The following is a 51248-nucleotide window of genomic DNA, read 5'->3' on the forward strand; positions in this document are numbered from 1 at the left end:
CCCCCCCCCTAAATTTCATTCTGGCTACGCCGATGTCTGTACAACCAGCAATAATGCTGTATTTTTCCAGATTACAGAAGTGGCCCTGAAATCCGATTCCCATTGCCCTGCCTCTCTTAACCGAAGTTCATCTAGAGATATCATCAGCTGACCCACCAGATCTAGTGACAGAACGTCCAAAAAGACATTTACAGCATCATTTAGCGTTGTTCAGATTGCTCCACTGATTCAAATCATACTAATCCCTTGTACTTTTGTGAGTAGATTAAGATTAGAGGCCTTGATCTATGTAGGTAGGCCATCATACTATAATTTCATAAAGGAGAAGGAGCTAAGTTTTCCGTCGAGATTGGCGCCTAAGAATTTCGCTTTATTCGTAAAGCTTAAAACTCGCACGTTTAGTTCCGGCGTTGTCAGTAGCGGTGTCTTGTATCTTCTCGTAAAGAGACTAAGTTCACTTTCTCCGAATTTACGCGGAGGCCCAAACGCGTGGACCCCTTTGATACATTGCGAAATGCCCTCTGCATCAAGGCGCACAGAGTTTGCGGGAACTTGCTTCATCACTTCGTCTCTCGCAGGAGAGCTTCCACAGTTAAGTTCCAAGGAAGTGGCCAGAGCACGTTACCATGCGGTGTGCGCCTTGTCACACATCTTGTAGCCGAGTTATCACCGACGTTTGCCGTGATCACCCTGCACAAGAACATTTGCCTTATAAACTCCACCAGACAATCTTTAGCTTAACTTGAACTCTTTCTTTCTTGTCTTCTTTCATTTTATCTCGTCAATAACGAAGATTATACACAATCCCCGTAGAAATAAAATAAAACACATGACCGAATAGAATTTCTTGGAAAGCAGAGTTTTACAACCATCTATGAGTTTCCCACAATTATTCCATAAAATTTATTTTATTCACTTTGAATGGGCGGCAAATGCCGATAGCCACATAGCCTAATGGTACCATCTATGACATCTAAAAAAACAAAGAAAACATTTACCAGATACAAATAGAAAGCGTAGGCGGCAAACCATTTGCAATTAAGCTACTGACTGGCAACATCAATGCTCGGCTCCATGTATTGCCAGCGGGGGACGGGCGGAGCGACATAGAGAGAAGAGCTAACGAAGCGCTCGCCTAATATGCCAGCCAGCACACAGGGTTATTGGGGGAAAATCGAATATTAGCGCAATCGAACGGAACAGTAAAGAACGATGTGATCACTTCAATCTGACTTCAATGTTTAAATTTCTAGCAGAATAATTGACAAGAAATAAAAGCTAAAAAAAAAATTAAAATAGTTCGAAAATACAACGCAGTTACGTAAGTACCTAAGTGCTCCGAGGCCCACATAAAAATATGTATGTATGTATGTAGTTACATAAGGGTGCAACACTCTCCATACAAAAAAGAAAAATCGGAACTGTTTTTTCATATAAAATTTGAAATATTTCGGATAAATATTTAGATTTACATGAAAATATCTCCAAAAATCGATATTTTTATAAATAAAATTAGTTTATAAAAATATTTTTTTTCAAAAAGGTCAGGAATTTTCAAATTGGTGTGGCGCACTTAAATCGATTTTTTCGAAAATGTTTTGCCGGAGGTCTTAAAATATAATAAATTTTATAATTCCGAGGGAAAAACCACATTTTTTTTTTTTTGACTATGCACCCTAATGTGCACATATTTTTTACATAAATTTATTCTGTATGCACACACTTTTGTATGTATGTACATATCAAATCACAATTCAAGCGGAAAATACTGTAGAACTGGATAAGTAAGCGATCGATTTAATTTCTGCTATATGTATGTATAAACAACTCAGAGTGACAGCGCCAATTGATCTCACTCAAACTTGGCAGTATCGCATGCGATAAAAATGTTTGAAACTCCTAAGTGTGGCTGCAACAATCGCTGAATAAGCGACTATTTATTAAGAGTGTAGATGTAGAATGGTAGCAGTTATGGAAGGTGGCCACCGCATTCGCTTAGCAGCAAAGGCCAGATGTCACTTGTTTACATTTTTAGCTCAATAATGACAACTGTGAACTCAAAAAAAAAAAAAAACAAAAACACAGCAATGACAAGGGTAAGTGTTCAAACGTACAGAAATACATACATACATATGTATGTAGAGGGAAGTGCCACATAATTTGAAAGTGCAACAAAAATGCATTTCAATTACACAGCCACAGATGTATGTAAACACATATGCCACTCGATACTATGATTTTTAGGGGGCGTCAGTGAAATTTTAGCTGCTCGCAGTCTAATCAAAACAAATAAACGAAAGTCGTTGAAAGGTGTGCGATGTATTAGAGTGGAGTGTGATTTATGATTACACAAATTCTACACTCAATATTGACAAAGAGTTTTGAGTTGCACACTTATGTACAAACATACATATGTATGTACATATGTGTTTCAACAAACATTCATACATATTTAAATAAATTTTACCGCATGTTATGCATATTAGGTCAATGTTCGTTTGGTTTTGGGCATTGAATTACCTACTAAATTTCACTTTGAGGGGAGTTTCGTTTTTACTTCTAAGGGCGCTAGAGCGTGCATTGCTTTACGACCAGGTTCAGTGCACTTTAAAGAGAGGCAGTTGCGCGTTTGCCATTTTTAGCAACATAATAAAATATTTGACATTGAAAGAAATGTTCGCCGACAGCATTAACTTACGAGTATACTAGCTTATGCTCGCGAATTTCACCCCACGTTTTAGTATAGACTAATGTATGTATGTATATGCAAATAAAGTTGAACATGTTATAATATTAAGTCATATGAAGAGTATCTTTGCGGATTTTTGTCACTATGTGATGCACTAGTTTTTATTCAAAATTTTCATTTCATATTAAAATATCAATACTGTTATTTCATTTCGCTGTCGGCAGTTGTCCTTAACTATATAAAATTAAAAATCAAATGAAAGGTATTTCTATGCTATTTCCAGTGTTGCCATTTTGGCGGTTTTGCAGCTAGATTTAGCTCTTTGTTTTTTTATTTAGCTCAGAAAATCGCTCTTTTTTTTAGCACTTTTCAAATTTATCTAGCACTTTTTTAGCTCCATAAAGTTTTAGTTGTATTGGTATATATAAGCCAAAACTTAAGCGTTGATAAAATAGAGAATTTCGAGATGCAGTGTATCCACCATCAACTCTTGGATCTAGGTTAAAGAATTCAAAAATTAATTTAAAAAAATCCTTTTTGTGATAGCGCGGATTTTGTGTTACCTTACTAATTTTACCTTTAAGGAGAGCTGGAAGTAAAACTATCCAGAAAAAAATTTTGCGAAAAAAATTATTCAATTCAAATATCTTCAATTACAGACTTTAACAGTTTGTAAAGTATTTTTAGTTCACTGTTATAAGTGCCATAGCAACGAATTCGAAATATATGCACCTTATTTTGGTTTTAAAAGATTTTTTCAGCACTTAAACTTATAAAATTCGCTGTTTTTATTAAAATTGCCGAAAATGTAAAAACAACTTTACGTCAATAAATGCTGAAACTTAGCAAAAATATGTAGCTCTTCATTTTAGCTACTATTAGTATTATTTAGCTCTTTGTAGCTCTTTTTTCGACCGTTTTAGCTCCAAACGAAAATTTTCTCTGGCAACACTGGCTCTTTCTAGTAAATACATTTCCATTAAAAACTCAGTTTACTGGAATCCTGAAGAGCTTTTGATTGCCTAAATATTTTAAATGATTCTTTAAATAAAAAAATCGACAGGTATGTTATTAAAAAAGACAACGCAAGTTTTTATAAATAGCAATTGTTAAAAAAAAAACGCAAACGATCGGCGGCAAATATATTAAAAAATAATCTACGGAAATTTTTACAGCTGCATATTGTTGGTTATACTAAAATTTCATGGGCTATAAAACTGCATATTCAAAAATGTTACAGAAGTGCACAGTAAAAAGCTCGAAATTTAGACGACAGTTTTTAGAATTTTTTCTAAATGTTGTATTTAGTTTGAATCTTTGATTTTTATGTGTTTGCTTAAAGCGGAGCCAATATTACTATACAAACAAAAATAACAAGCAATTTTTTTATTAAAAACATTGTGAATATAAAAAAAAACATAAAGGTTTTTTGAGTCACTGTATTTGTCTGTAATAACAACAGCTTTTTCAAGTGATGCAGTTTCGCTTTTGGTTGAAGGTTAATTTAGACAACGCGGTCCTTTCTTGTTTTATCTAGGAGCTATATTTTCTTATAGGTTAATAAAGGAATTGCTAGTATCTTTTGGAGGGAAAAATCTGTTGAACAGTGTAATTTGATACCGGGTCTTTCTCGCAAGCAAGCATTACATTACTTAACCATGTACTTAACAATGAAAATTATTATTATTTTTTTTTTAAGTCAACAGTTGCAACTTACCCGAAACAATTGGCGTTAGCGGTATGCCGCCACTACCACCATTGCCGCCATCTAATTTATCCTCATTTTTCAGTGTCGCCGATTTGCCGGGCACGCAGCTAATCGGTTTTTTCGCCTTCCAAAGTTTCATAGTAGTAAACACAAATTTTTTCGCAAATCCAATCCAGCAACAAATCGCCACTCACTGCGCTACAAACATTGCACTCCCAGCATCACTGCACATAAATAAACTTTAAATTTTGTTTCGAAAACGTGCTTTTTTGTTAAAATACGATACCAAAATTGATTTGAAATTTCACAGTTGTGCGAACATGTAGAGGGGGAAATCTAAAAACCAACAAAAACAAAAAAAATTTAGTAAAAATGCACTGCACAAGCAGATATTATAATTTTTTTTTCCCGCGCGCCTCAAAGACGCCAAGTTGTGTAGTCGTTGACAAAACGTTGAAGAAATCGAAATTTTTTTTAAGGCCTAAAGTACTTTTCTCGCTGCTCGTTCGTCTACTTTACACGGCTTTTCACCAGATTTTCCCCTTGGCTCGTGCGTATGCGACTGAGTGTACGAAAACTATTTTTAAACTTAAACGGCGGAAAGTCTGCTAGTCAGTTGGTTCAGTTCGTTGGGTGAATGGGCGCTTGGGCGGGCGGATGACCGTCGGCGATGACTGCCCCGCGCGCGCGGCACGAACGTGGTGGTAAGGCGCGCGCACGCAGACCTCGAAATCAAAATCACTCCAATACTTAGCACAACAACACAAACTACTTTTATAGTTTATACATATACATATGTATGTATATATGTATGTGAGAATGTTAAATAAATGTAGTGGAGAATTGCGTAGTCAAAAAAAAAGCAATTATAGACCAAAATAAAGCAACAATGTGGGCAGCAGGAGCCGCCGCAGAGTTGAAAGTGAAAAAAACGGAAAATTGTATGCGCCACGCTCAGCGCATAGTTTCCTCAAAACGCGAAAACACTCTGCAACAGCAGACACTTCACGAATATTTACTTTGTATTTTGCATATACTCTTGCACATATGCGCACATATTTCTATGTATGTATTTCACCCATTTAAACTACTTTAGATGGCGTATAAAATTCGAATATTGCCAAGTTTTGAGGTAATTTCAAAATAGGCACACTCATACCAGCGCACGCTGTGTCAATTTTTGAAAAATGCCTGCTGCTAAATTTCATTTTTGTTTAACAAAATGCACACATACACCAAATATATTTGTTTTTTTTTCGATGTACTTTAAATATTTTTAGTAGTTCCAACACATTGCACCGCACTTCAAATTGCCCATAACAACTAACGCGCTGAATAAGGAAAAATTTTTGGGAAAATTAACGCAACCGCAAAACGCGACCGTTCACTACGAGGAGCAACTTTCGAATGAATCAGTGCAGCGGCGCTTTGCCTTGTGTTGCCCACAGCGACGCACCAGTCAGCGCGCAGCGCACGCACCCACCACCCGCTCGCTTGGCGAGGCGCGCGCGCTCTCTTGCCGCCGCGCGGCATTTTTCCAACTGTTGCTGCAGTAGGCTTGTACGCGCCGGTGTTGCCACAATGGCGAACGGTTTGTTTATGAGAGGAATTTTCTACTGTCGGCCGAGGTTTCACCGAATTCGATATTGGTTTTAATATTATTCAGTTCAGGCACGGCTAATGGATTTAACCGAGTAGTGAAAAACCCCCATAAAATCGTCTTAAAATTTAGCAGAATTTAAAGAGCTCTCCGATTCCGTAGCCAGTTTCGGTTAGGTTAGTTAAACATTCCAAACTCAAAGCCCATAAAATAAAAAGTTTAAGGTGAAAAAGGTAGCCGGGTTACGTTATTAAAACACGTCTTATCCGGTATTTCGCACGATATCGAATGTTTCTTTATTCCGCTAACTATTTAAAAGATGCTGTACTGGGCGGTCATGCCTAACGGGCTAGACCCATAACTCTGTTGCTCATACCATTGTCACCCATGCTCATCGTTTCTGTTCGCACCCTTGGTGTTGTTCACCTCGTTGCGTGCGCCACTGCGTTCAAGGTCCTGAAAATTACTGACTTTCACCAGTAAAGTTACCAAACTGAAAAACAAATTCTTTACCAAATTTTATTAAAAAAGAAAAAATCTACCACTTTTGGCAAAAAAAAAAAAAACGCAGACGGCAACGCTGGTATTCGCGTGCAGTTGCAGTAAGTAGCGGCTATCTCGTGTGGCGTTAACTTCAGCCGCGCGCTGCGTTGCAAGTTTCATCTGTTGGGTGATTAATGCCGGCAACTGTTCGAAATATTGTTTATGTGTGTGTGTGTTTAGCGGCGTTTCATGGCACGCTGCCAGCGTTTACACGTTTATATAGCGGGCTGTTTTCTATGGCGAACAACCGAGAGACAGAGAGAACAAAATCAGCGTGTGCATGTGTGTGTAGCGCAGGAAATGCCCAACAGCTGTACTCATTAGCAACAATTTTGGGCAGCATGTCGCAAGTGACTAGCAAAATGTTTATAAACATTTTGAGACTAGTGGATATAATTTAAAGAAATAACTTAGATAAAAAATTCCAAGTATAGACGGATAGATATCTCAGAAAGTTGAGAGGAGCTTTCGGGGGTATGAAGCGAATGTGCTCATACTCAATCCACATTGAGTCTAAACTTCATCCGCATCTTCCTGCAGATGGCGCGCGTCACACTCAGCGAGCGTATGCATTGATGTCGCATCAACGACAAAGATCATTTGACCATATCCCCAGCCTATTCAGATGCCCTTTTAGCCCAACCGCATCCTGTTAGTATTCGAGGTTTTCTGCTCATGTTGTACTCTCCCAGTAATCTCTTTGCCTGATGCAGTCCAACTACGCCATCTAAAATCGCCAAAATTAATAGTATTAGCGCCTACGCCCAGCTGGGGCCATTTGGAGTGTTGGCTGCCCGTAGCCTTTCTAGCTACACAGTTTGTTATCTCCTTCTCGCTATTCCCTTGTTAATACGCCTGCTAGATGGATTTTTACAGGGGTGTCTTTATATAAATAAAAACCATCTCTAATGTCCTTAAGCTTATACTAATCAAATTAGCTAAATTATGCGCACACCCTGACAAAAGAACGGAATAATTCTTAAGAGTGCTACAACGCCATGATATTAAAATTATGTATCGCAACTTTAACGCCAGGTGGATCTGAATAGGTTTTTTTTTGGTACCTGCGAAAGGAACACAATGGACAACATCCGCAGAGTAATAGAAGGTAGGCTTAGATATTTAGTTATTGAGATACTTACATAAATTCGAATAGTCGAAATTGACAGGATTTTAACTTTTGTACAGTAATCAGGTATGTGCATCTGTGCGAAAGGGAACATTAGTCCTGATAATTTTTATTGAGATAAAGCAGAATATCGCAATGACAAGCGAGGTGAGAGGGCGCAACAAAAGGCAGGTGGACACATCGCCTCATCCCTAATATCCATATATGGATAAACGTATAGCACGGTGAGGTATATTTCTACCTAACACAAGTCCTTAGCGGGCATGGATGCTTTTGGACCTACCTCCATCGCTTTGGATAAAGGTCCTTTTGGTTCCTTTGGTCCTGATAAAGTAGAAGATGTGGAACACGTATCACCGATTCAGTACTCAGAGAGGAAAGTTCAATGAACGTTTCGGCAGCATTACTGCACCCGAAACACTAGCCCCAATAGAACCGCAGAGATAATGCGCATGAAAGGAATTTAAATCCACTTCTGCCATAATTATACAGCAATTCCGCAACAGCAAGCAAGTGAGGCGCAGGCAAAAACGAGATGCGAGGTAAGAAGCAGCCAAATCATATTATCTGGCTCAGGCCCGTTTTCCTTGAAAAGTTACAGCATGCAGAGGGTGAACCTCTCAAAGAATCGTATAAGCAGCAATAAATCTCTGCACTCGGACGTTACTAGACTTATAAACGAATTTCTTAGTTGTATAATACCAATGGGGTGGGTAGGTTTAATACCAAACCAAGACAAACCGTGGATGGAAACCTGTGAACAGTAATCCGAAGACGGTAGGAGATTTAGTGGGATAAAGTCTCACTCTGACAGTTTTTGGGGTTAGGCTTTCGATGCTTCCTCCTCTGAAAAATAAAATACCAGGCTTGTATTTTGCATACAAGGGGAGAGGAATCTGATAACAGAAGCGAGGAGGCACGCTCAACTTTTTTTTTAATGGCGAACCCAGGACATGCATTGAAAAATATACCAGACGAATGTATAGGGACTTTGCTCATATCACTCAACATGGGCAAGACGATGTGCGGACTGGTGCGCCGTTTTTATGGATCGGACGAGCACACTTAAATGCCAGCCGCCGGGCGTGCGTTTCTTCGATCATAAATATCCTGTATGAAAGTTGATACATGCACCTTAACAAATCATCTCCGACGTACTTGAATAGTTCAACTGGCAGGCCGTCAGCTACAGCAACTTTGCAATTTTTCAATCGTAAAATTGCTTTTCGTGCCTCGTCAAAGTCGAGCGTTTGTGACAGAGAGCTCGGGTTCATTACCTCACTATTTTCGGTGCTGCTTTCACTCCATAATTTAACTGGGACATCGGTCGCTTGGTCCCCGTGGGTGTTTTATAGTAATTCTTCGTATAATGCGCGCTGATCTTGAAGCCAACCGTAAGACGCCTAACTTTCCGATGAAATTTTCAAGCGTTTCTTCTTGCGTTGCGGCTAACTGCAGTGTGGCCCTGTAGACGGCATCGTTTTTCTCTTGCGCAGCGTGACATCTCGCGTTGTACCAGTTGTTCTTACGGGCTCGCTGAAGAAGTAATTGGATTCTTCGGTGGTGGTGAGTAGTGAGCGGCACTTATAAGAGCCATATAGCGTGGTGAATTATTTTGTGCTCTAAGCTGGTGCTCCAGATTAGAAATTTGTGGGTCCTCCGAAGCCAATCACCCAAGTGCGTTATCGTGGGGGCTAAATATTCCTACAATGGGACTAAGGATTCCTTCCTTGCCTTCCCTTGCATTGAAATCGCTAAGCACTACGGGGGCAGTGCTCGCTTGTGCGCGCTCCTAAATGAGGTATTTGCACGCCTCGGCCTGCTTATCCGTCAGAGTATGGTCGCAATAAGGCGAGAACGGCATAGAGGATATTCAGAATGGGCGCATATGTAAAACTGCGAATGGAAGTACTAAAACTTCATACAAATTTTCCTAACCTAACCTAACCCTAATCTCAACGCTTGACCCCCAATCTAACCCAGTTAAAATCTTGCATGTACTTTTTTCAACTCATTTTCTCACCTCTGATTTACTCGCAGCAAAATATTTTTCAGGTGAATCACGACTATCGCAAATGCTGTTGGATAATTCTCAACAGTTTTTTTTCCTCTGTTTCATTTCCGATGGCTAACAAAAATTTACATACATATATCTAAGTGTCTCACGCATTTTTAGTTCATTAGTCGATACTCTCGAAATTCTTCGACGTTAATTTCTTAAATACATTAATCCTTTATTCTTGTTTTTTGTTGAAATAGCTATTTGGGTGATTTAGAAAATATTTGAAATACCAAACCTCCATGACCTATATACGAGACACAAAAATCGCATAGTTTGACATGAGAATCGAACATAAAAAATAATATCGCTGATAAAGACCTTCGAAACTGTCGATGCGCGCCACGATATAAGAATTTGAAAAAAAAATAAAAACAAAAAAAAAACACTCTTAATTGCTGTAGACTTAAATGTTTCGTGTCATTTCTTGTTATTTCAACTTAAAACAAACAGAACAAATTCCGAAATATGTATGCGCCACAATTCACATGCCAATATGTTTTAGGATAAGTAAAAAATTTAACAAAAAATAAAAATAAATAGAAAATGTGTAGTATATTTAAATTGGAACATACTGAAGCATCAAACGCGCAAAGCAAAGTAGACAGCAAGAAGAAATAAATTTGGAGAAACCACAGAAGTGCACCGGCAACAAGCGAAACAGACGGGAAGATGTCAAAAATAAGACATTTGGCTGGCAGACCATTCATTGGTTATGGTTCAATGGACACTCAAAAAGACACTCGCTGGCGTTTTGGCAAGCGAATTGATACTTCTCTTTTTTTCTGGCTGGCTGGCTGGCGCGCATTAGAGAATGCGGGTGGTGTAGGATGGAGAGTGACAAGAGGAAATAAAACAGGATTAAGTGAAGCGTCTTTATCTGCTACAGAGAACTGAGCAAATTCATAATATTTTGATATAAATTTTGGTTTTTGCTGCGCTTCAAAGCAGTCGGTGATTAAGTACGCTCGAGCAGGCAAATATACTTCTGCATAGTTGGCATATGTAGGCCTGAATATATTTAGCCCATCGCAGCAGACATTGCAGAAAATTTATGTGCCAAGCGTGCGTATCGAAAATTCAACATAAAACTGTGTGACATATATAAATATGTATCTACATATACGTATGTAGATATAAATATACACGCATTTTTTTTTTTTGATAAATCCATTCTAGCCTCAAATCGTATTGCCAGCGAATAAAGAAGTAAAATATGTTTTGAAGAAATCCAAATGACACTGGCGCAACATCCGGCGGATACGTGCAATGCACACACATAGAGCAAAGTGTATGCCAAAGTGGCTGTCATTGCTGCTCTTCGGAAGACTTCTTTTGCGTGGGTAGCATATTTTGATAGATTCTTTTCTTTCACTTTTCTTTGAGGAAAATGTAATATATTGTTGACGAGTTGTTGGAGGTGCGTACTGCCACCCAGTAGGACCTAGGTCGGGTTCCTGCCCCCGAGCGCAATCCAACAAAATATTTTTTCTGTAGCTGGCAAACCACCGAGGGTTCTGCCCTCAAAAGGTTTCTTACAAAAAACCATTTGCCATTCGTAGGTTTCGCGTTTTGTGGCACAACATTAAGACACCCATCACAATTTGTAGGAGACGCTTGGCCAAATACTTGAAAAAACTGTGCGGATATACATACATATGTATGCATATTATCTGATTGGACTTTTACATTTTACAAGATTCGGGATTGATGGATTTTGTAAGATATCTAAATATAGAGATGAGAGTGCGTCATCGCAAATTGCAATTACAGCGGACAGCTCACAATTTTCGCACTGTACTCTCAATCTTGCTTAAACAAGCAACTCTCCATCGCCCGAAGACCGACCTGTACATAAATGTGCACTGAGATTCTATCTCTCAATCTCTACGGAAGAGGCGATTGGTAACGCAGCATTCTAATTGTGTGTTGAGTAGCTCCCCTGGTTCAAGTAATGTGGACTTAGCGTCAATTTCACCAAGAACGTTATGGTGCACTTCACGAATGAGGAAATAAAAAATGCCTATATTCAAACCTGCCACCTTAAACGAGGTAGAACTTACGCTTTCAACCAAGACCAAATATATACCTTGGAATTATTCCACTCAGGAAACTTGACTGGAAGATAAACGTGGAAGAACGCTCCAGGAAAGCCAATAGTGTCCGGTATGCCGGTAAGCCAACAAAACAGGAGGAATAAAACCTCACATAGTACACTGGATGTACACGTTCCCACGAGAGTCGGGTCTACGTAACCGGAACGACCCAGATTTATATCTTGCCAAGGTCTGGCACTCCAGCAATACTTTCCAAAAACTCTTTGGGGAATCTGTATGCTGTTACAACAACAACAACAACAACAACAGCTGTGATAACACCCATCCTCTTCTACTGGGTCACCTGCCTTAAACAAGACTTTGTCCAGAGCCAATGTGAAACGGATACATGCATGAGATAACTACGCACTGCACCCACCAAATCTTTGGAAATAATTTTAAATCTTCCACAGTTGGATCGCTACGACAAATTTTGGGCCAGCTGTAGTGTGACCAGGTGGAATACGATTCAGCTGTGGAGATACCTCAGATTCAGGCATGCAAAGGTCCTTGAAACTCTACTGGATCATCTACGACAATTAGATTATACCACTTCTCTACTCTATTTAAGCAACAAATTCTCCATAAGAATCCCCGAGGCGAAACGAATGGGAATGTGCCACAGACCTAAACCTAGTATCGACGGCTATATATACAGTTGATTTGAAGCTTAACGAAAGAGTGCATAGCGGGATTTATTCTGATGAACTCGCACTAAACCTCTGTTTCCGCTTGCCGAACTGCTCGGCGGCTCATAGCTTCCGCCCCTTCAGAACGGCCTACTACTCTACATATATCTTCTGATAGCCAAGCTGATAGAAAAACTCTAAAATCTAACGGGAAATTTGCTCAAGATGGGGCATACCGTTAACCTCCTGCAAACACATACTAAAAGCTGAACTCATCGAGGAAGTGGCTGTGGAGACCAGCCGCCATACTACCACGCAAGTTTGGTCAGAAATTTATGTTAGGCAGTTCATAGCCCTCACTCGGCTTGACCGCTCTTCCCCCATACAAATAGTCGTCGCACGGAAAAACAAATTGAAATTGAAAAAATTGAAACTATGTACCATGTGTACATGCACATACATGCATACATATGTACTTTCTTGAAAGTCGGCTCATCACTCGTCAAATGGAGCACGCCCAATCAATAGCGAAAGCCATTATTGAAATTAAATTGGCACTCAAACTGTACGACTCTTTCTAGCCATCAGCCACACTGATCATGAGCATATTTACATACTCTACATACATATGTAGCTTGTAGTCATAAATAAAATTTGTGTGCTTTCGTACAGCGCTACGGAACTAAAAACACACGTCCACGCAATTGAAAGGGTCGTTAAAATTTTGTTGCCCTAATGTTGGCGGTCCAAGATGTTCAATTTGTGAAGAAACGTTTTTAGGATATATGTATATGTATGTATGTAGATATGTCACTATAACATTAAAACAGAAATTTGACCATTTATGTTGACCGCTATTGCGTATACGCAACGTACATACATGTGATGGGTTTTCATTACGGTTGTTAATTTTTCAGCTTTTTCCGATCCCGGGTACCATGGTAATACATAAGTAAGACCTCCTTATAAAAAAGAGAATAGAAGGACAGAAGAGGCAGCAGTAATCGAATCTAGAATACTTAAGAAAAAACAGCTGATTCCCAACGAAAATGAAGAAGAACAATTTAACTCTATTAAGCGAAAAATGTGAAAAATTGCTTGATAAAGTATAAAAGTTCTGACACTTCTTTGAGAAAAATATTTTTTTGTATATCACAACAAAAAAAAAAATCAATGCGGTGGCGAAGATGCAAACAAGGAAGAGGCATTTTAGCCATATTTGGCTGTTTTTTTTTTGTTTATAAAATCTTATTAACTTTTCTTTTGCAATTATAGCTTGTCTACTATCTAACAAGAACATGTAAATCAAAAATGTCGAACTTTGTAGAATTGTAAAAATTAAACGAATTTTAACAAATGTTCATCAAGATTTGAAACTTTTAATATGATTTTTTTTTTAGCTCAATCTTCTTCCTCTTTGTCCTCTCAAACCGCTTATTGAGGGAGCCAACATATTTAACTAATTTATTGCCAGCAACTTCCAGTCCTAAAATATTCGGCAATTCGAGGCCAACAGTAATGTGTGCAAAATCTCAATTATCTTTGAATATATTTGTCAGGTGCCAAATGCACTTACAGATTTTTATTGGCCATAAAAATAAATGCGTTATTTAGTTGTACTGCATATACTATGTACATATGTATTATTTTTACGTGTATAGATATGTAAATACATATACATACATACTTATATGAATATAAAATAATTTTTCGTGACACTCAATACACATTACCTCCCGCCCACTATGGCTTCCGAAAACCAACATATTTACATACGATGTGGTACTTATGTAAATAAATAAATAAAATAAAATAATTGTTGTTGACCATAATTATGGTCATGTTAATGGGTAATTAACACTTATCGTGTTGCAAACAGAAATATGCGCGGATATACATGCATACCATACATACATATCTATGTATGTAAATAGTGTCATGCGCCCAATTGGAAACACTTTTCAATGGGGGGGAGTGTGTGTAATAGTCTTCAAAATACATACATACCTTGAACATGTCACGCTCGAAAATAACCGATGACTAATCTTGTATATGTATAATAATTAGGTAAAAAGAAAATAAAGTCGGAATTTTAATGCTTTCCCCCTAGGATTGCTCTATACCAAAAAAAAACGTATACCCCTGTTTTTTTATTTATTTTGTAAATCAAAAAATATTTAAAGGTCGCTCTAAGCGCTCAAAGTTGTATTTTTATTTTATATGGGGAAAAGGCAAGTTTTCATAGAAATGGTATAAAATTCTTGAAAATCAATATTTTTCGTATTTTTTCGATCGAAAAGCTTTGTCCCTCTTCAGGAGTCTTCCATACACAATACCCAATTTTTAATTTAACCATTTTAAGTATTATTTAGTTTTTATAGCAACCCAAAACCTCAAAAAATGCAACGGGAGTGCTTATAAAAAATCGTTGGTATTAAGAATTGGTATAATAAACAATTGGATATTATTACTGGCAGTTTTCCAATCGAAAAATATTGGTTTTCAAGAATTCTATACAATTTCCAGGAAAACTTTTTTTTTCTCAAATACATAAAAAACAGGGGTATACGTTTTACGGTATAGAACAATCATAGGGGGTGAGAGCATTAAAATTCTGACTTTACTTTTCACATGCAATTTTGGACCACCCTAATAAACATTCTTAACAGGTACTTAATCTAAATATTGAACTGGCATTATTGTAAGAGAGTTTCCAGCAGGGTATGCATGTATGTACATACATATACCATAAATAAGAGAAGCAAAATGTAATTAAACAAATATTTGGAATAAACAAGTGAAAATCGTGACATATTTTGCTGCGTTTTTCTCGCTTAATTACTAAATATTTGTTTCGGAAAATCGTGTTTTACTATGCTCTACGTTTTTTGTATCTTCTTAATATATGTAGATATCGAATGCTGAGCAACGAACAAGATTTGGTCGCCTTAACATAAAAAGGCCCTGTCTAACAGAGTTGTTTGAAAACTAAAGTTATTCAGTTATTGGTTTACGTTACTAATTTAATGATTCTGAAATTGTATGTCAATGCTATTAGAATTTTAGTGAGTAATCTACCGACTTTTGAATTAATCTGGATTTTCTGTGGAAATTAGTGAGGGACCTTCTGTATTAACCCTGCAAACCATACTTTCGGAATAATCTGACTAGTAGAGAAATCTTAACGAATTCGTTAAGAAATCACTATTTCCTTTTGCTATTTTTCCGAATTCCTAAAATAAAATGGAAGTGCTGTGCACCCTTGGATTCTTTTACGAAATTTCAGAAGAATTAGTGACAAATAAAATGAAGATCGAAACTTTATATATTATTACAAATATGTAATGTTGAACAAAGTAAATAACAAACAAGTAAACAAATTAAAAAAAAAAAAAATACTTACAAGTTAGTTGACATCTAATGCAGAGTTAACCAACCTTGACTATTTCACGTAGGTACGCGAAGAAAATTGAGAACGACTGCTCCAGAAATAATGACGAATGTCATACAAAGTAGTCAATTTATAACCAAAAAGAAACAATTTAGTGAACTAAAGACTTTTGTTATTTCGAGCAAGAATTTTTTTTTTCAAGCCAAAAATAAAATGCGAAATTTATCAGAAACTTTTTTAACAGTAATTAGTCGGACATTTTTTGGTTTTATATCTTATTCGTTTTGCATTGATGAACTGCAAGTTTGAGCTAAGAGTTAATTTAGGAAATTAAAGCTCAACTTTTATTAAAAAAACGCTCGCGATTTCCTACAGGCATGCCACGCGCATACCTTTTCACATTTTATAACAGCAAACACTTGCTTGAGCTTTGCTCAAATTTGTAGCATAACTTTAGGCTAGAAATTACATAGCGCAGTAAATTTAATACATTTTTTCTTTTAACAAGAATGTGCCCAGCCAACCAGCACATACTGTCGTCCTCAAAAAAAACTTAGCTGCCCAAAATTAATGTTTGAATTTGCCCAAAAAATATTTTCACCTTTTGTGATAGAACAGAGAAGTGAACGTAAATGCAATTCGCTCAAAGCAACGCACAGTGGTTTAAAACTGGGATTTAATGTTCATAATTCACTGGAGCCTTCATTTTTCAACTAATTTGATAATTTTTTTTAACGAAATCTTATAAAATTAGAAAGAGACCAGTTGAGTCCCATTTTTGAATTTTTATATGTTTATATTAAATAAAAATAGCCATTTTGGAAAAAAAAATCGATTCTCCTGTGTGAGTTAATAAATTTTATATAATAAAGACTAGTTGAAAACAATTCTTGGGTTCCCCCAAAACGTAAAAAAATCGCAAAAAAAATTTAAATGTTTAAAAAATAAAAGTTCACTTAAATTAATTTTTTTTATGAGTTTTTAGAAAAATTTTGGGTATGCAGTTTTATAGATCATTTCAGTATAATAAAGTACAAATTGCAAGTTTCTAAGATTTTGCGTTGATTTTTAATAATTTTTGTCGCTAACTTTTCGAGCACAACTGCATACTGCATAGCACAACTGTTAATTACCAACATAAATATGTAATAATTACCAACACAAGCATTTTTTGCAGTAGAAAAAATAATACCAATTTACAGAATAACAAAATTCAGCCTTTATTAAATTCTTCTTAAAAGGTTAAGAAACGTGGTTGAGAATAGTTTCGTAACTATCAAACTATGGTACATTAAAACTAAAAAAATTTAAAAAAATGTATCTCCCAATTACAGCTTTTATTCAAAGCAAAAACTTATGCCATTTCGCGCGTTTCGCTGTCCAAATTGTAAAGAGTAAGAATGCCAGAGTGCCCCAAACGGAGCTGTTACAATTTGTTCCATCACCGATTTGCTCCAAAATCCACTTGGCGTGATGGGCGACATCAACGAAAACGACTGGTTGTGAAATCTTTTTGCAATCGACGCTTTGTGTTGAGGTAAGCGCCAGCAGCTGATTGTTGTGGATCAAAGGTGAACCGGCGTCTTGCTCACAAGCGGCTTCTTGTTGCCCATATTTATATCCAATACACACCGTATCCGGTCCATAGAGGGGGCCATACTTTTCCACACATTGTTCATCACTCAGTTGTGAGGCATTGAGCGACATGAGCTGAGTGTAAGGAACGCGCTGCAAACAAGGAAAAACTATTAGTTTTTGGTAAAATAAAGATTAGTCATGCGGTCACGCACACAAACATAGACACATATCAAAGCAATTAATGCAAAATGCCTTTTTCAACCCTAATGCCAGTTAGTTAAAGCTCAAGAAAACTAATGGAATATTAAAAACCACTGTTTTGGTTTTGTATGTACATTAGACTGTACCACCTTACAAACAACACACAAAAAGTTTCGCTGTACACCCCTGAGTTCAAAGTATTTTTGCAAGGCAATTTCGAAGTATATACATTTTTTTTTTTTATGAGCCTAGTGGTCGAATTTTTATGGACAACAAACAAAAATATTCGAATTTTCAATCAGATATTGGAATACAATTCGAATATACGGTTATTCAAAAAAACCGGATCGAACTCTAAGCCCTAGCGAAAATATTTTAGAGTCAGGGGTGTACTATAGCAAACTTTTTGGCCCTCATGCATAAAAAGAGAGCTTAAGCTAACCAGGTAATTCTAGCAAGTGTCTTATAACTCACCACAGTCATTGTCAATTCTGGCAACTATGTCTTTGAAAAGACTAATTGAAAGATATGAAGTGTACATAATCGTGTTCGACTTGTTGCTAAAAAGTTTATTTTTAAATTAAATTAATTTAAAAAAATATTTACATGAATTTTTCTTTTTAAAGCAAGAAAAACTAATAAATGGAAGACAATTTAATTAAAAAGGAAAAATAGTAAAATTAAATTAAAAATAAAGCAAATAAATAAACATATATTTTTTTAATAAAATAATATTAAAAAATAGATTTTTCTTTCTAAAACAATAACATCTAACAATTAAAAAAAAAAATTAGAAAAATAAAATAAAAATTAAAAAAAAATCACACTTAAAAATTAATTGAAATTATAGAAAACTATTTTTTTTTAACAAAAAATTAAAACAAAAGAAAATTTAAAAGTACAAAAAAAAATAAAGTATAATCCTAAAAGTGAAATGAAACAAAAAAAATTCTTTTTAAATTATAAAATCTAAAACAAAAAGGAAAAAAGGGGAAAACACAGAAAATATTTAACTAAAAAGTAAAAAAAACACAAAATTACATTAAGTACGCGTCTAAAAATTAAAAACAATAAACTCTTAAAAAAATGTAAAAAAATAGTTTCTTAAAATCAATGGAATTAAATAAATATATTTCTATTTGTAAGAAAATTAAACCTAATAATTAATATATAATTAAATTAAAAGAAAAATATGTATAGTGAAAAAAATTCGCTGCACGAAGTTTCTAACCCGGATCTCTAAAAAGACACACCAGAATTGCCCTGTAAGACTAAATTTTTGTACTGATCGAATGATCTCAAGCCCAAGAATTTGTACTGAAAATCGAGTTGGAGCTTAAGCTCACTTTTTATGCATCTTATGTTGTATAATGTAATGTTATATTATGTTAAGTTATGTTACGTCATGTTATGTTATGTTCTCTTATGTTATCTATATTGTTTCTGTACTATGATATGCTATGCTATTTAATGTTATTTTATGTTATGTTAATCTATGTTATGTTCTACAATGCTTACTGAGCTCACCTGCTCTGTAGCAAACCAGCTGGTCACCTCAAACGTCTGCCGCTCAACTGAATCGCTTAGCATTTCTGGCGCCTCGCCGCTGCGGAATGTCTTCGAACTCAAAGCAATCGGTTTTACAGTGGGATGTGCGGGTGGAATATCACGTTCCAGCATTATAATCGCTATGTTATCGCGTAAAGTGCGTGCGCTGAATGTCTTCGGTTGATGTACGTGTGTCACACCGTAAACCAGCGTGTGCTCGGTGCGTTGATAACGATTCAATGTACCCATAACAACTTTCAGCTCAGCCGGGTGACGCGATGTCTGCGTGCGGTAACTACATACATACATACATACATAAATATTTATAAACAAACGCATATGTAGATAAATATTGAAATATACGATTCTATAGTAATATTAGTAAGCCAAAGTGATTGATAAGATTAAACTGTTTATGTTTTTTTTATGATACAAGTATTTATGTACATATGTATGTTGCGTGCATGCGCTTGCAGCGTGAACTTACTTGTGTACACACTGTCCGACGGTGAGTACTACAGAGGGGGCAATTACAGCGCCTCCGCATATGTGGCCCTCTCCGAAAATGTAGTCTTCCAATGCTAAGCGTATGGAGGCCTGATAGCGCGCATGCTCCAACGATGCCTCACTGCCATTTATGCTGCTGGCATAGTTATTGAAAGGCTGTTCGGCGGCATTGGATTGTGTGAAGCCTGAAAAAGAGAAAAATATATATTTTATTTACTTATTATCCTAATTCGTATTTCATAAAAATTGGTGTATTTTTGCTTCATCTTTTTCATAATCCATTTCATACAAGCTTCTAGTCTAGCGCATTGTCGGCACGTAATCAGCGTTAAAGTAAAAAAAAAGTATGCAGTTATTGCTAACAACCGGCACGTGTTTGACTTTAGATAAGGAGATTAACACTTTTTCTTCACACGGCATTAATTACGGGATATGTAGTTTTGTATTATAAATCCACACTGTTATCGATTTGAAAAATTTCCGAAATTTATAATAGTGATAATAAGCGTAAATTAATTATGAAATGATAAAATTGAAATTTTGCTCAAGTTGCTATGCAATAGGTTCTTCCGATATTCATATATATGTATAGGTATATCCACACAAATATAAGTAGGTTTATTATTGCTAATCTTCCATAATTTCAATTTGCAAAATATTTACATTGATTTCAATATTTAAGTGCTTGAGTGTCTATTAAAATATTTCAATTATTTTATAACGCAAAGCTGTTAAAATATTCATACTATGAAGAGCGATCATTCCCTTTTCTGTAACTACTTCATCACATAAAAAAAAAAATATTGTAAACGGCGAAATTTCTTACCTGTTGAAAAAACTGGTCTTGTAGATATTTGATATAGAAAAAAAGTATACCTATTAATTTTTATTATTAAGGGATTTGTATGAAATAAAAATACCTACATAAAAGGTACAAAGGTATGTAATATTTTTATATTCGAAAAGGCTATTCAGTTGTTATTAAATTTTATAGTACTAGTCGTTTGCAAATGTGTAGCTATTTTTATGCCGCATCTGTTGAGAAACATATTTAAATATTTTTATACTAATGTTGCGGAATTTTCCGCACATTGGGCCTTGGTAAACTTGATGAACTTTGTAACTGCCATCTAAGTATTTGTATAATCATCACACATTCTTTAACTAAAAAATTGATGAAATGTTCGCATTGCATTGATAAGAATTCCGAGCATATACATACCTACATACGTGCACCGTACATACATATGCAAGTAGGTACGTATGAACATTAAGATTGGTCGCAAAGAAAATTTGTCATTTACCAGGATTTAAATTTTTTCCTTTTTTGACCGGAAAACAGCAACCAAGGATTTTTTCAAAAAGTTTTAAATACATCTTAAATTTCTTAGAAAGAAAATCATTACATGCCGGTTTCAGGGTATTTTTTTTTTCAGTAAGACCATCAAAATAAAATATTAAATTTTTTATCCAGTATACATATGTACATGTGTATAATATTTTTTTTTATTTTTTTTTTAATTTCAAATGTGTTTTTCGACCATGGAAATTGATTCCTTGACCCAAGTACAGTAAAAACATGTGTTTTGAACTTTTTAAAAATTTCATTGTTATCGTTTTGATTTCATAAAATAAAATAGAATTAAACTCCTATATTTGAAAATAAATTTAAAGGCCAAGTAACATTTTCTTAGCCAAAGAAACTATGTCTCCTGAATTCTTCATCTCAAAATATTACAAAAAAAACTGGTTAAGTTTATGTCGCTAGGCATTCTCGTTCTCAAGATATTAGATTTTGGCACAAAAAAAAAGTGCATTTTCCGCACTGTGCGACGTGTAGTGCGGATGCCATGTTAAAGAGCGATCTTGTTTTCAAAGCGGTGTTTTATTTCTCAAATCGGTTAGAAAACAGGTATAAACACATCACTCATTTGACGCGAAGTGAAAAAATGTTGGTTTTCTTTATACAGCCTGTTTTAAATTTGAATTATTATTATAACAAATTTGAATTCTTAAGAAATATCGAATAAAAATTACAAATTTTGTTTACTTCTGAAAACGGTTTCAGCGAGTGCGCCATAACGACAAAGGTATAAGTGCTTTAAAGAAATATGTGTTGAGGCAAATCAGCTTTTTGTTAATGCGGTTCTGGGTAGGTATAAACAAGGTATAAGTCAAAGTTACTGCACGCTCTAATATGCAAATATGTATGTATGTTGTATGTGCAGCAATACCTGACCTTAAAGTTAATCTGATAGTCAAAATATTGATAATACATACTCTATAAAAAGTGTTTATATATAAATAACTAAAGATTTATATTTCAAATATTTAACGGCTGGTGAGAGGCCAATTATACTACCTTAAAAATAAGTGCAACTATATATGTATGCAGGCACAAGTATGTAAGTTCATATGTACATCTATATGTACATATATACGTATAAATTTAGTTAGGTATATTTAAAAATTATTCAGGTCAGTGTAATCAGAATACATGCTTACTTATATACATAAATATGTTACTTAAATTGCTATATGAATGTACATACATACATAGGTACTAAATATGTGCAAACATATAAGTATATTCGGGTTCGAAATTCAGTAATTCGAATAACAGCCGCATTCCTTTTCTATCTAGTTGCAAAATAATTACATATATACGAACAAAATTAATTCTTTAATGTGCTCTATTTGATGGTAATCGCAATTGCGCTACTAAATCTAACCGTAGGCTGCTGATATAAACTCCAGATGTTTAAACCTTACTCCAGCGAGATAAGAAAACAGTAGCGGCAATAAGCCTCGGAAACGATTTAAGTCCTACGGCATAAGATTTTAAGGTACAATGACCGGTCAGGGCTCCAGGGTATTCGCTCAGTGCCCGCTGGGAACAACGTTGCCACAATAACTTCTATGCCACCCAAGTCAGGAAAAAAGTATGCAGTTTCCTAAAATGTCACAGCTGATTAGGAAGTAGTTCGAGGTGATCACAAGAGAGGTGTTCGTCGACCAGTCAGAGAACATATCGGTACGAGTTGTGTCCATATTACGTGGGACAATCGATACGGGGATACATATTTAACCTTCAATAGGTATTAGCTATTTAGTCGACTGTCTCCTTTATTTCGGCCACCTCTGTGTGAAATACACTGCAGAAGCCGGACAGCCTTAACATAAGATTCTCGGGGGTTGTTGACAGTACATACACGCCTATTTCATTCTAGAAAATGTTAACTGGACATCTTTTTTAGAGTCTACCACTATCTCATTCAATCTTTAGAGATATGTGCGTAGTGAAAGATCCGATCGGGGCCAGTCTCTTTTGGTTTGACGTCGAAGCTTCGAAAGATTGGCAAATATCCACACTCCAAAATACTTGATCTTGTTAGAGAATACAAGTGGAACGCCAGCGATCGAGGGAAGATGAGCACTAGACACTTTATGCCTTAGATATAGTGAACAGGCCAAGCTTCAACTTGGCCAAATTAATAGTAAGTGCACAGCTAGCAGACCTTTTAATGAATGATAATTTAAGATTAGATAGAGAGTTCAGAAACATTCCTCTGACGTTGAGTAACATGTCGTCAGCGTAGGCCGTAGCCTCCTTTCCAGTTCGTGCAGGACGTCGCTGATGACAGCGAAAATATGAGAGACGAACATTCCCTGCGGGCCTGCAGAGGCACTGCACCACTCTAATAGGACAGTTCTATCGTGAATCATGCGGGGCTAAGCTTTCAGCTCGCAGTCAAGAAAAATTCAGTTAGGCTTATCGCAAATCTGACTAAACACCTATGTATGTGTATAGCTATTTTTCTGCTATAAATAAATGTGAATATATTAATAAGTACGCTTGCACTCGCGTATAAAAGAATTACTAAGGTTAGAAAAAATTATTAACCCCAAATACTGAAGCTCAATTTGTTAGGATGATTATGAAAACTACAAAAATTTATTTTTTTGCAATTAAGAGGCTACACGATTACAGACCTTTTTATGAATTTTCTTTAGCAATTTTAAGTATCTAAACTAAATCGATCTGCAGTAAGAGTCCTTACTGGCGTCATCACAGGGCACTGTGCTATATGTAGCACCAATGCTTCTACGGTGGCGAATACCAACAAGTACTCTCTGCAGGGGCTGCCATGATGAGGATGAGGGAATTTGCCACTATCTGTGTAGATCTCCAGATCAACAGACGAAGCGACTCAAGCACTTGGGTTCACGCTTCTTCAACAGTCTGGGCGAAGTAGCAGAGGCGAAACTGTTAGATCTCCTCGGCTTCATCAGGGATAGTAATTGGTTCAGCAAAATAATGACTTAAAAGCTATTCTTTCGATTTAGGTACGTGTCTCCTCCTGACACTCACTAAAAGAGGGCACTCACAATGGGCAAATCTGTCTTTTCGAGTGAAAGTATGAAATATTCCACACACGCCCTCTTAACCTAACCTAACATGCATACTAGACCGTACCAGAAAAAAAAGTACACCATACACCTTCGAATCTAAAGTATTTTTAGAAGGCAATTTCAAAAAAAAACAAGTAAGAAAGTCTAAGTTCGGGCGGAGCCGAACATTAAATACCCGGCGCAAGTATTAAATATATGTTTTCCACCTTTCCGAAAGCTACCGCTACATGATAAGCCGGGGTGTATACATTTTAAGTAAATTAGCGTCCTTAAATTTCGAAATATTGAAATTTCAAGCATATCTGAAATTTACCGTTATATGAAAAGCGGCCTNGATTTCGCCCATTTTCAATACCATCCGTCCCACGCCCAAAAGAAGTTCACGTACCAAGTTTCGTTAAGATATCTCAATTTTTACTCGAGTTATCGTGTGCACAGACGGACGGACGGACGGACGGACGGACGGACAGACAGTCACCGCTTAATCGATTTCTCTTTTCATTCTGATCATTTATGTATACATTTGTCTATATTTATCTCGATTCGTTTTGCCTGTTACAAACAACCGTTATGTGAACAAAGTTATAATACCCTTGTGCACAAGTGCGCTCGGGTATAAAAAAAGTTTTTTCTTGCCGAACGTGGGGTCGCTTTATTCGATTTTTCGTCATACTTGCGGGATTTTCAGTCGGATCAGTACTTATGTAGCTCTCTAACGTACCACCGTAATGTCAGTAAAGCTCGCCAAAAATTATTAAGCTTTTGTGATAGAAATATTTCGATTCGAGGCAATTGCGATATTTTTCGCCTGCTTACATTTGTCGTCATAGCTTCGGCGTTTATAGTCGGCTCTAAAAGAATGACGAGTATGTCGATGTTTTTGTCTCGATAAGAAGATATATATATATAAGTATTTTAATAAGTTGTCAGAGTTCAAATAAGTAGTTATAATTGTTAGTTATTTAATATTAGAACACCGATTTGTCCTCCGATAGGCTATGAATTCTGCACTCTACTTTTTCGGAAGATAAATAGCAAGGATCAGTGAATTCTTTGTCTGATTGGTTAACAAAATTGTCAACTTGGCATCTCCATCCACATTATCTTCGCGTATATCTACATACATACATATGTACATTAAAATTTTAGAACTGGATATTTGTAAATTGGTTGAGAGTTCCAGTTTTTCATGGATGTATATAGGAGTCGACGAAAAATGTAAAAAGCGACCCAAGGGATCCTACAAAAATTTTTTTTCCAAATTGCCTTGCAAAAATACTTTCAACTCAAAGGGTACAGTCCAGTGCATAGGTAAATTTATACAATACTGCATTCAGTTCAGAGAAATGCATTTATGTTAATTTATTTAATTCCAATATATTTTAACTGCTTAACTTCCTGCATGTTTTTCATTTTATTTGTAATTTTCCCAACAAAAGTTTATAAAAAACCGTTAACCAATAAGTTCCTATGTACCTACATCTTTTTGCGCGTTATATTAGCTGAACGTTTTTACTAACATAAAATCTATTGAATTTTTCTCACTCTCAATCGTCCGTCTACGCATTAAATATGCAAAATACTTAGCAGCGCTTAAACTGAGAATTCAATTTATTGGCGCGTGCCAAAGGGCACTGAAATGTCAGCACCTGTTTACATACATATAAAATTATATCTACATATGTACATATGTATGTAACATTAGCCATGACAATGAACCATTATAGATATCACTTCAATTATGAACAAGTAAATGTTAGAAAAAGAAAACATTGTATAGAAATTGTGGTGGGTCATTAACTCGTTATCATAACATAGCTTAGACACTCAATCACTCACAAAACCAACTTTTTGTTTTTTTTTCAATTTTTTTTTTTACTTCTGCGCGATTCTTTTGGCATTAGCTGTCACTTAAACTCTCAATTACCGCATTTATAAGAAACCACTTGCGGAAATGCAGTAAAAACACTTGGCACCATTGATCGCATGTAATCACAAAGCAATTGTTTTCATTTTTATTTTTTTTATTTTTTATTTGCAACGATAACTTTTTTTTTATCTTCCTCACTTACTTGAATGCATTTCACTGCATAGAAATGCCAAAATGAAGATTTTGACAAGTTGTTGTGAGCTTTCGGCGCGATGCATTTTCCAGCAGCTTTCGGTAGTAGCACTCCTCGGAAGTTATGTGGATTGAATTCAATTTTAAAACCGAACTCAGAGCGATTCTTTGGGCTGTCAGAGCTCCACCACCGATGTTCCGCTTTGTAGCGGCGCCAATTCTCAATTGATTTTCTAAATTCAACAGCAAATGGAATGAAAACGACAGCAGCAGTGACGCCGACGGTTTTGCTTTACTTTGGACAACACATACGGCTATACGTCGATATGTACATACATATGTATGTAAGTATGTATGTACTAGTAAGTTCGTACTTACTTACCTATCCATAGATAAGTACCTAACTATACATATATATTTGTATGGATGTACACTAGGGTGGTCCAAAATAAGTAAAGTCGGAATTTTAATGCTCTGACCCCCCAAGATTGCACTATATCGAAAAACTATACTCCTGTTTTTTTATTTTGAAATCAAAAAATATTTAGAGGTCCTCAAAGCGCTCAAAGTTTTCCATATATTTTATATGGGGAACAAACAACTTTTTGTAGAAATGGCATTTAACTCTTGAAAATCAATATTTTTCTTCGAAAAGTTGCATTTTTCCCATATAAAATACAAGAAAAACTTTGAGCGCTGTGAGCGCCCTCTAAATATTTTTTTATATCAAAATAAAAAAGAATGTATATGTTTTCGGTATAGAACAATCCTAGGGGGTGAGAGCATATAAATGCCGACCTTACTTTTCTTCTCATGCACTTTTGGACCACCCTAATGTACACACGTACGTTGTTCTATTCATATTTATATTCCGGAGCGGCTCAGGCTAATAGTCCCTTAAACTGATCATAAATTTTTTAATCACCTTTGATTATTGATCGTATGATATGTATTTAAATAATTTATTTATTAACTATAAATATTTTTTTTACTAAGGTACAGCGTATACACTGACTCTTCCATATACTAAATGAAATACATACTACATACATTGCATTAGACTGTGCCAGAAAAAAAGTTTTCCGTACACCGTCTTATTATGGCCGAACGTAAGGGTAGTATTCTTCATATCTTCGGCATTTACAGTTGGATTTTAAAGTATGATATGTTTACTGATGTTCTTGTCTCAAAGAGAAAATTTTATTGTTCTAACGTTCAGTGATCTCAAGCACCTCGTTTTAAGTACTTAACCACCGGAACTCCGTTCTTACTACTTTAACGTACCACTCTAATGTCAGTAAACTAAAGCTCGCCAAAAATAATCAAACTTTTGCAAAAAATAATTTCGATTATTCAAGTAGAACTATGTACATATATAAAAAAATAATTTATTGCCGAATGTTGTCACCAACAAAAATGTATAGAGGTTCTAAACTTTTTTTTCTTTTAATAGCCTTACTTTAGCCTTAGCGGTGTATGGCGAACTTTTTTTATATTCCTGTTGGGTGGCACGGCCTAATGTATGTACATATGTACATACATACCAGCTTATAGCTTGCGTACCTGTCATATGGCTAACTTTGTTTTACATAAGTGTCGGTTAACAAGTAAAAGGCATTTCCATCTTCTTTAAGCTTTCGAACAATTTTATATACATATGTAAGAGTCACTCAAAAACAACGGTTTAAAAAGCTTCTTCCGTTTTATACGTTTCGGTCGTTTTATTTCATCGACGACAACCAGAGAGAGCTTTTACTCTACACCCGTCCATGGAAAATAGATAGAAAACTTGTAAAGGCTTTTTCCGCAAGATATCTATATTTTGCTCGTTACAATTTTAAGTAAACCAGTCTCGAGCTTTTTTAAAGCACATAGTATAAACCCTCTCCGATTAAGCATATATAGACATCATTGCCCAATAATGACAGAATACCAGATTGCGCCCATCTGAGAGGATTTTTGAGGCCGGTTTTTAATCAATATAAACCAGTGTTGCCCCAAGATAGAGCTTTTACCCTGTTCCTGCGTCAGTGATGCTCAAAACAGAGCCTGCGGGTGGATCTCTTCAAAGCTTTCTGTAGATTTTATATCAGAGATTCGCAGAGAGAGCTTTAACTCTACGCGCGGCTATATAAAATGTGTAGAAAGCTTAAAAGAGCTTTGCCCGCGGGCAAGGCAGTGCCCATGACCGTTTTATATGGACGCGCACAGAGTAAAAGCTCTCTCTGTGCATCACTTGTCTACGTGCATCGCAATGCCTTCCACTCTTACAGAGCTTTTTTGTATAGAGGTTACGTACGATGTATCAGGTAATCATCTCTAAAACAGACTCTTGCAGAGAAATATTCGCAACGATCGGAAAGTGTAACAGTGAGCCCATAACTAACCATATTTCAGGCGCAAATCTTCGCTATTGAAATCTGCGCCCGCGAATAACTGCATGAGTACCAAAGGGACCGATATTAGCGTCATTTAAAACCGCCAGGTACTATAAAAAGCCCTAGCATCATGCAAAGTGGCATGAAGATCACTCACAACAAAGTTACGTTTAGGGGCCACCGGCTATAGGGTTTTGTTGGCAAAGAAAAGACTGACCTTCTGGAAAAACGTGGAGCCCAACGGCGACTATAGGGTTCAGAGTATTTCCGTGGACCAACCAAAGGATACACGGCGAAGTTTCTAAGGGCCGTTTGCACCATCTCTGGTTAATTCTAACACCCAGTTAAACGTTAATTCTAACACCCAGTTAGAGACTGAGAACTCTGTCAAGGGACTGCACTGTTAAGGTGTCGACTGGCAAAGTAGTAGGTTTTATAGGCGGGAGTATTATAAATAAGTCGTAGACTCATACATCTTCCTCGCTTCATTAAGAGAGCAATCTTCAGTTTGGTCAGCTTTAAATTTGAAAAAGTTAATACATACATGTGGAACTGTTATAAGACATATAAATATATAAAACTAAGCGCCATAAATGCGCGCCCGTTTGAAACCGCACCTGGCAGCGATTTTAACGCGAATACCGCAACAAAGGTAACAACAGCTTTCGTTATTTATGGCTACTATGTAAATATGTATAGCTGACTGAGTTTTACTGCTGTTTCATATTATATGAGCTGTATTTACTAAAATTTTTGTTTTTAACCTTTTTGTTGCTATTGATAGCAGTTATTGCTTATGTCAAATTCGCAAAATACCGATAACGTTTTTTACGTCACAGCAAATATAGTGGGTCTGTGTGGTAAAAAATATGATTACATTACTTCTAATCTATACCGAAAAAAATATAGGCCCACTTTTTTATATTGAAATAAAAAAATATTTAGAGGTCACTCAAGGCGCTCAAAGTTTTCCATGTTTTTTATATGGGGAAAAACAACTTTGCGTAGAAATGGTGTAGAATTTTTGAAAATAAAATCTTCAAGAGATTTCAAATTACAATACCCAATTGTTTCTTTAACCATTTTTTATGGTAACTATATTTTATTGGTCCGCCAAAATCCCCAGAAAATACAATGGGGGACCAATTACAAATCCCTAGTATTAAAATTTTTTTAAATAAACAATTGGATATTAATGTTGGGAGTCTCCTGAAAAAAATACTGATTTTCAAGAATTCTATACCATTCCTATGAAAAGTGGTTTTTTCCCCATATAAAATACATGTAAATATGAGCGCTTTGAGCACTCCTTAAATATTTTTTGGTTTCAAAATAAAAAATATGGGAATATTTTTTCGGTATTGAACAATCCTAAGGGGTGGCGGCATTAAAATTCCAACTTTACTATTTTTGGACCACTCTAATGTACGTATGTATTTACTTGGTCGATTTGTTTAAACTAAAGTTGGAGAAGAATTAACTTCCCCGTTGCTCTCTCATTTCGAACTGAATTATTTTGCATAACAAGCGTCAGAAATTTTTCCTGTACAAACAATGTATGTATGCACATTGATACATACACACTAGGGTGATTGACTCGGTTTTTCCAAACCGGTTTCCACCGGTTTTTTTTGAAATCTTGATTTTTCGTATATCGAATAAACAGGATTTTTTTTTATCGAACACACCGGTTTTTTTTTCATTTCATACAAGCCTTGACCTCTCAATAAAAGTTTTGTGTTTTTCGAAGTTTTCAAGGCTTTATCGAGTTTAATGGAAACTCCTAAATAGTTTTGAAATGAAGTCCTAGGTTATTTGGGGATGAACAGTTTAACAAATTTGATTTCGATAAATGAATGTTTGGCGCTTAAACGTTTTCTACGTGTCGCATTCTGATCTTGATGTTGTAACACAAATGGAGAGATCCATACTTTTACTTCACCTCCGAATAAGCTTTTTCCGCTGTTTGAGAAAAAAAACTTTTTTCGGAAATCAAACCATGGATATCCCGAGTAGCAGTGGGCACCTCTGAGCACTCGACTACGGCGGCAATAGCACTACTCAAAACCGAAAAAAGTCAGAAAAAAAAATGCAATAAAATATTAAAAAATGTAAAATAAGACCAACGTGACTTTTTCACTGATTTTTATTTGGTTTTCTTTTGTTCTAGAAAAAACTTGGAACTTATTTTGCTTTGCTTATTTCTAAATAATTGTTATTGTTAATAGTTTTTTGTAATTTTTGGTCATGAATTTATACCAACATAAGCATTTTCATTGTATGAAAACTTTGTAAAAGGAATCCGTTTTATCCGGTTTTTCCTAAATTTCAACATCAGGCACCAGTTTTTTCAAACTCGAAAACCGGGTTTGAAAAAATTTCGAACAATCGAACACCCTAATACATACATTCATATGCATGGATTTATTTGAATTCGTATTGTTGAATTCACAGAATCTTTTTCGGAAGCTTCAACACTTCAACACTTTCATCAAGAAGTTTCTATTCGATTTTTAATTTCTGCATTTGTATTTCATTGAGGCTGAAATTTGTAATTTTTGTATTCTCCAACCCACTTTAGAGTGCACACTTAATTTGCATGCAAAGCAAACCATTAACGTTTACTTCTCTGTTGAGGAATAATTCAATAGCTTGTATGTACTATGGGGTTCGGTACACGCGGCTGAGTTAGCTTAGATACCTTCAATCGAGCTTGATGATTCAATTACTGTATGTCTGTATGTATATATTTTGTTATTTTTTTATTTTTGTTTTTTCACGTGCTGTCTAAAGACATGGTTCCTTATCAGTATTAATTTATTTATTCATTTAATTTTATGTTACGAATTGAAGTAACTATTTACTAATAAAAAAATGTTCTTATTTAGGGCAATTTATTTTAAATCGCGAAATTTCGACAAAATTTGAACTTTGGCCACCAGCTATAACTCAGCAAGTTCATGGATTTATATGAATAGGTTGCAATATCATGTCAAATTTATCAGCTTTCCAGTCAAAGTTTTGTCGAGCTTTAAACCTCGCTAGCAGCCTCTTAAAATTTGTTTTAAATTTAAAAATTTCGTGAATGTCTTTATCTTGTGTGGAGAGCGTACAAAATTAAAAAGTTGCTATTATTAAGGACCACCCTAATACACATCGATATAAACGAAAGACAAAAACCAAATAGATCTGGTTGTGATGGAAGAAGAGCACACTTCCAGAGTTTTGTATACAATACAAGAAAAGGGCTCCGTGAATTATAATAAATGAATTTAAACCGCCGTTGAAATTGTTAATTCAAGAGGTGTTAATTTCATAGAGCCATCTGAAGCTGTATTTAGGAAAAAAATTAATACATATTTACATTAGAGTGCGCCTCTTTTTTCAACTTTTACCCACAAAGCAAGACTCCCCTTCGAAAATTTTTCAAATCGGATAATGAAAAGACTTGCCTAAGAGCCCTAAAGCCTCTATAACTACCAAAGCGGACGAAGTGGAAATGGCGTAGACATATTTAAGATCAGCTTGCACGAATCTAATGAGTGATGCAAAAAAGAATTAGCTACAGGTCGGCCATCTTGATCTTGTTAATGCATCAGCAGTACATAGAGCCAAGGAGAATGGTATGTATGCCATTATTTGCTTGTAACAGAAGAATCGGTATTGAAGCTTATTTTTAAAATCATTCCAGGCCACTAAGAAATGATTTTTGATAACACAAGTACTGTATACATTTTTACAAGTTCAAGGCAACATAAACGTAGCCTCAGCGTAAGTCCAAAAATACGCATTACAATTCTGTTATCAAACAAATATTATTGCATACATAAGTATGTATTTTCATTAAGATCAGCAATACGTTTGTATAAATAGGATTTACCTTAACATAGAAGATCAAAAAATACTCTTATCTTTAAATTATTAGCCCCCCTACAGCGCTACGATTTTCTAAAAAAAAAGTTGTGTGGATCCGATGCGCGACTGAAGTGAAACTTTTTCTTTCGCATGGCGGCAAACCGCCAAAATTTAATCCTCTTTAATAACCTAAAAAATATTCCAAACCTTAGTCACAATTATCGCTTACCTATGTGCCAAATTTCATATAGACCTTTGTCGAGCCGTTTTTGCGTGGTGAGAAGTCTCGCACGGTTCGATTTCTGTTATTTTGAAATACCCTGTACCGATAAAAAGGTTCTAACTTCAAAAAATAAAACGTTATTCCATATCTACAGGCCAAGCTCTTTACTTTTGCTAGTTTTACTTTTGATTTATTCTCTTTTCTTTTATTTTTTTTTCACATAATTTATTTTGTTATCATTTTTAAAATTCGAAGGAACGGTGCCGGTTTAATTACCTGCACTGAATATGCCTTCGCGTGTTATATATAAATTTCTAGTTGTTATTTTAAATATGAAACCGAACTGGAAGGGGTATATGGTTCAGCGTTATGAGAAGGCTTTTGTAGCCCTATATACTTGTAAAAGGGTCATAACCAAGAAATTCTTTTGTATGGAGTGATCGTATGGTGTCCTGCATTAGAACAAGAGGTAAACCTCAGGCTATTCACCAATATTTATTAGATTTTTGTCGCTTGAGAGAGGCATCCCAGTGGCAACCTGAAGTCGTGGGACACTCTTGTATATTAAATAAATTTTGCTTTATTCCAAACAGTACAAACGGCTGTGCTTCGATTTCGGTTCCGGAAAGCAGTTTCAGCCCAAGAATCCCAAGCAGGGAGGAGTGGAAAGAAGATATTAGCACTCCACCTGATAGTATTGGCATCTATACAGATAGCCCGAAATTCGACGGTAAGGTGGGAGGAGGCGTTTTCTCACGAAATCCTCCTCTGTAAATCTCTTTTAGGATTCCAGACTACTGCAGCGTATTTCATGCTCAGGTTTCAGCTATCATGGATGCTGGCGAGAAGCTTAGAACCGAAATCCTAAGGATCAATTATGGTGCTAGCCAGACCTCAATAAAAACTCTGAGCTCCTTTACGTTTTACTCAAAGAATGCGCTAGACTGCAGGAGATGGCCAAGCAGAACAGACTCACAGCACTTGGGTCCCTGGTCATAAATGGAAACTGCATAGCAGATGAACTTGAAAGGTAAGGACCAACCAAGCAAATTCTTCTTGGCAAAGAACGCATTGGTATACCATTTGCCACTTGCCAGCTGCTACTAAGTGAATGTGCATATAAACAGGAAAGAAGAAAGATGGACTCAAAGTACGACTTGTCGAATTTTCAGGCAGATGTGGTCTAAATGGTCTAAATGGGATCGAAAGCGGTCACGAATTGTATACTCCTACATTTTTTTTTTTTTGTTAAATAATAACATTAATAATAAACAATAAATAAACAAAAGAAAAATTGTCAAAACTGGTTAAGATTTCCCTATTTTTTCTTGCCACTGTATACAGTTACATTGTCCACCACCGTCTTCTCCTCTTCTCGAAGGCGGAAAGATCTTGAGGTGGAAATTTCCAACCAAAGAAAACCAAATTTTTCTTTAACTATCGCAGTGATCTTGCTCATTGCTGTGTGAGATTATTGTTTGACGTTTTTTCATAGCTAAACCAAGCCCATATCCTCTTCAATATTTTATGTAAATCCACATTCGTACGTATGTATATGATATACATATATATAGGTGTTCACAATCGCAGCACATGATACTGATAACTGCCTGAAATTTCTTAGTTTTTATTTGGGAAACCGCAAATTACTCGCTTATCAGTTGTGGAATTATTTAGCAGGTGATAATATAGCCAATGTTATCAAATAAAGCTAATACCAAAATCGAGCCAAACGATTATAAATAATGTTAAATAGCTAACTGCTTCAGTTGTCTAAAGCGTAACTTAGAAATCCGCTGGCTTATTAGGTTGGTGCAAAACTTTTTTCCAGCCAACCCCTAGAACTGAAGAATATCGAAAATAAAAAGACCCATATTTTTAATTTCAAAATAGGTTAATATTGGTGGAGTGCAATAATGTCCGCGGAAATAACGCCCATGTGCTTCATTTCCTAAAAAAAAATAAACAAAGCCCGCGGGCGCTCAAAAATTGAAATGAGGGAATAATAGTTGGCCAAGTTTTTTATCATTCTTAACATCCTATATGACAAAGTTTAGGTCACCAAAATATTAGACTGGTTTCGTTATGAGATATTTATGATTATTTTTACCTGATTTCAAAGATATGAAACACTCTACTGTGCGCCTCTGCGGAAAAGTTATGCTATAACCTTCAAGCTTTCTAGCTTCTTAGCTTTTAAAATTTCGAAAAGAGGGGCAGAAGACTTTGAAGCTCTCATTATTCCCTACAAAATAAGGGAGTAAAGATACGTCCGGAACGCAACTGTCTCCAAGTTTTTATTTTTCCTAGAGTAAATAAAAAGGTTGAACGCATTTCATGCCTATCGCTTCTTTCGAACCCGAAGTAATGATAGAGTCGTGTGTTCAAAATAAAGTTACTACCCTGCAGGGATAGCTAGTTGTTATGAACTAGAATACTACCACTTAAGTTTTCAACACAACCAGTTCGTCGTCCATTCCGTTTCCCAGATAGCGAGTGGTATTTTTAACATGGGGATGTTCATACTAAAATTTAATTAGCTACAAGTTTGTTGTTTTTATTTGTTATATTTAATTGTTTATTAGAAACATATTAGCGGATTTTTTTTCATTCCGAATTCTTATTTTTGCGTGCGCTATCTGAAAATTTAAGATAGATTGCTGAAATGCTGCCACAATTATTTTTTTGTGACCGACAGCGAACTTTTTTTATGGGACCAAAGGCAAAAACATTCGTTTTGTTTGTCACAACCTAATGTATATATTATTTTTTATGTATTTTTAGTTCATGTTTTTCTCTAAGTTTGTATTTTATTATATAAATAATATTTTTTTTTTGAATTTTTATGGCATTTAAGTACATATTTAATTTTTTTCCCCCAAATAAAATTAAATTTATTTTATTTACCTAACCACCTCCAATCCGATNGCCTAATGTATATATTATTTTTTATGTATTTTTAGTTCATGTTTTTCTCTAAGTTTGTATTTTATTATATAAATAATATTTTTTTTTTTGAATTTTTATGGCATTTAAGTACATATTTAATTTTTTTCTCCCAAATAAAATTAAATTTATTTTATTTACCTAACCACCTCCAATCCGATTCGAACCTGCGCTCTCAGAGCCAGAAGCTGTAGTCTTCTCGCAACGCCACAACCGACATTTGTGAGGAAAACCATTAACTTCGGTTTAGATCGGCTTTGGCAACTCAAAAGCAGATGTCGCATAAGCTGTTCGAACTGTTGTACTGTGGTAGGCCCACCGCCTCAGCTCATGCCAGTTAACACTTTTTGTGTGTGATGAGTATGTACTACGTGACTATTCCTGAACTCGTAAAATTTCTTGCAGGGTAGCATTTGTATGATGTATATACATAAGTACGCAATTATTGCCTAAAATTATGCACTGTTTTTTTAATTATTTTCTATTTTAGTTAAAGTCAGTAGTTCTTAATCTTTTTTCATTTGTAATTTAAGTAAAAAAAATGCATAAACAAAAATCTATTTCAAAAAACATTGATAAAGAAAGAACTACTTTTATAATATGAATTAAAATAGGACACAAAACCAACGCGTAGAGCAAGTGGACCCGCCTGTATCATAAAAAAAAACCTGCAAATCTTAAAGCTTGACTGCCACTTCCAAATAATTCGTAATAGTTAGGACAATTTTGGAAAAAAAACGCGCAATTATTGCCTAAAATGAAGAAAAATAGGACGATTGCTAAACTTTGCCTTACTTATAACCTACTGTTAAACTTTTACGTAGAAAAACCTTTGGGCTCATTCCGAAAGTCTCGTCAATCTTGTGCGTAGGTATAAACTAGAAATGTTCGCGGGATATTGGGACCCACGGTACTGATGTCAAAATGGCCCGGATAAAAATTTTGACGGGTTACCTTAAGAATTAAAGGATTCAGATGCTGAGATTCAGTTCAAGCAAGAGGTCTTCTACGTTCTGTAGGATTGCCTTATTGGATACATTACGAAAAGATTTTAAGCCAACTAGAAATTTGGTTCAAGTGTTCTAGAAATAAAGTCAGTTAAATGAAGAAAACTTGCAGAAGCAAGAAGCATCTTTCTGCGAGGCTTAGACAGATAGATAACAAAATGAGGTATGCACCGCAACTCAGAGATCTACTGCTGCTCCCCGTCCTCTTCACAATACTTCCTCTAAGCCTACAACCCTGAAGAATAGCAGCAGCGCCTTTGGGGGTAGGGAGTGAATGTGCTCAGGCAGTGGCCACATCGAGCTTTCTGTGCGGCTTACGAGGTGGACGTTTCTATCAATTTGATCGAAGAAATTGGACATTTAAGGACTATTCACGAAGCAAATATAATTCGCTTACCTCCAGTCCAACTATTTAACACGTTGCCGAATTGAAGATGAACGTATTATTCCCTGATATTTGCGTATCACACCGAATTTTCGGCAATATTCTAGTAACTGTTGCCGAAGACGGACATTTTTACATCTAATATTCAATAATTCAATCTATAATGAAACAAGAAAGTTTAACTAGATTCGCAACTTTGACTTTGGAATCATCCTGATTGTGAATCCGCCATCTCGAATTTTTCTCATCAAAAAGCCCAGTGTTTTTTTTTAACTAAATACGAATTTGAATAGCTATAGTTTATTGAATTTGCAAGCCTATTCTCAACGTTGCCGCTTTGTCACGGAAAATTTTTATTAGAAAAAACTGAAATAGGAACACTTTGGTCACCGCCCAATATGCACAAAGCAAATTTATCCATTCTTTGAGAAATTCTTGATTCTTAAGGGGTTGTACAACATTGTGCTACGACGTTTTCTTCAAGGTTTCATTAAAACTGGATTAAAGTTTGAATTCAAATTCTTGCAAAACTCAGATTATTTTGCATACCAAAAATGTGCCCTCTTTTTTGAAAATCGTCGTTGGTTCTTCAATTGAAGCACACTTAAACAAAAAAAATATTTCAACTTTCCGGGGGCTCGGCATGGTTCTCCATAGTCCGGACGGCCTCATTTATTGAAAAATTTAAGTTTAGAACTATGTAATCTCATAATTTAATTTGAAGTTAAAGTTTTACACCTCTAAAACAAAAAATTACCATTACCAACGGTGACTTATGCGATGTGAGTCCAAATTGAGGCAGGCTTTCGAATACCTCGCGGCGACTAGTTGAAACAGAGATAACGACAAATAACCCAAACAAAACTGGTTTATTGAGACGCAAAGTTTCAAGTAGGAAATATACACAGAAAGGTAATTTTGTTGTAGAAGGTTCAGAAACTGTTGAAAAATGTCTCACTTTTCGAATAAAGTAAAACACAGAATTTCGAAACATGGTGAACTTATTTTTCTTCTTATCAATAAAAATGGTTATGTATATTTTTGTCATAAATAAATTAAAATTTTTTTATAAATCACATAATCGTTTAAAATCCTGAAGTGCTATTAATTTAACAGAAATAACTCATCACTGTAGTCCAAGCGACCACCATTGTTAGCATCACAGCAGAATGAGTGAAGGTGGACATAGCACCGCCGCCACTACCGCCACTACCACCACTACCACCGCCACCAGTGCTATTACCAGAACCAGTGCTATTACCAGAACCAGTGCTGTTACCAGGTCTCGTGCTGTTACCGCCCGTATTAGTACTATTACCAGTACTCGTTCCGTTATTTACAATTCCACTGCTTTCCGTTACATTATCCACCCAGTTTGCCCAGTAGACAAGATCGGTGTAAACGCCAGGCAAACGAGGTTGAGCACAGCCGATGCCCCATGAAACAATACCGGTCAGTTGCTTATTACAGACCAGCGGACCACCCGAATCGCCGTCACAGGCATCACGTTCGCCATTCATGTAACCAGCACAGATCATACCCTCGCGTACGAGACCCTCATCAAAGTTACTCTCATTTCGGCAGGTGTTGAAATCAATGATGGGTAAATTAACCGATAATAACTCAGATGCCAAAGTTCCCTAAAACGCAAAAACAACTCAGAAAATAACACGTTATGATAAATAGTAAAAAATGTGAATGACGAAAATAAATTTAAAGGCCATGGAAGCTTTTATGAAACTTTACATACATATGTACACTGCCAGCAAAAAGTATTGGCACAGCAAATTTTTCACAATATATGTAACAATTTTTTTTTTGTAAAATTTTTCTGATAATTTTTTATAAAAATATAGTTTATTCTACAACAAAAAACATAAAAATATAATTTTCAACTTTTTAATCAGATTTTTTTTTTTTTGAATTTTTAGAGTATGCAGTTTTGCAGCCCATTAAATTCTAGCAAAAATGCAAGTGCGGAGTTAATCAAAAATCGCATTGATTTTTGATAATTTTTTTTTTTGTTGAAGGTGTTTTGCATTTTTCCATATAAAGTATTTGCGAAAAAATTTGCTTGTACGGAAAAGACTGCGTGAAAAAATTGCCAAAAATCAAGGGTAACTCCTAGCTATTTAAAACTTGAACTTTATTATAATAAAATTGATTTGGGCTACAAATCTACATGCTCAAAAAAAAATCTAAAAAATCTGATTAAAAAGTTGAAAATTTGCATTAAAATTTGCTGAATTTTCGTGAGCTTTGCACGATGTTTAGGAATAATATTTTTTATGCTTTTTGTTGTAGAATGAACCATATTTTTATAAAAAATTGGGGGAAAAATATTAGAGAAAAAATTGTTGAATTGTGAAAAATTTGCTGCGCCAATACTGTTTTGCCGGCAGTGTATGTATGTAGAACAATAAAGTGAAATAATGGAAAGCACTTAACGGTATATACGTATGTAAGTGCATTATAAAGATAACTATTGTCAACTGTTTATATGGTTAATGATTATAGGTCGTTCATAAATATTACGGAGTGTAAATTGATTAGGGGTCTTCCCTTAAACTCGTAAAAGCCTCGGAAACCTCCTAAAGCTCGTAAACCTCCAAAAGCTCGTAAATTTACGAGCCTCGTAAAAGAACTGTCAAAATTTGTATGGAACTCTATTTACGAGCAACTCGTAAAATTACGAGGCAAATTTGATGCGCAAATAACCTCGTAAACTTCAGTGTTGCCGAGGGGCCGAAATTTTTATACTATGACAAAATAATGAAAATAAATTTAAAAAATATTAAGCTAATAACATGAATAAATTTCATCCGCCAACTGTATAGACTTAGATTTTCTGCTAATTTTCGGCATTTTTTTTTTTTTTTGTATTTTAGCCAAGAGTGATAGAGACAAGATGGCGGAATGTTATGGAAAATACTACGAAACATAAATTGTTTCACAAAATCCTGGTTGATCTGTCAAACTGTCACTTTACGCACCTATTAACACCTTTTCACGAAGGGGGCGTTCCCATAAAAGCTTCGTAAACTTACGAGTTTTACACAGTTTACATGTTTAATGTACAGTTAAAAGCTCTCTTACTTTTTCGGTTCGTCCCCAACCGGTTGCCTGACAGACGGTACCTGCCGCTACCGGCGTTCTAGCTCTTTCAATTGTTTCAATAGTAGGATGCCGCTCAGGCACAGAGGCATTTAAAAACACTACCGCAATATCATTCTCATATGTGGATGCATTGAAAACATCTATGCCGAAAACGATACGCGCAATATCGAAGTGGAGCGTATTTTCCGTGCGCACAAAACGGTCCAAAGTACCCGCAACAACGACAAACTCAACGGCAGAACGATAGGAGCCATTATTGATCTCTTGACTAAGGGAATAATGAAAAACGAATAAAAGTGTTTTCAAAACTAATTAATATCAATTCAAATTGCACACTTCAAAATCTCACTCACTTCACAAAACAATGCGCCGCTGATAGCACCACATTCGGTTCAATTAACGAACCACCACAAATGTGTCCAGCACCAAAGTAAAATTGATCGACACTACGCCTTCTGATTGACACCTGATGTTTGGTGGCATCTAAGCTGGCCAAGGTGCCATTGATAATGCGCCCGCCAAGTTCTTTATCGCCATTAGCACTTGAAGCGCCGGCTATATGGAAAAAATAACTGTAACTATGCAAACACTAGCAGTCAATAATTTAGAAGCACTTCACGCACCTGCGTTGTGTATGGAAAATGTGACGCAAAATAAAATCGCTATGCTCGTCAAATCGCAAAACGCCATCCTTCAGCAGCTCAGTTGCCCTGCTTATCAGATAATTATCAAATCTAATTCGATGGAGCGAAGTAACTTTTTCGTTCGATTAAAATCTTTCGTCCGCACAGCGCGATGTTAAACAAATTAATGATAGCCAATTCGATGCAAATAAGTTAGTTTAAAGAAAACCCACAAACTTTACGAGCGATTATCTAATCTCAGCGACGTAACTTTTCGAGATATCATATGCATATACAGTTACTCTCGTAATCGATCACTCGCTGTCGGTACTGAATTAAAAAAAAAGACTATTTTCATATAACGTGCCTGAAAAAGTAGATGTCTGAAACGACATAGTAGTACACTAGGTTCAAACATAAAAAATTCGTATCGAACTCGAAAGACGTGGAGCCAATTCGCTCATGTTGGGATAGACATGGCACTCCTCCAGTGTGGATACTTATATGCAAACCGTGGGACCACATCTCACGTTCAATACGTGTCACCGCCAAAGAAGTAGTCGAATTTCCGCGAGCCCGAAAGAACAACTGTTAAGACGAGGAAATGTTGCGCCGTTGCAGAGAAGACGACCGCAACAGAAGAGGGATTTATTTTCCGTAATAAAAAAGATACACCAAAATATGTGAGTGCGAACAGCTTGAAATGCTGTCCGGCATAAAAAGCGCAGGAAATTTGTGTCAGAAAGTTAGGAAACTTACGGATGGATTCAAGACTGGGGACCTAGTAACCAATGCCAACACAATACTTAATTAATTCGGGGGTGTTTCTTTGGGACCCCTGCACAAACTACTCTTCCCGTTGAACTGCCATTCAAGGTACCAACATCACGGGTTGGTTGGCCCACAAGATATTTTATGACGATTACTTAGATGCTCATCTCGTCATGTGAGTTGATGCATGTGGCTTGAACACATATCTTCTGTTAGTACTCACTTTACGTTTACACATAAGCCAGTATGTCGTTGTCCTGCACTATATTTTGTGTCTCAGGGACGTAGCGGGGGCAAAAGAATATTATGTGTTCCGCGCTTTCCCTCATACCTGTGCACTTAGGACAGTACGGGGAGTCGTAATGCCAAAATCTCTTGAGATACTCACGATAAAGCCCTTAGCCCGAAAGAAACTGGGTTAAGTGAAAACTGGAGTCTCCATCAGGCCTATTCAGTCATTTTTCAACGCTCGGGTTGGTGGTCTAGGACCACCATTAGGCATAATTTTTAGCAAGTATGCTTGAACATTCGAAGCCCTTTTCAAAGCATACTCGAGGTGGGTCTTAAAGATAAATCGACCAACAATTATAAAACCCAGACACGTAATTGCGGGCTTGGATGTAGTGGATTCTGAACGAACACTAAAAGTTTGTGTTTCTGTGGCTTTCCGGCTGCTTATTAGAATGGCCTCTGCTTTATGATCAGCGGGGCTTAAATTTCTAGACGTAAGCCACTCTTTGACACTTTTTATAGTCTCGCTAACTTTACTCTCAGTCTCCTGAATATGTTTCGTTACATCCACCACGGCGATATCATCTGCGAATATTAGTCCGAGAACAGATGCCTGAGGCACCTCCGCCACGTACCTGCATTCCACAGAGCCACTATTAATTATGTCTAAGGACGACCGAGATTTTCTGAAGCCAAACTGGTAAAAAACCTTTATCTTCTGCGATCGCCGTGAGTCTTTTGCAGATAATTTTTTCAACGATTTCCCCTAATGTGTCCAGTAGGCATAAAGGACGGTAAGACGAAGACTCTCCCGGCGGTTTATTTCCCTTTGTTAACAGTACTCTTCGTTGATAAATAAATTGAAATTCAAATACCAGTTGTTGAACTTTCCAGGTATTCCGTCAGGCTAAGGAGTTTTCCCCATCTTTAATATTTGTGCAGCTAGCCTCATCTCCTCATTTCCTCATTTTTTATTAGGGACGTGAACCGGATGAAAAATTTGGTCGAATTTCATTAAAAGCGGATAACATTTCCATTCGATTCCCAAGTGTGGTAGCCGTGAAAATTTTCATATATATACTTTATATATATAGTATGATCAAAAGTGAGCGGCACTGTATATGATTAAAAACCTAAGTACTTCAACATGGTTGTCTTGGATTGATTTCCCTGTAATTGAGTAGTTCGCTGGAAAAAGACCTTCAAGAATATGTGGGATTCCCTATCGTTGTTTAGATGTCAAGTAAGTATATTTTGTAGTCTTTATTTATGTATCTTTGTGTGATATATGTTTATAGATCGGTTCGACTTAAATGCAAAATGGGGCTGTAAAAGCACTTCTGCTTTCTTAGACTGGAGTATACGAACACGCCAGTCGTCGATAAAACTGCTAAACTATTAATCCTAGGTTAATTATATCGCGATCTTCATTTGCATACAAATTTACGATCATTTGAACTAATGTACTTAAAGGTTGCGCTTCGCTGTCGAGAAGCGTCAGTTATTGAGAAAATTTGTTTATATACCTTTATTTCGCTTCTATCATTCTTCGAAGACCGTAACGACAGATGAATCAACAGGTGATGTTGCACCCTTGTTTTACTTTCCTCCGTCCTCATATATAGCGCTGTCCTGTCAAATACTTTCACCAAAAACTACAAAATTACCATACCAACTCGCTTTAAACATTTATGTATACTCATAGCTCCAAACTCGAAATAAGCACTGTTGTACACTTGTAAATTTCTGGTACACCTCATCATACTCGAGAGACAACTGCGATACTAAGGATCGGATGTAATTTTTTAGTTTTAATACGCGTAAGCGTATATTTGACCGCCTGGATCGGGGCTGTACGTTAAGCACTCTAAAATTGCGCACATCCCATTTCCAATGACCTGGCTGGCTACCTGTCCAAGAGGAAGTCACAGATGATCGGTGGCGCTCCCAGTCGCTCTCTAGCCGTTGATATCGTGCCAACTCATCAGCCAAACAAGATCAACAAGGGTACAAATTACAATGACCAATTTTGGGCGCAACATCACTGATCGCAGGGCCCTCATTGCCGCTTGGCTATCGGATAAGATGCTTACATCTTCTTCACTTCACACTCTTGAACAGTGCTTCTTTAGTGACAGCCAATTCTGCCTAAACATAATGCTAAGGAAGAGCTGATGTCAACCGCTCAAAGAAGCTTCTATACAATCATGAAAAAGTACTCTGCTTCCCCAGCCACATCGCCCCACCCAGTCATTGCTTGAAGGAAAGTTTGTTGCTATTTTAGAGACGAAGTTATTGGTGTAATCAGGCAGGCAACCGAAACTTTTAGGCATTTCAAAGCATCTAAACGCTGAGCTTATAATAAGCCATCCCGTTTTCCTGAGCCTGATTGAAGCCCGTAATGCGACAGTGTTGCCTGCAAGCTTTCCACGATGGCTTCCTATTTAGGATCAGCACGTTATTTACGACCACTTTTCAGAGTATAGGTGAAAGCGCATACCTTAGGGATTGCTTCTGTATGTAGACCTTATGAATGTTCTTATATTTTAATACGTCTATATATACATACACACATCAGTTTTGTTTTAAACAAAATTTTATCTATTCATAAATAAAGTCCCAAATACAGTGAGAAACACAATAACACCCGAAATATGACTGGAGCTTGGTGCACCATTAAGACGTGACTCTATCCAATTCGACCAGTAGGAAACATTTGTGTAAACACCTGGTAGTAGCGGTCTAGCACAACCAATACCCCACGACACAATGCCAGCCAATTCTCGATTACAAACAAGTGGACCACCAGAATCACCGCCGCAGGCATCCCGCTCGCCCTCCGAATAGCCAGCGCATAACATACCTTCACGAATCAAGCCCGCGCCGAAACTCATATTGTTCGCACAAATATTGAAGTCTACGATGGGCACATCCACCGTCATCAAATAGTCGGACAAGTAACCCTGAGAATTGATAATGAAATTGACAATAAAGTGAGAAAAATGAGTTATTGGTAACTTACATCTTCAGTTTGACCCCAACCAGTCACCTGACAAACGGTGCCCGTAGCCACTGGTCGAGTAGTTATGTCAATTGTCTGAGCTCTAGTGTAGTTCGCTGGTACTGAGTCATTCAGGAACACCAAAGCTATGTCGGACTCAAAGGTGGTTAAATTAAAAACGCTTATATTTAAAACGATTTCCTTCACTTCAAAAACAAGTGTATAGTTGTTGCGCTCGTAGCGATCCAAATTGCCCATAACCACAATGAAGTCCGTTTCTGGGCGGAACGTGCCATTGTTGATATCATAACTGTGCAATGGAAAGGTAGAACACACATGTTTTTTTTATAACTTAACTTATTTAACTTACTCGACAAAGCAATGCGCTGCCGTAAGCACTACGTCGGATCTAATCAACGAACCGCCACAGAGGTGACCTGTGCCAAAAAAGTAACCATCATTGCGCTTTGATCGTATTGAGACCTCATGTTGCGTGGCATTGAATTGTGCCAAGGTGCCATTGATAATGCGGCCATTGTGTTCATAGGAGACTTGGTGATCGCTTGGTTCTGCCGCTGAATGCAAAATTATTTATTACATAATAGCACTAGTTTTCTTTTTTGATGATATCACCGTGCGACAGTAAATTTTACACACAAAAAAATTAAAATATTCGCGAAACTATTGCTAAATTATAATAAGACTGCGTACTTAGTTTTTCTCTCTGACGTCAGGATTTTTTTTAAGGACTGTAAAATTTAAAAAATATCATTATTTCAAAAAATTATTTAAAAAATTCCTTGCAATGTAGGATAACAGTAAGGGTATCATATAAAAGAAAAAATTCAGTAGAATTATAATAGAATAAATTTTTTGTAGTGCATGAGGACAAATGGGCATGGAAAATGTCCTTTACAAATTTTGTCCCTAAATATACTTGAAAATTTGCAATTTCTTTTTTAAATTTTTTTTTTAATTATTGTTTGAGGACTAATATACGCACGACCTCATCATCGAATTTCGTCCTGCAAACTTTATTAACTTAAAAAGATCAAATTTATTAAAACCGCATTTTCAATGCCTATTCGTCCTTTTAAACCAAACAATTTTTGTGTTTATAAATTAAACAAAATTTTCTCTTTCATTTGGTACTCACATTGTTGTTCTACATTGCACTGATTTTTTTAAATAATTTTTTGAATTAATCACATCTTTAAAATTTCAAAGTCCTTTGAAAAAAAAATCCTGCCATCAGAGTGAAAAACTAAAAGCGCAGTTTTACTATATTTGGCCCATAGTTTCGTGAGTATTTATATCGATTCTTTCGCGTGTTTTGAATTTTTTTTTTTTGTTTTTGTCGCACGGTGTATTAGAAGCACATATTTCCAAAAAAACAAAAACTCACATGTCAACTGTACAAGCACTAAGGTACACAAAGTAAGCAAAATTATAAAATTCCTGAACATATTCGAAACAGAAAATTCCCCAAATTTTGCGATAGTACTTAAATCTATTCTTCCCTCTTCGACAATACCTTCTTGTTCAGGTGTGTACCACAAGAAGTTATAAAATGAAATGCCTTCAAGGCTCGGGAAAAACGTGTTATTTGGTTTCGGGGAAAAGCCCCAGTGTATGTATATTTTAATCTAATCAAAAATATTAATTTCTGTTTATGGCACGACAGATTTATTTGACATATCAATATTGGCTGTTCATGCGTTTTTGTTTTCAATGTTAATACACAAATCAATTTCAATGCTTTACCAAGACGCCAGGAGGAGGGGTGTTTTGAGGGCTGGAGCCCCGCGATGATGGTCCTACTTTGCACATTTTTAATACCAACTTACCTGGTAACATATACTTTAGAAGAGTAACTGAACGTACGAACGCACATTAGGCCGGTCCAAAATTGTATTTTCCAGACACCTCCAGAACTGAAGATTATCGAAAATAAGGAGACTCGATTTTTTACTTTGAAATTGGTTAACATTTAAATGATGATGTAGTTTTTAGTTAGATGCGGAAGTAACAGAACAAGAGAGAACGCGACCTGAAAGATCATTTGTATCTCTTAAAGAAATAGTTGCGAATTCTTTATAATAAAGGGTCCGACCATTGAAGCTTTGGAATGGATACATCTTTATGTGGCCAAAGCCGGACAGTGACAGTGAATATACTCTATGGTCACACCTATTCGGTGCAAGTGGAATCGCAATCGGTTGTGACCAGTCACGTATCCTTTCTGTTGAAATGGTAGCCAAAGAGTCTGGCCTATCTATGGCTTCCCACCGCTCCCCAGTGCTAACTGCGTCTATAGTGTACCCACTCTTCGCGAACCAACGATCCTTCTCGCGCCAACTCGTCGGCGACCTCATTGCCTTCGATTCCGCAATGGCCTGGTAGCCAGGACAGTGTTACCATGTTTTTGGCTGCCAAAATTTGTAACGTGTCAAAGCAGTGTCTTACCAGTTTGGATTACAAATGGATGGACCATTTGCCCATGGAAATTAAAAGTTTGGTGCAAAAATACCTGCACCTGCTTGGTCCGCCATCCATGAACCGTCTGTGTACCAGTATACGTATCTAGGATCAAGGGTGCCCATTTGCCAAATTTTCGCGATCGGGGATTATAACTTGGAACTTTCTGCCAAAGCAGATCTCTTTAATCATGGAATCAAAGACTTTTCGGTAGCGTTTTCTCTTTTCCATTTTCTATAATTCTGGGTGTTGCAGCCGGTAAACTGCAATATGTTGATTTTTTTGTGTATTTTTGGAACACCATAATATATATATATAGGTTGTAAAACTGCGCCTAACCACACATCACGAACCCCCTCCTTTTAAGTGTTTTCTGCCTCCTTCCATGTACAATTATTAGGGTACTGAAGTATGTATGTGTGTACTTACTATTTACTTAGAAGCTGACAATAGTTTATCACTTTCAAATTATCTGCCAAATCAACAATTAATCAATGAAGTATACGCATACTAACGAAACATTAAAAAAATATATATATATGTAATTAACTTTCCGCTATAAATAATAATTAAACGACTGTTTGATAAAAATACATACGTCAGTAACCAGAATGTCTACAAGCAGCATGAAAGATGCGGCAAAACTCGAATACAAATACGGTATTTCTCACTTATAAATTTCTGCTTACAGGCACTAGAAACAGTGTAAAAAAATTCCCTATTTTATTAACACAAGCAAGGCTGTTTAAAAACATGAAACCATCTAATAGTACATGTCCTCTTTCATATGGATGTGGCAATATAGAGGGCGCAGGCAGCAACGCCTATTTCCAGCGGGCAAGGCATTAGAGTCTATGAAGTAGTCCTGATCCTAAGGTAGTTTGTTCTATTAAATCCTTCCAAACCTATAAATCTTCGTATCCGGACGGAATCATAAAGAACTATCACCATAATAAATATCCGGCTAACGACCATTTATGGATAGGGCGGTCTCCTCCTTAGCCGTCAACTGTGTGGGTTTAGACCTCGCAAATCCACTATGGACCAGGTATTCACAATACGTCAAATCTTGGGAAAAGATGCGCGAGAAAAGGATCGACACTCACCTTCCTTTTGTCGATTTCGAAGCCGCTTTCGGCAGCACTAAAAGGAGTTGCCTCTACGCCGCAATATCTGAATTTGGTATCCTCGCGAAACTGATAAGGCTGTGTAAAATGACGTTGAGCAATACCACCAGCTCCGTCAGAATTGGGAAGGACCTCTCCGAGCAGTTTTATACCAAACGAGGATTCAAGCAGAGTGACTCCCTCTCGTGTGATTTCTTTAATTTGAAGTTGGAGTAGATAATGAGAGTTGCAGAACTGAACCGCTCAGGAACAATTTACTACAAGAGCGTGCANTATTGGAGTAGATAATAAAAGCTGCAGAACTGAACCGCTCAGGATCAATTTACTACAAGAGCGTGCATTTGCTGGCTTATGCCGATGACGTCGACATCATCGGTAACAAAAACCGCAAAGTCTGTTCTGCGTTTTCCAAGTTGGATTAGGAAGCAAAGCGATTAGGTTTGGTGGTCAATGAGGACAAGACGAAGTATCTCCTGTCATCAAACGAACAGTCAGCACATTCGGACCTTGGAACCCACGTCACTGTTGATAGTTATAACTTCGAGAAAGTGGAGGATTTCGTTTACTTGGCAACCAGCATTAACACCAATAATAATATCAACATGGAAGTCCAACGCAGAATCACTCTTTCTCTTCAAGTGCTACTTTGGACTGGCTAGCCAATTCAGGAGTAAAGGCCTCTCTCGACGTACGAAAACCACCATAAGTCACTCATCATGCCCAATGAGGCGGCTCTTGGAGTATTCGAGAGAAAAATTTTGCGGAAGATTAGCGGGCCTTTACGCGTTGGCGACGGCGAGTACCACAGACGATGGCATGATGAGCTGTATGAGCTTTACAACGATATAGACATAGTGCAGCGAATTAAAATACAGAGGCGGGGTTGTTCTTATGGACTCCGACGCTCTAGCTCTGAAAGCATTCAACCCGCTGGTGATAGTAGAGGAAGTGGCAAACCCCCACTGCGATGGAAAGGGCCAAGTGCAGAAGTACTCAGCTTCACTTGGCATTTCCAGTTGGCGTCAGTTGGCACAGAAAAGAAACGACTGGCATGCTTCGTTTTATTNGGGCCAAGTGCAGAAGTACTCAGCTTCACTTGGCATTTCCAATTGGCGTCAGTTGGCACAGAAAAGAAACGACTGGCATGCTTCGTTTTATTCGGCCAAAAATGCTAAGGTGGTTGCAGTGTCAAATAAGTAGAAGAAGAAATGATAACAAAATCCCGATCTTCACAGAATACACCGAAATGGACATTGGAACAAGATTTCGCGTCTTCTATCAGAAGCCTTCGTTGTAAACAGCCAAACTATCCTAATACGTTAATCCGTAGTATTAGAGAATGCGATTCAACCCATACAACCGCCCCTGCGTTTCCTTTCTTCTGGAGTTGAGGACATGACTAGAGCAGATAGCAACTGCATATATCTGAATTACCGCACTCACTCTGGCCAATGCTCGATGGGCGAGGAACAAGGATCAACAAACCGATTTATGGGCTTATCACCAAAATACTAAAGGTATGTTGGAACATGGGCCACTTGGCCGCCAGGTTCGGAGCACCGCTTAACGATTTCTGTCGGAGCTATAAAAATGAGGAAGAGACATACTCCATTCATCATTTCTGGATTACTTCTTCTTCGAGCGCTTAGACGGCTTAGGAAAAGTCCATAGGTTCTACTAGGATTCGTAAGAAAATCAGGACAGTTTATTAACATGTAGGGACTGATATGGGCAAATCCTCGCCTGGGCAGTACAATGAGCCTGTGTGATCTTCGAATGAAATCTCTAGGTAGAGCTATCTTTGTTTCTTTGCTGTTCTAACCACTAGTGGGTACCGCATTTAACGTTTCGCGCTGGAAAGTTTGCGACTTGAACGCAGCTAACCGTACTTTCGTGTTCAAGCCTAGCCATAGTCAAAGTTAGAAGGATCTCTTACCAGTATTTAACAATATAGAGGCATAATCAAAAATTTACGTTTTTGGAGATTTCAACACAGAATTAATAACCACTTGATAAGGAGAATATGTTCGGCCTAACAGATTACAAAACTTCCGAAAAATGGCGCGTCTTTCCATTTGTCTTTTGGTGTACCCAACTGTATCGATTGATAAAACTTTGATTGCGTTTTCCTACAAAATTAAAATTTTGAAATTTATTATTAAACGCGCTATATGTAGGTCCATTTTTTCGAACTACATGCAATTATTGTGCAATCAAAAGATAACTAGGATCCGACAATGCTAAAACACATTTAAGTATATGGGGCATTTCTCGTCAAGCGGACAGGGAAAGGAAGGGTGATGCTTTAGAAATCCTTCATACTTTGTAGCTTTAACAAACTGCGAGAAACAAAAAAAAATTGGTCGAAGTTTCTCAAATTTTGTTTTTAAACTTTCACTTCCGGTGTGGTATAACAAAAAAATAAATAAATTTGGAAAAAGTGATCTCATTTTAAGAAGCAAGAAATTTTCTCACCAAATCGCGAAGTTTCTTTTTTTTAATTTTTTTTTCCATACGAAAAAATACTTTAGAAAAACCCTAATTTTAATTTTTAGTATTCCTTGGAAGCCCATAACTCGAAAAGTAACCGTCATACAAAAAAAAAAAAGGAACAGTCCAGCGCCTTCGTCTTGGTCTGCAGGCTGTATCGGAGATACAGCCGCTATATTTAAACGTAGAATACGTGGTATGGTTAAGAGCATATCCAAGTCAAAAACGAAATCACACACTAAGAAAAAAAAATTTAAAATCGATTTTTTTTAAATCGATAAAAAAATCGAGAATATCGATAACAAAATCAGTAACAATATCGATAAAAATTTCGATAACAAAATTGATAAAAATATCGATAACAAAACCGATAAAACTATCGGTGACAAAATCGATAAAAAAAATCGACAACTAAACGTAAAAAAATATCGATAACAAAATCGATATAAAATATCGATAAACC

General features: G+C 36.4%; 3 protein-coding genes across 3 annotated transcripts; all 3 read right to left on the reverse strand.

The window, feature by feature from the left end:
* Positions 1–17039: 17039 nt before the first annotated feature.
* Positions 17040–26415, reverse strand: LOC108368815 (vitellin-degrading protease). Its single transcript, XM_017623730.1, has 4 exons — positions 26164–26415; positions 19659–19863; positions 19151–19466; positions 17040–17572 (listed from the first exon to the last, which is right to left on the reverse strand). The coding sequence occupies exons 1-4, from the start codon at positions 26237–26239 to the stop codon at positions 17186–17188; spliced, it is 984 nt and encodes a 327-aa protein (XP_017479219.1). The 5' UTR covers positions 26240–26415; the 3' UTR covers positions 17040–17185.
* An 11641-nt stretch (positions 26416–38056) lies between these two features.
* LOC108368814 (trypsin eta-like) lies at positions 38057–40754 on the reverse strand. The gene is made up of 4 exons (XM_017623729.1): positions 40688–40754; positions 40418–40619; positions 40044–40332; positions 38057–38587 (listed from the first exon to the last, which is right to left on the reverse strand). Exons 1-4 carry the CDS (start codon positions 40752–40754, stop codon positions 38057–38059), a joined length of 1089 nt encoding a protein of 362 aa, XP_017479218.1.
* A 3532-nt stretch (positions 40755–44286) lies between these two features.
* On the reverse strand, positions 44287–51099 carry LOC108368817 (trypsin eta-like; the record flags this gene model as incomplete). The annotated part of the gene is made up of 4 exons (XM_017623731.1): positions 44287–44652; positions 44712–45000; positions 45061–45280; positions 51063–51099. Coding segments are annotated over 4 exons (912 nt in total), but the record flags the coding sequence as incomplete, so codon positions are not given.
* Positions 51100–51248: the final 149 nt, after the last annotated feature.

This window comes from Rhagoletis zephyria, unplaced genomic scaffold (genome assembly GCF_001687245.7).
Source record: "Rhagoletis zephyria isolate East Lansing unplaced genomic scaffold, Rhagoletis_zephyria_1.1 Rzeph_scaffold_03339, whole genome shotgun sequence".
Lineage (NCBI taxonomy): Eukaryota > Metazoa > Arthropoda > Insecta > Diptera > Tephritidae > Rhagoletis > Rhagoletis zephyria.

Bases quoted from the DNA above. Each gene is read 5' to 3' on its own strand.
- LOC108368815 (XM_017623730.1), bottom strand. From the start codon at position 26,239: ATGCATCGCGCCGAAAGCTCACAACAACTTGTCAAAATCTTCATTTTG. The intron at 19,467-19,658 runs GTAAGTTCACGC...GTATGTATGTAG, and splicing joins GTCGGACAGTGTGTACACAA to TTACCGCACGCAGACATCGC. The intron at 17,573-19,150 runs GTGAGCTCAGTA...CCTTGTTTGCAG, and splicing joins GCTGGTTTGCTACAGAGCAG to CGCGTTCCTTACACTCAGCT.
- LOC108368814 (XM_017623729.1), bottom strand. From the start codon at position 40,754: ATGGCGTTTTGCGATTTGACGAGCATAGCGATTTTATTTTGCGTCACA. The intron at 40,620-40,687 runs GTGCGTGAAGTG...TTTTCCATATAG, and splicing joins ATTTTCCATACACAACGCAG to CCGGCGCTTCAAGTGCTAAT. The intron at 38,588-40,043 runs GTAAGAGAGCTT...TTTGCGTTTTAG, and splicing joins GTTGGGGACGAACCGAAAAA to GGAACTTTGGCATCTGAGTT.